This window comes from Lithobates pipiens, unplaced genomic scaffold (genome assembly GCF_037356315.1).
Source record: "Lithobates pipiens isolate NorthernLeopardFrog02 unplaced genomic scaffold, aLitPip1_a1.2 Scaffold_77, whole genome shotgun sequence".
NCBI classification, from domain to species: Eukaryota; Metazoa; Chordata; class Amphibia; order Anura; family Ranidae; genus Lithobates; species Lithobates pipiens.
Window position 1 is genome coordinate 57,623 of NW_027507900.1, and position 72,089 is coordinate 129,711.

The 72,089-nt window shown below is 50.0% G+C and overlaps 2 protein-coding genes across 2 annotated transcripts; both read left to right on the forward strand.

Moving 5' to 3' along the window:
* Positions 1–4,367: 4,367 nt before the first annotated feature.
* LOC143959460 (uncharacterized) lies at positions 4,368–8,292 on the forward strand (the record flags this gene model as incomplete). The annotated part of the gene is made up of 1 exon (XM_077468114.1): positions 4,368–8,292. A coding segment is annotated over one exon (726 nt), but the record flags the coding sequence as incomplete, so codon positions are not given.
* A 25,098-nt stretch (positions 8,293–33,390) lies between these two features.
* Positions 33,391–36,759, forward strand: LOC143959484 (uncharacterized). The gene is made up of 2 exons (XM_077468156.1): positions 33,391–34,610; positions 34,710–36,759. The coding sequence occupies exons 1-2, from the start codon at positions 34,509–34,511 to the stop codon at positions 35,853–35,855; spliced, it is 1,248 nt and encodes a 415-aa protein (XP_077324282.1). The 5' UTR covers positions 33,391–34,508; the 3' UTR covers positions 35,856–36,759.
* Positions 36,760–72,089: the final 35,330 nt, after the last annotated feature.

Below are 72,089 nucleotides of genomic sequence, written 5' to 3' on the forward strand. Positions count from 1 at the left end.
TCCGATGGTTCTCATCTCTTTATAGAGAGCAGGGAATTGTAGGCTCTTGTTTATTTTCTGGACCCGATTTCCCTGATTCTCCTGATTTTAATGGACCCCTCTGTCTGTCCTTCCCTCCCGCACAGGTGATGGTCACCTTCCACGATGTGGGCGCCTGCTTCGAGGAAGAGCACTGGGAGCTTATGGAGCAATGGCAGCAGGATCTGTAGCGGGACGCCATGAAGGAGATTCACTCTGCTTTGCACAATCTGGGTGAGTGAGGGGGCACGAGGGCATGGGATGGTGGGGGGTGGGAAATGTAGAGGAGGGAGAATACAACCTCACACGTACAATGGTTTCTGAAGAGCATTTGGCAGACAGTGGAGAGGTATTTCATCACCTGCTTGCCATCTGCTTGAACCCCTTGGACTCTGTAAATGCATTGTTATGCTACGCCCGCTGAAAGCGATAGGGGGGGGTATACCTTCTGTTGCAAAATAGATATTTGCCAGCACACCGCGGATCGACGCAAAGTAGCGCCCAAACGGATCGTTTATTGCATGATCACAACACAAGGAGAGTGCAACATTTCGGAGTCACGCAGGACCCCTTCGTCAGACATGTGATCATCACGTGCCTCCGAAAAACATGGGTGATGTCTGTATCATGTGATCTGGCTAGCTCTGAGGACAAGAAACGGTTTTCTCTCCAGCATAAAAGACACAACTGAGCACATGCAAGTTGGCTGGCTTTCCCCAGATAGACATTGCAAGGAGGAGGGGGAGGATCTATGCATACAGGATCAAACAGCCCTTTTTTACACAATGTAGAGGATTAACCCTTTACGTTCCACAGTGAGTATAACAAGCATGCTATGACGTGTATATACAGACCGATTTTACTGTTGTGGGTTTAGTAATACTTTCACGGCTGTGTGTTGAGTTATTTTGAGGGGACAGCGAATTGACACCGTTATACAAGCTGTACACTCACTTCTTTACATTGTAGCCAAGTGTCATTTCTTCAGTGTTGTCACATGAAAAGAAAGAATAAAATATTTACAAACATGTGAGGGGTGCACTCACTTTTGTCATAATGTAGATTGTGTTCTCCCTGCCCCCCCCAGGGTACCGGATCCTCAACCCGTATCTCCTGGTGAAGATCGAGAAACACAGAGAACGTTTCCGGAAAAACCACAGCCAATCAACAAGTGAGCTCTGCCCCCCTCACTGTGACATAGTTCTGTGTTTTGGTCAGTCCTTACACTTTCTTTCACCAGCTTGTGTTTTTTAAAGAGCTAGTTCACCCCCCCAACAAAGAAAATTGTGTACACACACCTTTTGACAGGAAGTCTGTGATCTTCTGCATAGTCTAGGACTGTATATGGAGATGGGCACTATCTGTCTCTTTGTGTCCCTTTTACTGATACTGGCTTAGGCCCCTTTCACACTGGTGCGGGAGCGGTTTTAACCCCCGCTAGTGGCCGAAAAAAAGGGTTATAACCACCCGCAAATTGCCGCTGCAGCGCTTTCAATGGGCAGGAGGGGTGAAGGAGGGGTGTATACACCCCTCCTTCACCGCTCCAAAGATGCTGCTTGCAGGAGTATTTTTAACGTCCTGCCAATGCACCGCTGCAGTGTGAAGCCCCCGGGGTTTTCACACTGGAGACACAGAAGAGGCTGTTTCAGGGCGCTTTGCAGGCACTATTTTTAGTACTGTAATGCCTGCAAAGCGCCCCCCGGGGGGAAAGGGGCCTTACTCATAGAAGGACTTCTGTAAGGACATTTAGGGACAGAGCAGTGAAAGGTTAGAGCCTCTGCCTGGTTTTATTTCTTTTATTCCTTCCTCTACTGGCACCTTATTTATCAGGGTGGGGAAAGTTATCACTAGGGTAATATTTCCAGTCGTGTATTGAGACTGGTATTTTCCTCTCATTGGACAGTGATGGCAGATGGTGGAGTTTGGCCATCATATCAGGAAAACTCACACCCTAGTAATAAAGTGACAGTAAATCAGGGTCATAAGCCCCATACACACTATCAGATTTTCTGCTGGATTTTATTTATTTTCCTTTAGATTTACCAAAACCATATAATAAGGTCAAACCTGTAGGAGTTTCAGTGTGTATGCAACCAGGCAGGCCCTTGTACTATATGGTTTTGGTAAATCTGAAGACAAAAATCAGCAGAAAATCTGATAGTCTGTATGGATATAGAAGGGGGACTTTCTGACTAATCACATGCGGTCATATAGGACAGTGTTTCTCAACTCCAGTCCTCAAGGCGCCCCAACAGGTCATGTTTTCAGGCTTTCCAATATTTTTCACAGCTGATTTGATCAGTTTCACTGCCTTAGTAATTACCACAGCTGGTTCATTTGAGGGAAATGCTGAAAACATGACCTGTTGGGGCGCCTTGAGGAGTTTAGTTGAGAAACGCTGATATAGGCGACCAGACAACACCCCCCCCTTTCCAAATCCCTACTACTTGTGTAAAGTCTAAGGCACAGCTGGAGGGGACTATAAGCATGCCATGGCAAATATAATGCAGCTTGTCAAGTCAAAGGGGCTGCTCTGCAACTGCAAGCCCAACGTCTGGCTCGTGTTTGCAGTGCGCAGTAAATTGCAGCAAAATGCAACCACGCATCCGGGAGGCAGTCCTATGTGGTTCTGGCCAGCCTCTGATCCACCACATATTGCTTTTTCAGAGAGACGGCCGCTAGCCTTTGGCCAGATGTTTTACTTTTGTTTGTTTACAATTGAGTAAAGTTATATTTAAAAAAACAAAGAAAAAAAAACCCCTTTTAATAGCAAACATGTCAAACGTGCCTGCTTTGTGCACTGAGGTCCTCCTCTTCTCGGGTCCCCCGCTGGCATGCCTCCTCTTCTCTAAATGAAGTGCCTGCTATGGGGGGGATATGTGTGTGTGTGTGTAGGCGCTCGCTCGCTCCTGAGCCCCACTCTGTATGTCTATTAAACACACAGAACAGTGCTCGGCCCCGCCCCCTCCTCATTGCTACTTGAGCTGTGAATGGCTGACAGCAGCGGGAGCCGTTCGGGAGGCAGAAACCCTGCAGAGCAGCCGCTCTCATGCATATCGCTGGATCATGGTCAGGCAAATGTTAGGGAGGGTTATAGGGAAGTTGTATACTGAAGGTGTACACTCAAAGAGACTTAAGGCTGTAATTGGTGCTAAAAGCTGTGAATACTTATTTACATGGGATTTTCTCCCTACGTCTTTCAGGACGGCACCTGGAGAGAGCGCAGCTCCACCCACTTTCCCAGGAAACACTGCAGTCAGTTTTTCTTTAAAGACCGGACGCTTCCACCATGGCCTCAGTTGTAGTGTTTCCTCCGACATGGTGGAAGCGCTGCAGGGGTGTGTATAGTTTATATAGGGTTTATAGTTCTTATGTGGTGAAACTTTGTGTATTATAGGGCCCATTCCTATAATATTATTTTTTTTTATTATTTTTTTTTGTAATTCAACTGGATGGACTTGTGCCTTTTTTTTAAATTTTTTTTTATTTATTTTTTTCAACCTATGTATTAAGTTTTTATAGTGTAGAGCTCATACCATATTTGGACCCATTCCAGAGACTGGGCATCACACTCTAGTTGACTGAATTGGTATCGGATTCCAGTTTATACTGTGGAGCTCACACTCTATTTGGACCTGTGCTAGAAACTGGACATCACACTGTACAGTAGCTGACTGAATTGGTATCGGTTTCTATTTGATACCATGGAGCTTACACCCTATTTGGACCCATTCCAGCAGCTGGACATATAACTGTCGCTGACCGAATTGGTATCGGATTCCCGTTTATACTGTGGAGCTCACACTCTATTTGGACCCATTCCAGAAATTGGACATCACACTGGAGCTGACTGAATTGGTACCAGTTTAGAATGTGGAGCTCACACACTATATGGACCTATTCTAAAAACTGGACATAACATGTATTTGAATTGGTATCAGATTCCAGTTTATAATGTAGAGCTCACACTCTATTTGGACCTGTGCTAGAAACTGGACATCACACTGTAGATGACTGAATTGGTTTTGGATTAATTTATACTGTAGAGCTCTCAGCTCACACTCCAACATTCCAGAAACGGACTGAATTGGTATTGGTTTCAAGTTGATACTGTGGAGCTCACACTCTATTTGGACTCATTGCAGAAACTGGACATCACACTGTAGCTGACTGAATTGGTATCAGATTCCAGTTTATACTGTGGAGCTCACACTCTATTTGGACCTATTCTAGAAACTGGACATCACACTGTAGCTGACTGAATTGGTATTGGATTCCAGTGTATACTGTGGAGCTCACACTCTATTTGGACTCATTCCAGAAACTGGACATCACACTGTAGCTGACTCCCCTACAATTTTGCATGGTTTTTAATATGTATTTGTTTCCTTAGAGAGGTCGGAGAGGCTCAGGAACTGGCCACCAGAGACCATTCTCGGAGGCGGAAAGGTATTGCTCGCCAAATCAAACCTGTTGCTGCACTGCATGACTTTGACCAGAACAAACAGACTGAGCCCAAAGAGAACGAGGTACCGTGTGTCTTCTCTGATTGTGAGGTCAGCTTCTCCGGGGTACAGCGTTCCTTCCCCTTGGAAGAAATTTGTCCCTACTTGTCACCAGTGAAGGGTTTCAGGGAAGACGCCCCCATCGGTTTCCAGGAGCGAGGACAGGCGTTTATTCTGTGCAGTGTGTGCAGCAAGACCTTCTGCAATAACTCCAGCTTCCAGGTCCATATGCAGAGCCACACAGGAGAACGGCCTTTTAAATGTACGGACTGTGACAAAAGCTTCATCCGCAGCTCTCACCTGAAGATTCACCTGCGTACCCACACTGGAGAGCGCCCCTACAAGTGCACCGTGTGCGAGAAGAGCTTCCATGACAACTCCAGCTATGCCCGCCACCAGCGCATTCATACAGGAGAGAAACCTTACCAGTGCTCCATCTGCGGGAAATACTTCCGCAAAAAGTCCAACCTGAAGGACCACTACAGGACGCACACTGGGGAACGCCCCTACAAGTGTCAGCACTGTGACAAGAGTTTCCACCAGAGGAACCATCATGCTGACAGCTGCTGAGCGTTCTGCAAACTTTGTTGGGGGTGGGATGAGAACACCCACCTTTCTCCATCATCGAAAGGCTCAGGATTTTTGGAGGCCTTCATTCTTCTCCCCCCAAAGGGTCATGTTTCCAGCCCCTGAGGATTCTGGGATGAAGAGTTTGATTCAACCCTCCAAACACCTTTCCAGCTGTTGAGTAGCTTCTTTAGGAAGAGGTTTCCTGTCCGCTCCCTTTAACAGGTTATATTTTCGGTCTCTGAGGATTCTGGGAACTCTTGGGGAGAAATCTCTTCTCCATCTCCTCCTAGGCCTTGTTTCTAAATGTTTGGGCGGTGCGGGTGAAAAACCTGAAAATACGACACAAAAGAAAAGAGGGAGAGTGACTTCTAAATGTAGCAACAGTTGGCCACTCACATGTGCCTCTTCATGATGAAACCACTGGCACCTGTATCCTGTGCCCATCTCCTTGCTGATGGTATTGGTGCAGCAGACCTGGTACCGGCGCCTGACTGGCCTCTCTACTATCTCCGGAACCACACTGGAATGCAGTGGTCCATTGGGCAGGAAGTAACGTCACAGTGACGTGGCTTTACAAAAAGAAGTGTGCGTACTCTGAAACACGTAGCCATGCTCTGCTATCCTCCCACCATGACATCACTTCCACCCCGATGGACCACTGCGTTCCAGCGGGGTTCCGGAGATAGTAGAAAGACCAGCTCTGCTACACCAATACCACCATCAGGGAGACGGATACAGGATACAGATGCCAGTGGTTTTCTTATGAAGCGCGTGTCTTTTATGCACACATGTGAGTAGCCAATTGTTTTTAACCAATTGCTACACTCAAAATGCGTTCTCCCTCTTTTTTCTTTTTTTTTCTTTTGTGTCACATCTACAGAGTCTGTTTCTAACACTCGAGTCAGCCGCCATAACTGTGGCCGGTATTTTTGGGGCTATTCCACCAGAGACATTATGATTGGACGTTTATCTTTATTTTAATTACCATTATTCTTTGGCTGGGGGTACCTACCTGCCTGAGTGTGCCATGCACTTGTCTTGTTTTATGCAGGTGAAAAAGTGTCCACCCTGTCCCTGGCAGGCCGTATGACTGGTCATAATGGGCTTCAAAAGAGTGAGTGATCTCCATAGAACCTGATAGATGTCACCGGTCAACAGCCAGTACTAGGCAGTGATTACAAATACCAGTCACATTGGATGTTCTCTGGTGGCTTCCATTGCCCAACTCTTGAAAAGGGTGTTAATCTGAGGCAAGAGGTATGGGATGGTACCGATTCTCAGAGCTGGGCGGCGGTGGCTACCTATAGGGGTTAACCAAAACTTCAAAGAGCAAAATTATGACCCTGGGGAGTGTAGGTCTTTTTATTGACCACTGTGGGGTTGATTAAAGGCAAATGTGCACTCTGCAAAGTGCAATTGCTCCAAGGTTTAGTAGATGAGGTGAAGCTTCCCTTTTGCAAAGAAAAATTAAACAAATACAGCATTTTTGCTTGCACATGATTGGATGATGGAAGTCGGCAGAGCGTCCCCCTCATTTACTAAGCTCTGGAGCAACTGCATAGTAGTAAATCTCCTCCCCAGAGTTCAGGTATCATTCAGGTGATGCGGGAATGAGCCATACACAGCTCAAGAATAAACCAGCCGGGTAGAGCAGAGTATGCAGAGAACAGGCTGTATAGCGAATGAGAAGATTTATACAGCCAGGCCATTACTAAATAAGAGGCAGATCGAGGCTTCTGCAATGCTGGAATGCCAGGGGGCCCTTTTTGGCCTGATGGAGGTTATAGACTTGAAGATAGAATCATATTTATATAGCATTGTCTAGGAGTGTGCACTTTGTCTATTGGGGTGTCTTGTGTTCTTCAAAATATCTGGGTTCAGGGTTCCCAGCACAGTCACCCCAATGTCCATAGTAGCTTGCGCCTCTAAGATGCTAAGTGCCCCCTTGTGGGTTTATTTTGTGCAATACAATTAGTCTGTTCTGAGCAATAATCATTGAACATAAGCTACATTCTCACAGGTGATTCTATTTAACACACATAAAAGAGTTTACTAAGCACTTGCCTGTAGTGGGCTGGTGATTAAAGTGTGTTACCCTTAAAATTGATCATTTAACGTGGTAAGAAAGGCTTAAGGTTTTATACCTTCATGCATTCTATGCCTAAAGGTAAAAAAAAGTCTCTGTGCAGCTCCCCCCTCAGCCGACCTTAATACTTACATGAGCCCCATTGCAATCCAGCGATGTGGGGTCTCCACTTCCTCGTTGGCTGTCAATCACAGCCAGTTAGCCAATGAGAAGAGAGAGGGGTGTGGCCGAGCCTCAGCTCTGTTTGTGAATGGAATCGCAGAGCAGCGGCTCAAGAGCAAGCCTGCCTGGGTGCCCCATAGCAAGCTGCTTGCTCTGGAGGCACTCGGCAGAAGGGAGCGGGCCAGGAGCCAAGAAGAGAGTCGTGAAGAGGACGATTGACGCTGATCTGTGCAAAATCACTGCATAGAGCAGGTACGTACAACATGTTTGTTATTTCAAGAAAATGCCTTTAATATAGAAATTTTTTTTTTGCTTAACCACTTGCCGCCCGGCCCAATAACATATTGACGGGGGCAAAGTGGTTTCATAATCCTGATCGGACGTCATATGACGTGATCAGGATTATGAGCCACTGCGCGCCCCCGGGGGCGCGCATCGCGGCAATCGTTGTTGCGGGGTGTCAGTCTGAAGAGTCTCCGACGTGATCAGCCGTGTCCAAGCCCACCTGTGCCACCTATCCGTGCCACATATCAGTGTCCATCAATGCCACCTCATCAGTGCCACTTCATTGGTGCCACCTCATTGGTGCCCATCAGTGCCGCCTTATCATTGCCCATCAGTGTATCCCCATCAGTGAAGGAGAAAACTTACTTATTTGCAAAGTTTTGAAACTGAAACAAAAAAAAAACATTTTTTTTTTCAAAATTTTCGGGATTTTTTTATTTGTTTAGCAAAAAATAAAAACCACAGAGGTGATCAAATACCACCAAAAGAAAGCTCTATTTGTGGGAAAAAAATGATTAAAATTTCATTTGGGTACCGTGTAGCATGACCGCGCAATTGTCATTCAAAGTGCAACAGCGCTGAAAGCTGAAAATTGGTCTGGGCAGGAAGGTGTTTAAGTGCCCCCCCCCGGTATTGAAGTGGTTAATAAAGAAACATAAAAATGTTCATTCTTTGTGCTGTTTCACTTTTATTCTAGTTTACCGATCAGAATTACAGGATACTGTCCCAACGCATGGCCTGCCTGTAGTTCTGTAATCAGTTTGCTGCCATGCACCTTTCCCATCCCTGTTCATGGCCAACGCCCTTTGGACAGAAATCCACGGGAAAGTTTGTATGAAGTCCGATCGTGTACACTAAGCAGTCATGAAATTGAGCCCAGGTTCACACTGATGTGCGTTAGAAATTGTTCGAGTTCAGCTGAATCTGCACAGTTTCAAACCGGTGTTCTGTCCAAAAATGTCCGCCTATCGAATAGTGTCCGCTGTGTACTGCGCAGGCGCAGTGCGGAGCACAAGGAGATTCGGAAAATCTCCAAAGATGAATGGCACCTGTGCCGTGAGTCCAGGTGCAAGCCCCGCCGTCCACGTGGACATAGGGCTGCACATATTAGAGGGCCGCTCACCACGCTTCGGGCACGGCCTCGCTTTGCTCGGCTCTTTTTATTCTAACTCTATGTCCACTTGGATGGTGGGGCGTGAACCTGGACTCACAGCGGAGGCGCCATTCATGTTCGGAATCTGCTTTAATATTTGTCAGATGGAGCAGTAGCCCGTAATAGGTGGCCAGTGGGAGGAGGAACAGTGCCCCATCACTGGTGGCCAGTGGGAGGAGGAACAGTGCCCCATCACTGGTGGCCAGTGGGAGGAGGAACAGTGTCCCATCACTGGTGGCCAGTGGGAGGAGCAACAGTGTCCCATCACTGGTGGCCAGTGGGAGGAAGAACGGTGTCCCATCACTGGTGGCCAGTGGGAGGAGGAACAGTGTCCCATCACTGGTGGCCAGTGGGAGGAGGAACAGTGTCCCATCACTGGTGGCCAGCGGGAGGAGGAACAGTGTCCCATCACTGGTGGCCAGCGGGAGGAGGAACAGTGTCCCATCACTGGTGGCCAGCGGGAGGAGGAACAGTGTCCCATCACTGGTGGCCAGTGGGAGGAGGAACAGTGTCCCATCACTGGTGGCCAGCGGGAGGAGGAACAGTGCCCCATCACTGGTGGCCAGTGGGAGGAGGAACAGTGTCCCATCACTGGTGGCCAGTGGGAGGAGGAACAGTGTCCCATCACTGGTGGCCAGCGGGAGGAGGAACAGTGTCCCATCACTGGTGGCCAGTGGGAGGAGGAACAGTGTCCCATCACTGGTGGCCAGTAGGAGGAGGAACGGTGTCCCATCATTGGTGGCCAGTGGGAGGAGGAACAGTGTCCCATCACTGGTGGCCAGTGGGAGGAGCAACAGTGTCCCATCACTGGTGGCCAGTGGGAGGAAGAACGGTGTCCCATCACTGGTGGCCAGTGGGAGGAGGAACAGTGCCCCAAGTACTAGATATAAGCTACCAGAGGGCCACAGTTTGAAGACCACTACTCTAGAGTTTCTGCAGAATGTTGTATGCATCCGATAGGCAGGAGTTCTGTGTTGATGGAAATGTCTTGTGAAGAGAGAATGACCAGATTGGTGTGAACTATCAGAAAAGTACAGTAAATAATCGCTACACATGGGGTGATCAGAACCTCATCTCAGTATGTACAATACATGAAATAACTGAAGCTGGTTCTGAAAGAAAAACCACCTTCCCCAGTACTAGTATAATGTGCCTAATAAACTGCTTAAAGAGGACCTTCCCATACCCATAATGCGGGGGCTGCCCATATGAAAATCCAACAGATTTCCTGAAGGGCTCTGCCTGGCCTATAGAACCCCATTTCCCGTGAGATCCATACACACACACACACACACACACATATATATATACACACACACACACACACACACACATATATATATATACACACACACACACACACACACACACACATATATATATATATACACACACACACACACACACACACACACACACACATATATATATATATACACACACACACACACACACACACACATATATATATATACACACACACATACACATATACATTTTTTTAAATTGTATTTTAGTGTAAATATGAGATGTGAGGTCTTTTTGACCCCAGATCTCATTAAAGAGATCCTGTCTTTTTTTTTCTATTACCAGGGATGTTTACATTCCTTGTAATAGGAATAAAAGTGGCAATAATTTATTTTTTAAAAACAAGTGTAAAAGGTAAAATAAGAAAATTCTTTTTTTTTTTTCCGCAGAAGCGAGCGCATACGTGATCAGCGCCTGCATATAAAAACAGCGTTCAAACCACACATGTGAGGTATCGCCACGATTGTTAGAGGAAGACCAATAATTCCAGGCCTAGACCTTCTCTGTATCTCAAAACATGCAACCTGTAGAATATTTTTATTTTTTTAAACGTCGCCTTTCCACGAGCGGGTGCAATTTTGAAGCAACATTATTTTGTGTGTGTGTATTTTTTCCCCAAAAAAGAAGTGTGCGTTTGTAAGACCACTGCGCAAATACCGCGTGACACAAAGTATTGCAACAACCAGCATTTTATTCTCTAGGGTGTTCAAAAAAATAAATAAAAATGTATAACGTTTGGAGGTTCCAACTAATTTTCTACCAAAATAAAAAAAAACAAAAAAAAAAAAAGCAGTTTTTAAGTTGTAAACAATACTCAGAAAGAGGCTCAGTCCTTAAGTGGTTAAAGTGTTCTTCTAGCCAAAATGTGTTTTAGTTTTAGGTGGAGCAGGGAAAAGGGTAAATGGTTTGCCTTTATGTCCACAGATCTATTGTCAGTAGTTACATCAGACCAACCAAAGATGGCGGCTGAGCTCACAAATGATATTGCTGGAGGGGAAACTTGTCTGTTTTCAACCTCACCTACTATGTCATTTACCATTTAGGGCAGTGTTTCTCAACTCCACTCCTCAAGGCACCCCCAACATGTCTCGTTTTCAGACTATTATTTTGCACAGGTGATTTGATCAGTTTCAATGCCTTAGTAATTGCCACAGCCGTTTCATCTGAGGGAAATCCCAAAAACATGACCTGCTGGGGCATCTTAAGGACTGCAGTTAAGAACTGCTTTAGGGCACAGAGGTACACTGAAAAAAATAAACACACTTTTGGTGCATTTTCCAACATGCTCCTGTAAAATACAGGCATATCACTCAAAGTGCACCAAAAACGGCATTCCCCATTGACTTCAATGAGAAGGTGCGTTTTTTTGTGCACTTTTGAAACAGGGCTTGAATAATACTTTTTTTTTTGCATTTTACATTTGTTTTTTGTGGGACACACACACACACACACACACACACACACACACACACACGAGCATTTTTTTTATTTTATTTTTTTTAAATAAAAGTTAGATTAACTTCACACAGAAACATTGACAAGCTTGGAAAGTGTTTTAATAATTGACATCTACAAAACATGAATATAAAACAAGACAAACAGGAAAGAGGGAATATAAGGACAATGAAAGAGCCAACAGACAGTTTAAACCAGGGGTGTCCAAACTTTTTTCAAAGAGGGCCAGATTCGATGAAGTGAACATGTGTGAGGGCCGACCATTTTGCCTGACATTCTTTGAACCATTAAAATTCGGTCATTCGAGCACTCATACCTGGCCCAACAAAAATTCTCGTGCCTTTGTCGCGCTCGTTTGCCTGACACACAGACGAATGCTCTGTTCTTTGGGGGTACCGTTAAGTCTTAATGGTACCCCACACATTGGAAACATGGGGTGCTTTTGGTGCAGCGCAATTAAAAAAAAAAAAAAAGCTCTGGGACTTCTTTCCCTGCATTTTTGTGGGTATGGAAGCCCATTGAAATGCATGGGCTGCCCTACACACAGCATGCAGCCATGCAGATGTGAACCAAGGGCTTATTGGAGGGGCAGTAAAACTACATGGTTAAGCTGTTTTTACCACCCCCAACTTCTCCCCCTTTAGCTGCAGAGGGAGCAGCTGGGGGTGTACACATGCTGTGGCTGCAGCTGGAGGTATGCTCAGGGTGAATGGGCCTGCACTGCAACTACCCCGCAACTGTGTAGACTGCACAGTTGCGGTATAGTGATGCTACATTTACGGGCTTAAAACAGGTGGTGAGGAGGCAACATAATGCCTCTTTACCACCTTTCAAATGCCTCTGAAAAGCGATCTGTATATGGATTGCTTTTCAGAGGAGCAGCAATCCTGGCTGCTATCACACACACAAGCACCACAAAAGCAGTTCTGATGGTACAAGAATGGGGGGGGGGGGGGGGGTCTGGATTAAAAGTAACACACATGCATACACATACACACAGACATACACACATACAGACACATGCATACACATACAGACACATGCATATACTTACATACATACAGACACATGCACACACACACATACAGACACATGCACACACATACATACATACAGACATACACGCACATACAGACATACATACACACACACACACACACACACACACATACATGCACACAGATACATACAGACACACATGCTGCACACACATACAAACACACATACATGCACACACATACAGACAGACATACACGCACATACATACAGACACACATGCACATACGCATACATACAGACATACATGGACACACACACACATGCAATCATACATGCACAGACACACACACACATGCACATACAGACACACATACACACACACATACATACATACATACATACAGACAGACATGCACACACACACACATATATAGACACACATGCACACACATGCACAGACACACATACATACAGACACACATACATACAGACACACATACATACAGACACACATACATACAGACACACATGCACACACACACACACATACACACATACATACAGACACACATGCACACACATGCATACAGACAGACATGCACACACATACATACATACAGACATGCACACACATACATACATACAGACATGCACACACATACATACATACAGACATGCACACACACACACATACAGACAGACATGCACACACACAGACAGACAGACATGCACACATATACATACAGACACACATGCACACATACAGACACACATACATACAGACACACATGCACACACACACATACACACACACACATACACACATACATACAGACACACATGCACACACATGCATACAGACAGACATGCACACACATACATACATACAGACATGCACACACATACATACATACAGACATGCACACACATACATACATACAGACATGCACACACACACACATACAGACAGACATGCACACACACAGACAGACAGACATGCACACACACAGACAGACAGACATGCACACATATACATACAGACACACATGCACACATACAGACACACATGTACACACATACATACAGACACACATGCACACACACACACACATACACATAAATAAAGCCTTTTTAAAACGAATCTAGCTTGTAGTACAGTACCTTTCCATTCCATTTCCTCATTCAGCCGGGTACTGCACTGTAGGGGGAAGCAGAGAGCACAGCACACTCCTCTGCACTTTACTTTCACTTTTGAAGCCGACGGAGCTTCACAGTGCCGGGGATCGGCTCATTTGACAGCCCTGATCCCGCAGCACACCAGGCGGGCCGTTCAAAACCGGACTGCGGGCCGCGATTGGCCCGCGGGCCGGACTTTGGACATGCCTGGTTTAAACTCTTGTACTGGACATCAGTTTTAAAAAGGCACATTGACTGTAATGTTTACCTGTTATAGCATGAGGCTGTAATATATTCTCCAACCTGAAGGTGGCACTATGCCATAACTTCAGGCTGGTGTTTCATCAGATATGGCGACCTGCCAGAAAGTGTAACGGAAGTGATGTTCCGTCGCTGCCATCTTGCTACACCTCGCACTCGTCCAATGTAAGGATGAAGTGAGAAGGAGATAAGCGAAAATCTGGTTACACCCACCAGAGTTTTGCATTTTACACTTTTTAATAGTAAACTGAGTTTATATAAGTGATACACAGTACTTATAACTATGTGTGAATGTTTACATGTTGAGTTTTAAAAGCAGCAAACTTCTGACAGATTGACAAACCTGCAAGATCAGCACGCATGCCGCAGCTTTTACAGTTCAACATGACATCGGTAAGTCGAAGTTGTATGTACTGCATTTCACTATATAAAGTCAGTTTACTGTTAAAAAAAAAAAAAAAACACGTGTAAAATGTAAAACTCTGGTGGGTGTAACAAGATGTCCGCTTACCCTTTCTCACAGTATCCTTACCGTGGAGGTGTACGGGGTGTAACAAGATGTCCGCTTACCCTTTCTCACAGTATCCTTACTGTGGAGGTGTACGGGGTGTAACAAGATGTCCCCTTACCCCCTTCTCACTGTATCCTTACTGTGGAGGTGTACGGGGTGTAACAAGATGTCCGCTTACCCCCTTCTCACTGTATCCTCACTGTGGAGGTGTACGGGGTGGAACAAGATGTCCCCTTACCCCCTTCTCACTGTATCCTTACTGTGGAGGTGTACGGGGTGTAACAAGATGTCCCCTTACCCGTTCTCACTGTATCCTGACCGTGGAGGAGTACGGGGTGTAACAAGATGTCCCCTTACCCCTTCTCACTGTATCCTTACTGTGGAGGTGTACGGGGTGTAACAAGATGTCCCCTTACCCCTTCTCACTGTATCCTTACCGTGGAGGAGTACGGGGTGTAACAAGATGTCTGCTTTCCCCCTTCTCACCGTATCCTCACTAGGGACAAGTGCGGGGTGTAGCAAGATGGCGGCGACGAAACGTCACTTGCGTTACACTTTGACGGTTCGCCTAATCTGACAAAACACCAGCAGGAACCTACTAAAGACTAATCATCTTCTGCTATGAGCTCCAGGCAGCCATCTTGGAGAGGACAGCAGGCCGTGCCTACAAGCAAACTCCCTCCAGCTTTTTTCTTTAATACTTCTAGTAGGGCAGGAGGAACAGGTTCTATGCTATGCAAAGGCCCAAAAAGTATCTTCCTTGGTCTGAGCAGCCAATCAATGTCTCAGATTTACAAAGAAATCCCAACCATGGCTCAGAACTAGAAGTATCTGGCATACAGCAGCCTGGTAGGACCTTAGGGCAGCTTACATAAGTCAATAGGTACTTGAGGGCTGTTTGCTGCAGTTATGTGTAGAGAACTGCAAAGGGGTTGCTGGAGGTAAAGTGGGAAGTAAACTCTCCATTTACACTTTCCCCCCATATGAAAGTGCACCTTGTATCACGTTTAGGTTTTGTACAAATCAAACCCTACCTCCAGCACCCAAACACCCTTGTAATACCTGGTTGCCACAGTTATTCTAAAATAAAAGCTGGGCTGGGCATGTGCCTTATAGGATGTGACCATGATGGATGGGGGCAGCAGAAGTGTCTTCAGGAAGACTCCAAAAGGTGGCACCATCATTGGCTAGAGGTAGGTTTGTGTGCCTCAGTGCTATATACAGCAAGGCCAGCAATACTTTCACATTGGAATGACATACATGATGTCAGGGACCTGCTACGTGGGACATAACTGCTGAGTTTACTTCTAGCCTCATATGGCAGCATTAGTACCTCTGATGAAGAGCAGAGCTCACCATTGCTCTAATCTACCATTCTAGAAAACATTACAGCAACACAAAGCTGCCTTCTCATAGTTAAAAACATTAAAACCATTCCAACAGAAACCTTTAAACAGAATTCTAAATGACTACTTGACCCCCTGCGCTTCCAAGGCCTCCACAATTGGAGGTGCAGAAGGCCGTTCCTTGGGGTTCTCGCTGGTGCACACGAAGAACAATTCAATCACCTTCTGGTAGGACTCATCCAGCTTGTCCATGTTAAGTGCCGGTCTCGTGCCCAAAGCTTCGTAATAAGCGCCCTCATCAAAGTCATCCATGAAGGATTCCTCTGGACAGAGAATGGAGATGAACAGTTATTGATTACAGACGGCACAATCAGAATCAGAATTTAAAGTCTACCACATAGCCCTACTTGATGGGAGTTTAAAGAAAAAGAAAATCATCTTCCTCCCATCACACAGCTGTAAAATGCCAGCTCCTCGGACCAGTACAAACTAGCATTTGACATTCGAATCAAGAGCTTCGTTGTCCATTAGACAGAAGAAGATGTGACACATTTAGGGGCCTGAAATCCAAGGAGCTCCATGGGGACACAGGGATTGATTTTAAGAATAATACTAAGCACTGCCGCAGAATTGTAGAGGATTTGGTGGATATGAAAAGGGGCCATTAACCACCTCAATACTCAAGACCAAATATTGTAAAACAAACAAAAAATAAATAAAAAGTCTGTTTCTGTTAGAAAATTTTGTAAAGAAGTCATTTTTCTCCTGCACCGATGGGGCACAGATGAGGCGGCACCGATGGGGTACAGATGAGGTGGCACCGATGGGGTACAGATGGGGCACAGATGAGGCGGCACCGATGGGGCACAGATGAGGCGACACCGATGGGGCACAGATGAGGGGGCACCGATGGGGTACAGATGGGGCACAGATGAGGCGGCACCGATGGGGCACAGATGAGGCGGCACCGATGGGGTACAGATGGGGCACAGATGAGGCGGCACCGATGGGGTACAGATGGGGCGGCACCGATGATATGTACAGGTCTCCCCTGTGAGGAAATGCTGCTGATCGGCTCTCTCCTCCCACTCTTTCAGTGAGAGAGTCAAGCAGATAACTGCCATTTCCTTGTTTACATATGATTGGACACAGCTGATCACATGGGTAAAGAGCCGATGTTTCTTTACTGAGATCGGAGACGCGCCCAGAACAAGAGACAATCGGTGACAGCCCCTCAGGGAAGCACGGGGAGAGGCTTGTTTACACAGACCTCTCCTCCTCCTTCAGCTCTGTGACCCGATCGCGGGACACCAGCGGCGATCGGGTCCGCTGGTCCCGCGGCCACAGATCACAGGACCGGGTCGGGAGCCAGGCGCGCGCTCCCGACCCACGGCTGGGCACTTAAAGAATCACGTACCGGTACGTGATTGTGCCCAGCCGTGCCATTCTGCCGACGTATATATTGGCGCGAGGCGGTCCTTAAGTGGTTAAAGCAGGGCTGATCCTCCACTCCTCCCCATAGCTAGACACCAGTCCCAGCTGCTTCTGTAAATTCTACATAAATGATTAGCCCTTACTTACATTGGCCACAGCCAGAAATACTAGGGGGCCGAGAAACTTGCTTTGAACCTTAAAATTATGTTTTTCAATAAACAAAAAACCACAGACTTTAGAAGAACATGTTATACTACTTAACTGCACAGAGCGGCCCTGAGACAGTAAAGCCTGGAAAAGGCAGCTGCCTCTCCACAGGTCATGCAATCTTCTGGGACCTGTGACGTTTCCCAGAAAATCGCAGGGGGGAGGGGTGAGAACTTCTGCCCAAGCAGAAGTGGGTGCAGGAACCTGTTGAAACTAGGTAATGGGGGGTGGTAAAAGCAGTACATCCCTTTTGGGCGGAGCTCCGATTTAAGGCTGGGTTCACACGGTTTGTGGAGCGCCCCTGTTCTCCGTTTTTTATGGGGGGGGGGGGCAGAATTTTGCCTCAATTCAGACCTGAAAACAGCCAAAGACACACCGGACCCTTCTGCAGTGCACTCTGTAGCCGCCCCGGAGATGTGTGAAGCGGCTCCAATGACAGCCGGTCACACTCTCCCGTCATGTGAAATGGATGCGGGGAAACCCTCATCCAATTCCCACAAGTGTGAACCCGGCCTTCACTTCCGATATGTAGTCACCAATATGCAGGACTTACCTGTCCTAGATTTGCTGACTAGTAACACGTCCTACTTTGTCATCTATTTTGGAACATTCTCCCCCTCCCCCCACCTTTATTCTCCGACAAAACAAGATGATGAATGCTGAGCTGACCTTTTCATCAGGTAAACGCTGACACGGGTTCCATAAGCAAACTTCTGCATGAATGGTGAAGCTGGGATGGCGAACGTTGGTGATGGACACATCTGTGAATAAAAGAGGATTGGCTTCATTAGCTTGGAGGATGTACGTTGTGTTTCAAGGTTTCTCCCAGCAACACTGGGAGAGAATTAGGGCTGCAACTAACCATTATTTTCACCATCCATTAGTTGGCCGATTAATCGCTTAATAACCTTAAAAAAAAAATGTGGATCAAATTGACGTTCATTTTCAACCACAGTGAGGGGAAAATGTAGAAATAACAGAAAAGGTCTTAGTGGAAGGAATTTTCAGACAGTGGATGTGGTTTTCATTCAGATACTACCTTCATTTTAAAAACAAGTGAAAATTTCAAACAAAATTCTTTCATTCAGCGAATGTAGAAAGATTTTTAGTCTGAATATTCTCATCTGAAAATTGATCGGTGTGGTCAGCACAAGGCTCGGTACACACCTATGCAGTTTGCTTTTGATCTGTTTCTGCAGTGCCTTTTGCTGTGCGTTTTGATTTTTGCGCACGTGATTTTTCTGCAATTTGTATTTTTACATTTTTTTTGGGCACACAAATTGCTGCAAAAACACATGACACGCTTTTCTGCAGCTTCTCCATTGAAGTATATTGAACCAATAAAGCATTATTTTGCGTTTAAAAGTCCCCGCCCCTTTCAGATGTGAACGTGTCCCATAGGAAACCATGGAAATGAACTGCAGTGCATTTCTGCAAAAAGCACCAAAAACGCATAGATGTGAACCGGGTCTAACGCGTTTAGTAACATAATGGGGTTACAAAACTAAAAAACTAAAATGAGCCCTTTATAGTAGAAAAAGCCGATAATCACTACTGAAAGGGGTTCATTTTTTACTTTAGAACAGTGACAGGAATATTTATAGTAGCGATTATTTGCTATCTTTGTATTATAAAGGGCTCATTTTAGGTTTTTTTAACCCATTAGGTTACCGGCCGATTCATCGATTATGAAAATAGGAATCGATTCATTTCATAATGGATTAGTTGTTTCAGCCCTAGAGAGACTATTGTGATTAGGGTTGACACCTGTCCAGGATTCACCCGGACAGTTCGGGTTTGGAATCATGTGTCCGGGTTTCAGACTGTCTGAGACCCAGACACATTATTTAAACTGTACTATGGCCTCCCAGCTGGGTTGCTGGCTGCAGTTGTCTAAGCTGAGAGTGTCTGTAACACTCTCTTTCACACAGCCCAAAGCCAGCACTAACAATTCCCTCTTCCCCAACAAAACACACACAGACAGGAGAGGAGAGAGGGCTCAATCTGCACCTCTTCCCCCCACCCCCTACTCCTCTTTGTCTGCCCACATTCCAATGCCTGGTGCTGTGCCTCAGAAAAAGGAAAGTGGGGGCCGAAAATTTGAAGCCCAGCAGCCTCAGATACATTTGGATGAGAGGTGCTGACTTCCAAAGGGTGAGTGAGCTCACCATCCCTGCGTGTCTGAAGTCTACCCCTTCTCTCTCCTGCCTCTGAGAGAGTACACTAAGGTAAATCAGGGTTCTCTCCATACATCAGTGTTCTCAGTGTCCCCCCTTAAATCAGGGTTCCCAGAGCATCCCTTATGTTAGAGTCCCCAGAATTCTCCCTTACATCAGAGTCTGCAGAGTCCCCCCTTAGAGTGAAAGGGAACTCTGTGAGTTCAGATATAAAAGGGGGACTCCGTGGACTCTGACGTAAAGGGGGACTCTTGTTATTAACTTCATATGATTAGAAATATTATTTAATACCAAAATATATCTATAGTTTATACTATAATAAAAATTGGTGTGCACCGATCAAGTGTTTGGGTTTGACGTGAAGAAAAGGTGACAACCCTAATTGTGATCATGGGAGGAATCGGGCCGCAGCACCTCAGAAATCAGCCAGAAGAGGCGAGACAATGTTATGTGAGCAGCACAGACCTCTCCAATCCCGGGGCGGGAGATCACACTGACAGCACAAAGCTTACACTATATACCTCTATACTGCTCAGTCCCAAACATCCAGACTGCAAAACTACATCAGATGCCTGTTTTTACCGCCCCCCGCCCAACTCACCATCTGAAAGGTCTCTTTCATGAGTAGTTCTTCCCGTTATTACCAGTTCATAATTACAGACCTTCCCAGCTGCTTGCTCTGGGGGGCACCTGAGCAGGGCTCCATCCCAAGTTATTGCTCGGTGTGCCCAGTCACAGAGTGCAGCTCAGCCCCCCCCCCTCCTCTCATTATCTCAGATTGACAGTATACAGAGCCAATGAATGAGAAGAGACCCGGGAGAGCCACTGACCTCCTGCACATTACTGGCTCAGGTAAGTATAAGGAGGGGGCTGCTGCACCCAGGTGCTTTTTACAACCACTTTAACCGCTTCAGCCCCGAAAGATTTTACCCCCCCTCCTGACCAGAGAACTTTTTGCAATTCAGCACTGCGTCGCTTTAACTGACCATTATGCAGTTGGGTGACGTAGCATCCAAAAATAAATAAATGCCCCCCCCCCACCACAAATAGAGCTTTCTTTTGGAGGTATTTAATCGCCTCTTCATTTTTTCTTTTTTGCGTTATAAACAAAAAAAGCGACAATTTTGAAAACAAAAAATAAAACAAAGCAATGTTTTTTTTACTTTTTGCTATAATAAATATCCCCCAAAGATATATAAAAAATATTTTTTCCCCAGTTTAGGCCGACATGTATTCTACATATTTTTGTAGAAAAAAAAAAAAAATCAATAAGTGTATATTGATTGGTTTACGCAAAAGGTAAAGCGTCTACAAAATAGGGATAGTTATGGCATATTTATTATTTTATTATTTTTACTAGTAATGCCGGCGACTTGCAACTTTTACCGGGACGGCAACATGGCGGACACGTCGGACAATTTTGACACATTTTTTGGGACTATTGGCATTTATACAGCGATCAATGCTATAAATATGCATCAATTACTGTAAACATGTCACTGGCAGGGAAGGGGTTAACACTAGGGGGCGATCAAGGGGTTAATGCGTCCTCTACTACATGTTCTAACTGAAGGGGGGGAGGGGACTGTGTAGGGGAGATGACAGATGGCTCTTCATACTCTGTGTGAACAGATGATCTGTCTCTTCTCCCCTCAGATAAGAAACACACAGATCGCTGTTCTCCGGGTGATGGCATCGGTTTCATGGACGAGCACGCGCGCCCCTAGTGGCTGAATATGGAAGCAACGTAACATGACGGCGATTCGCAGAGCCGCGTTTCCGCAGTACAACCGCGGCGGCTGGTCGGCAAGCCGTTAACTACTTTCCACCGGCGCTATAGAAAGACTGTTACAGCGCGGCCTTCCGGTGGTGGGAGGGAGACCACAGATGTCCTCCCGTGATGGTGCCGCTCACGTGCCCCCTGCGGCGCGCTCTCCAATCATCGAGTTCTTCCCACTCAGCTGATCACAGAACAGGGTAAAGAGCCAATCGCTGCGGCACTTTATCACATGATCAGCTCTCAGCCAACAGCTGATCACAGAAGTAAACAGAAGCCGATTATCTGCTTTTTTATTCTCACAATCAGCGGAAGGAGAAAATAAAGCAGCCAGTAACCAGCTTCTGTTACAGGGACATCGGTCCCAATATGTGCCCATCAGTGCCGCTAGTCTGTGCCCCCTACCCGTGCCTCATCAGTGTCACCTACCAGTGCCACTAAAGTGTGCCCCCTACCCGTGCCTCATCAGTGTCACCTACCAGTGCCACTAAAGTGTGCCCCCTACCCGTGCCTCATCAGTGTCACCTACCAGTGCCACTAAAGTGTGCCCCCTACCCGTGCCTCATCAGTGTCACCTACCAGTGCCGCTAGTCTGTGCCCCCTACCCGTGCCTCATCAGTGTCACCTACCAGTGCCACTAAAGTGTGCCCCCTACCCGTGCCTCATCAGTGTCACCTACCAGTGCCACTAAAGTATGCCCCCTACCCGTGCCTCATCAGTGTCACCTACCAGTGTCACTAAAGTGTGCCCCCTACCCGTGCCTCATCAGTGTCACCTACCAGTGTCACTAAAGTGTGCCCCCTACCCGTGCCTCATCAGTGTCACCTACCAGTGCCACTAAAGTGTGCCCCCTACCCGTGCCTCATCAGTGTCACCTACCAGTGCCACTAAAGTGTGCCCCCTACCCGTGCCTCATCAGTGTCACCTACCAGTGTCACTAAAGTGTGCCCCCTACCCGTGCCTCATCATTGTCACCTACCAGTGCCACTAAAGTGTAACCCCCTACCCGTGCCTCATCAGTGTCACCTACCAGTGCCACTAAAGTGTGCCCCCTACCAACATCCCATCCCCTAACATCCCATCAATACTCCTCCAGACTACACCCCTCCTCCTCCGAGAAATACACCCCACCTCATCAAAGAGCACCGACACCTGAAGAGCGACAGAGAACCTCCCATCAATACTCCTCATTACACCCCTCCCCCTCCGAGAAATACACCCCCACCTCATCGAAGAGCACCGACACATGAAGAGCGACAGAGAACCTCCCATCAATACTCCTCATCACCTCACCTTACACCCCTCCCCCTCACCTGACACCCCTCCCTCTCACACTGCCCCTCCCCCTCTGTATAGCTGAGTAGAGTTGGGGTCCCTCCTGGGATGATGGGGGATGGTAGTAGAGCTCAGCCTATGATTGGTCCTCTGTGTGTGTTGGGGGAGGGGGACCCTCTATAGTGGACACTCCCCCTCCCCCTCGATACTTCGGGGTCTAACCTGGCGAGAGATGATCATGACTACCAGACACTGTGCGTTTCAATCCCTGCCCCGCCCCTTCCGCTACCGGCCCCACCTTCCTTGCTGGTCACTTGTCCCGCCGCTGATTGGACGCCTCCATATTAGTAAACAGAGAGGAGGAATGAGGGGTGGGGCTGTGTCTCTTATCTCCTCCCCCTGCAGTGTACGGTTACCACGGAGATGAGTGCGAGGAGGGTGGAGCCTGTGTGATAGGGGAGGAGCTGAGAGACAAAGGGTGGAGAGTGAAGATTTCATACAAGAGAATCGGGCGGACTGACCGCTGCAGAGCTGGCTCCGGTGTTCCGTCAGATTCCGCGACCCCTCAGAATTAGTAACGGAAGTGACGATCCGTCGTCGCCATCTTGCTACACCAGGCACTCCTCCACTGTGAGGATAGACCGAGAAGGGGGGGGGGGAAGGCGGACATCTTGTTACACCCACCAGAGTTTTGCATTTTACACTTTTTATAAAACACAAAATCGGAGGTTATATGGTGAAATCCCACGGACTGAACTCAGAGTTTTCTGTCACATTAGCAAACGTGTGAGGTGGGCAGGTTTGCCGCGGCTTTTAAAATGTAACATCCAAACATTCCGATTTCTAAATACTCTATTTATGCATCAAACTCCGGTGGGTGTAACAAGATGTCCGCCTTCTCAGTGTATGCTTACTATAGAGGAGTGCGGGGTATAGTAAGATGGCTGCGACTGAACGTCACTTCCGTTATCAATTGTGATTGGTTAGTAGAGCGCGGTACGGATCTTCACACGGCGGGCGGCCCCGGGGAGCAGCATGAGGCTCATCACCCCTCCCCCCCTCATGGAGAAATAATTGGTGTGTAATAATGATAAAATAAAAGAAATGAAAAGATTTGATGTGCGGAGAGGATTTCTAAGGCTCCATTCACAATGTTATCATAAGAATAGAGATCTTTATTTCAGCCATGGGACTGTAAGGGTTAAATCTCATTCACAATAACATGTTCTTCCAGGAGCCGTATATCCCTATTACATCCGTATACTGGCTCCTTTAAGAAAAATCGTCAGTTAATTTTTCAAAAAAAAAAAAAAAAAAAGTCACATGACTGCACTGTGATTTCATTGGCTGAGCCAAAGTCACTGTGATTGGCTGAGCCAAAGTCACTGTGATTGGCTGAGCCAAAGTCACTGTGATTGGCTGAGCCAAAGTCACTGTGATTGGCTGAGCCAAAGTCGCTGTGATTTCATTGGCTGAGTCCCCCTATATATTCAGACGCTGGGGCAGAATTCATCAGAAGTTGACTGTCCACTGACAAGTGAGGTTGGCTTTTATCTCTCCTGAGAGATACCTTGTGATATTATTGGATTTGATTTCGGTCAATTCAATTTCATTGCAATATTTGTTGTCATACATTTAAAGCGAGTTTCTTTATTCTTAATAATGAACCGATTTAAATGTAATCAGATTGTTTCTCTGAAAAACATCAAAGAGAAACCCAGCAAAGGAAGGGCCATGGTAGGAGGTGTCAGTGACCAGCCTGCAGATACCCCAACCAAAAAGCCCTCCAAGCTGAAGAGGACCCGAGCGTTTGTGCGCGGCTGTTTCAGAGCCGTCGTTCGATGTTTCGGTTCCGGCTGTAAAGCCAATAGACATCACCGGGATACAGACACTGAGATTGGTAAGTGTTTTTATTCAAAGAATTTTTTTTTTTTTATAAATTTTTTTTTTTTTTTTTTTCCAAAAAAAATTTTTTTTTCACTTTTTTTTTTCAAAGTATATTATTTTCTTCATATTTTTTTTTTTCAAAAAAAATTTTTTTTTTTTTCAAAAAAATTTTTTTTTTTTTTCAAAAAAAATTTTTTTTTTCAAAGAAATTTTTTTTTCAAAAAAATGTTTTGGGGTCACATTCCCATAGGTACAAATGTTTTTTTAATATTTTTTAAATCAAGTCCTTTTTTATGACATTTTTTAGTTACAATCAACACAAGACATACACCAGGGCTCCACAAACCCCAGGCGCCAGGTCACCAATGCCACCAGAAATCACAACCTGGCGCCTAAGCTGCCACCAGCCCACTCACTATCACTATTAACAATGACTGACCCCCTCCCCCCTCCTCCACACTCTGCGGCTGCGCACTGTGTGTGACACTGACAAGCAAAGCAGAGATCCCTATCCCCAAGCTTCAATGTTCAGTGTCCTCATCCCTATCCCCGAGCTTCAATGTTCAGTGTCCTCATCCCTATCCCCGAGCTTCAATGTTCAGTGTCCTCATCCCTATCCCCGAGCTTCAATGTTCAGTGTCCTCATCCTTATCCCCCTGCTTCAATGTTCAGTGTCCTCATCCCTATCCCCGAGCTTCAATGTTCAGTGTCCTCATCCCTATCCCCGAGCTTCAATGTTCAGTGTCCTCATCCTTATCCCCGAGCTTCAATGTTCAGTGGCCTCATCCCTATCCCCGAGCTTCAATGTTCAGTGTCCTCATCCCTATCCCCGAGCTTCAATGTTCAGTGTCCTCATCCTTATCCCGAGCTTCAATGTTCAGTGTCCTCATCCCTATCCCCGAGCTTCAATGTTCAGTGTCCTCATCCCTATCCCTGAGCTTCAATGTTCAGTGGCCTCATCCCTATCCCCGAGCTTCAATGTTCAGTGTCCTCATCCCTATCCCCGAGCTTCAATGTTCAGTGTCCTCATCCTTATCCCCCTGCTTCAATGTTCAGTGTCCTCATCCCTATCCCCGAGCTTCAATGTTCAGTGTCCTCATCCCTATCCCCGAGCTTCAATGTTCAGTGTCCTCATCCTTATCCCCGAGCTTCAATGTTCAGTGGCCTCATCCCTATCCCCGAGCTTCAATGTTCAGTGTCCTCATCCCTATCCCCGAGCTTCAATGTTCAGTGTCCTCATCCCTATCCCCGAGCTTCAATGTTCAGTGTCCTCATCCTTATCCCCGAGCTTCAATGTTCAGTGGCCTCATCCCTATCCCCGAGCTTCAATGTTCAGTGTCCTCATCCCTATCCCCGAGCTTCAATGTTCAGTGTCCTCATCCCTATCCCCGAGCTTCAATGTTCAGTGTCCTCATCCCTATCCCCGAGCTTCAATGTTCAGTGTCCTCATCCTTATCCCCCTGCTTCAATGTTCAGTGTCCTCATCCCTATCCCCGAGCTTCAATGTTCAGTGTCCTCATCCCTATCCCCGAGCTTCAATGTTCAGTGTCCTCATCCTTATCCCCGAGCTTCAATGTTCAGTGGCCTCATCCCTATCCCCGAGCTTCAATGTTCAGTGTCCTCATCCCTATCCCCGAGCTTCAATGTTCAGTGTCCTCATCCTTATCCCGAGCTTCAATGTTCAGTGTCCTCATCCCTATCCCCGAGCTTCAATGTTCAGTGTCCTCATCCCTATCCCTGAGCTTCAATGTTCAGTGGCCTCATCCCTATCCCCGAGCTTCAATGTTCAGTGTCCTCATCCCTATCCCCGAGCTTCAATGTTCAGTGTCCTCATCCTTATCCCCCTGCTTCAATGTTCAGTGTCCTCATCCCTATCCCCGAGCTTCAATGTTCAGTGTCCTCATCCCTATCCCCGAGCTTCAATGTTCAGTGTCCTCATCCTTATCCCCGAGCTTCAATGTTCAGTGGCCTCATCCCTATCCCCGAGCTTCAATGTTCAGTGTCCTCATCCCTATCCCCGAGCTTCAATGTTCAGTGTCCTCATCCTTATCCCCGAGCTTCAATGTTCAGTGGCCTCATCCCTATCCCCGAGCTTCAATGTTCAGTGTCCTCATCCTTATCCCCGAGCTTCAATGTTCAGTGTCCTCATCCCTATCCCCCTGCTTCAATGTTCAGTGTCCTCATCCCTATCCCCGAGCTTCAATGTTCAGTGTCCTCATCCCTATCCCCGAGCTTCAATGTTCAGGGAGCAAAATATGACACTACACCGCCTCTCTGTTACTTGTCAGCTTCACACCCCGGCCGAGTCCCGCCCATTCCGACATTAAAGCGGGAGTCCGCCATTTTTTTTTTTAAAAGCCAGCAGCTACAAATACTGCAGCTGCTGACTTTTAAAACAATGACACTTACCCGCCCAGCGCGCCCGCGATGTCGGCACCCGAAGCTGATCTCTCGATCGTCTCTCGGGTGCTGCCGCTGCCATCTTGGGTATGGGAACCAGGAAGTGGAGCCTTTTGGCTTCATTTCCCGGTTCCCTACTGCGCATGCGCGAGTCGCGCTGCGCAATAAGGATGGTCCCCGCTGTCTCTGGGATCCGTGTGTTTCCCAGCAGGCAGCGGGGGACCTTCGGAAAGGGGTGTAGCTTCTGCAGAATCTACGCCGGAAGTGGGTGCAGATACCTGTACTGTACAGGTACCTGCACCCCCCTCCCCCCTGAAAGGTGCCAATTGTGGCGCCGGAGGGGGGGAGGGTTCCAATGAGCGGAAGGTGCACTTTAGGGTGGAGCTCCGCTTTAAGCTCAATTCTGACAGCTCCTCTGTTACATTTCAGTAATAGAGAGCTCAGTGTAAAACCTGCCAGTGCCACCTGCCAGCGCCAACCAGTGGCATCTGCCAGTGCCAACGAGTGGCATCTGCCAGTGCCAACGAGTGCCATCGCCAATCAGTGTCACCTTCTAGTGCCAACCAGTGCCACCGCCAATCAATACCACCTGCATCCACCAACCAGTGCCACCGCCAATCAGTGCCACCTACCAGTTCCAAACCAGTGTCACCTGCCAATGCCAACCAGTATCACCTGCCAATGCCATCTGGCAGTTCCACGTGCCTGCCAGTGCCATCTGCCACCGCCAATCAGTGCCACCTGCCACTGCCAATCAGTGCCACCTGACAGTGCCACCACCAATCAGTGGCAACTAGTGCCACCGCCAACCAGTGCCACCTGCCAACACCAACCAGTGCCACCACCAATCAGTGCCATCTGCCAGTGACAACTAGTGCCACCGCCAACCAGGGCCACCTGCCATCACCAACCAGGGCCACCTGCCACTTCCAAACCAGTGCCACCTGCCAATCAGTGCCAGTGCCAATAGTGCCACCTGCCAGTGCCAATAGTGCCACCTGCCAGTGCCAAACCAGTGTCACCTGCCAATGCCATCTGGCAGTTCCACGTACCTGCCAGTGCCAGCCAGTTCCATCTGTTGCCAGCCTTACTCTCTTTCTGGTCAGCCCATAACCCTGATGTAACAGCGTTTCAATGGAGTTATTGACTGGGTGCTCCATTGTGAGTTAGGGATAGGGGGTGAAAATGAGTGGCCTTACCCCGGGAGCTGACAATCCATACCACTCTAAAAAAACAAAAACTGGCTCCTAAATTCAAAGCAAATTTGTCAACCCCTGACATACACACAACCCATGTACTTATTGTACAATCCTAATAAACACACATTTATAAGCAATATTTAAAGTGGTTGTAAACCCACAAAAAACAAAACAAAGGTGCCAATTGGTTCAGTGCCCCCCAGTGCCCCCCCCATGGGCAGTGCAGACAATGCCACCCCCCATGGGAAGTGCGGACAATGCCGCTCCCCCATGGGCAGTGCGGACAATGCCGCTCCCCCATGGGCAGTGCGGACAATGCCCCTCCCCCCATGGGCAGTGCGGACAATGCCGCTCCCCCCATGGGCAGTGCGGACAATGCCGCTCCCCCCATGGGCAGTGCGGATAATGCCGCCCCCCATGACCATCCCACATGGGACCTAGATCCCTCCCCCGCTTTCTCTTTGATGGCCTCATTGTGATTGCACCTCTGTAGTCATGTATGTCAATCTTTTGTTTTCATCCCCAACAATCCACGTCTGCACACTACTGGGAGGTCCATACACACGCAGATGGACGGTTATAGATCTCTTATTGGCACCGTCTCCCCGGGATTTTGTACTTGTTGAAAACCAGAAGATTACTTAGCAGTGCCCCAAAGAAAACATGAAATAGTCCCTCCTGTTCCCTACTGAATGGACAAAGAATAACGGATTGTATGAACTGCCTTAGGGCTCATTTAAACATGTTGTGCCCTCTGAACAGCAATCCACATTCAAGTCGCTCTTCAGAGGGCATTTGACAGGAGGCAAGAAGGTGTTATATTGCCTCCTCACCACCTGTTTAACCCCCTGACATCCGCGCTGTGGGCAAATGACGGGCACAGCGCGGATGTGAATTCCCGGGAGGCCGTCATATGACATCCCCCTGTGCACGCTCCCTGCGGAGGGCGCCGTGATCACAGAGTCACTGAGACTCGGAAGACCACCGATCCGAGTACGGGGCCAATCCCGACCCCTTATCATGTGATCAGTTATCAGCCAATTACGGCTCATTACATGATGTAAACAAAAGCTCAGTGATCGTTTTTTTTTCTCCTCTGCTGACAGGAGAAGAACAAAGCCGATCACCGGCTCATCTTAAAGGGACATCGACCCTGAAAAGGAAGAGGCGATTATGCCTCATTTATAGAGTAACAGTGCCCACCAGTGCCACCTATCAATGCCCATCAGTGCCACCTATCAATGCCCACCAAGCCCACCCAGCCAAGCGCCCACACCCAGGACCCAGCGGTCCTGGGTGTGGGCGAATGGCCCTGAATGCAAACAGTGCATGTCATATTAGGAGAAGTGGCTGCGTGCGTGCAGCTGTGCGTTCTACTCATTGTCAATGGACTGCCTGCATGCAGCACCTGGAAGATACAGATGTTGTAGAAACGTCCCATTCATGTTATATGGGCCTCATCACCCTTGTAAACAAGGCCAGACAGACGGACAAAACCAACACAAATAAAACCGCACTAATTCATTATCCATCAGCATTTTAATATGCACTATGCCTTTACCCCAAGTGCTGTCATTAGAAGTGTCTGCGCTCCTAAAGCCGGCCATAGACACTTCCAATCTCACCCGGCTAAGCAAGGACCAGCCAAGATTCTAACCATGTATGGGCAGGCTGATTACGGGCTGGGTACTACCAGCCCCTCTGACTTTTCATGCCATTATTGCCAACCAGTGGGTCGGGATGAGTGGCAGGAAACCAGCATTTTTATACAAAGTACAACATTAGTCCTCCTTGTGTCCCTGTCCTGTAGAGTTTATTCATGGTCTCTGGCACCAGCGTTTTCATCTCTTCTCTCCATAATTTGATGTTCTACAAAGAAAAATATATGAAATGTAGGTGAAGGTGCTAAATCTAATTCCTCTCTTTTTTTATTGTAGGTGTACGCGGTATTGACTGCACACCACAGTGCAACCCGGACGTGTCCACTCCACCGGAGTGCGACCAGGACGTGTCCACTCCACCGGAGTGCGACCAGGACGTGTCCACTCCACCGGAGTGCGACCAGGACGTGTCCACTCCACCGGAGTGCGACCAGGACGTGTCCACTCCACCGGAGTGCGACCCGGACGTGTCCACTCCACCGGAGTGCGACCAGGACGTGTCCACTCCACCGGAGTGCGACCAGGACGTGTCCACTCCACCGGAGTGCGACCCGGACGGGTCCACTCCACCGGAGTGCGACCAGGACGTGTCCACTCCACCGGAGTGCGACCAGGGCGTGTCCACTCCACCGGAGTGCGACCAGGGCGTGTCCACTCCACCGGAGTGCGACCAGGACGGGTCCACTCCACCGGAGTGCGACCAGGACGTGTCCACTCCACCGGAGTGCGACCAGGACCTGGCCACTCCACCGGAGTGCGACCAGGACCTGGCCACTCCACCGGAGTGCGACCAGGACGTGTCCACTCCACCGGAGTGCGACCAGGACGTGTCCACTCCACCGGAGTGCGACCAGGACGTGTCCACTCCACCGGAGTGCGACCAGGACGTGTCCACTCCACCGGAGTGCGACCAGGACCTGGCCACTCCACCGGAGTGCGACCAGGACGTGTCCACTCCACCGGAGTGCGACCAGGACGTGTCCACTCCACCGGAGTGCGACCAGGACGTGTCCACTCCACCGGAGTGCGACCAGGACGTGTCCACTCCACCGGAGTGCGACCAGGACGTGTCCACTCCACCGGAGTGCGACCCGGACGTGTCCACTCCACCGGAGTGCGACCAGGACGTGTCCACTCCACCGGAGTGCGACCAGGACCTGTCCACTCCACCGGAGTGCGACCAGGACCTGTCCACTCCACCGGAGTGCGACCAGGACCTGTCCACTCCACCGGAGTGCGACCAGGACGTGTCCACTCCACCGGAGTGCGACCAGGACCTGGCCACTCCACCGGAGTGCGACCAGGACGTGTCCACTCCACCGGAGTGCGACCAGGACGTGTCCACTCCACCGGAGTGCGACCAGGACGTGTCCACTCCACCGGAGTGCGACCAGGACCTGTCCACTCCACCGGAGTGCGACCAGGACCTGTCCACTCCACCGGAGTGCGACCAGGACGTGTCCACTCCACCGGAGTGCGACCCGGACGTGTCCACTCCACCGGAGTGCGACCAGGACGTGTCCACTCCACCGGAGTGCGACCAGGACCTGTCCACTCCACCGGAGTGCGACCAGGACCTGTCCACTCCACCGGAGTGCGACCAGGACCTGTCCACTCCACCGGAGTGCGACCAGGATGTGTCCACTCCACCGGAGTGCGACCAGGACCTGGCCACTCCACCGGAGTGCGACCAGGACCTGGCCACTCCACCGGAGTGCGACCAGGACCTGTCCACTCCACCGGAGTGCGACCAGGACCTGTCCACTCCACCGGAGTGCGACCAGGACGTGTCCACTCCACCGGAGTGCGACCAGGACCTGGCCACTCCACCGGAGTGCGACCAGGACCTGGCCACTCCACCGGAGTGCGACCAGGACGTGTCCACTCCACCGGAGTGCGACCAGGACGTGTCCACTCCACCGGAGTGCGACCAGGACCTGTCCACTCCACCGGAGTGCGACCAGGACCTGTCCACTCCACCGGAGTGCGACCAGGATGTGGCCACTCCACCGGAGTGCGACCAGGACGTGGCCACTCCACCGGAGTGCGACCAAGGCGTGGCCACTCCACCGGAGTGCGACCAAGGCGTGGCCACTCCACCGGAGTGCGACCAAGGCGTGGCCACTCCACCGGAGTGCGACCAAGGCGTGGCCCCTCCACCGGAGTGCGACCAAGGCGTGGCCCCTCCACCGGAGTGCGACCAAGACGTGGCCCCTCCACCGGAGTGCGACCAAGACGTGGCCCCTCCACCAGAGTGCGACCAAGACGTGGCCCCTCCACCAGAGTGCGACCAAGACGTGGCTACTCCACCAGAGTGCGACCTAGACAATCCATCCATCCGCAGCACACATGATGAGATCGCCTCACAAGTACCATCCAGCGTGGTCACCAAGGACCAGTCATGTGTACTCTCCTTTGAACACATGACCTGTTATGGAGTCCTTGGAAAGGGGGCCAGTTCGCAGGTGATCTTGGCCTCTCATCCCGCCATTGACCAGAAGCTGGCGGTTAAACTTGTGAAAAAGACAGAATTTATTCATTATGAAGACGATAGTGATATGGTTTTCTTAGAACGTGACGTGCTGAAAGTAGCCAGGGAGTGTCCATTTATTACACATCTGTTTGGAACGTTCCAGACAAAGGTAAGTCTTTTCACCTTCCAATTTCTTTACCAGACCAGACAGAAGTAGCATTGCAATAAGAACAGTCCAGTAATGGCGGCCTACTTAGTTCCTCTGTCCGGTTTTCCTAAATTAAGTGTGTCTGTCTATTCCTCCACAAAATGAAATCCTGCATGTCTATAATGTAAACTTTATCTCTTGTGTTCACACAGAATCATCTCGCCTTTGTCCTGGAATGTGTGACCAGAGGGGATCTCCATTGTGCCATGGCAGTAGCTCCATTTCCTGGGGGCACCATAAGGTAAGATCAATGAACGGGTCACTCTGGAGTCGGGGGTGACTGACCACAGCCAGTGATGTAGTCAGCCCCTTCACCTGAGCCTCGTCCATCCAAACCCCTATGTATTACAGGGGGAAGTCATTTCATCTTTAGATTTCATTACTCTGTGATGATTTGTGATGCTAATTCCTCTATCTCTTTCCCCCATCAGATACTTCATAGCAGAAATGATCTGTGGTCTGCAGTTTCTGCATTCTAGGGAGATCATCCACAGAGACCTCAAGCCTGCAAATATTCTTTTGGATAACGTTGGACACATCAAAATAGCCGATTTCGGCTTGGCACGTATGGGCGTCACGGAGTCCAGCAGGATTCAAGGACAATCGGGAACACCAGGGTACTTGTCGCCAGAGGTAAGATACTTGCTTTCCACCTGATATTAGACCTAATTGTAATATTTGTTATAATGGGATATAGAGATAAGCTAAAGGGAGGTCATTTTTCACTAAATTAAGAATTTCTTTACTGGTGACCTGGTTGGTTTCAGTGGGTTTCCAGGCTGGAACAATATTCCAGGGGTATTTGTCCCCATTGGTTTGTATTGGTGACCATTGTCATTGAGAAAGAAAGTTAGAGTTTTAGATATTTCCCCAGAACACGAGGGGAGGAGAAACCTTCAACGGGCACACCTGTTCTGGTGAAATTTACCTCAATTTGGAAGATTTCAGCCAATTTCCTTTTGTGTCTCTGTGAGACCTAAAGCCCCACCTCCAATATTCACAAGCTCCGCCTTGGTTTGAGGTCTTTTGAGCACAATTTTAGGAGTCCTGGGAGGATTCATAGATCCCATATATCAGCATTGAGTCGTCTCCGTCCTCTACCCAACAATCAGCTCATCCTTCTTTTTCTCTTTATGTTTCTACAGGCCCTTCAAAACATTCCATACTTCGGAGCGGCTGATTATTTCTCTCTGGGAATAATCGTGTATAAGATGGCTTTCGGCAGACATCCATTTCTGACCGGCAGGGAGTCCGCAGAGGAAGAAGTGAAGATCGTGACCACAAGGGAACCGCATTATCCAGATAGCATGAACCCGTATCTCCGTGACGTCATAGAGATGGTAAGTATACATAGAAATTTTACACCTTTTAAGTGACAATGTTCTTTCCCTGTTGCATACATTATATCTTATTAGGATTTTATTAAACATGGTTCCACCTTCTTACCATCACATATCGATGGAGGTCATAGCTGTACTTTCAGCAAGCTGACTGCTTAATGGAAGGATCTGCCTTCCCCTGTCATAAGGAAAGAAGCAGCCCTTTTTAATTTACGGTCCGGGTGGTTCCATTGGATAGTGATGGGGCCAATCGCACACATTGAATTCAATTTCTGGGGACATTCCGTGCACAGACAACATATAGAACTCCCCTGGGACTGCCAGAGTCATAAGAAAAATCATGGCAGGTGCAGATTTCATAGAAATCTCTTTTTTAATACATTCCTAATTCACATTTAATTGCAAAATATCTGATGTTTCTTTCCTTTAATAACTATTCTGAACTAATATGACACAAATAAGGCCCCATGCTACCATCCAATCCAATCAGGATGTAGTAGCAGGTCAGAAGGCAAAATAATAGAGAGAATCAGAATCAAATATTACATTGTTCATAGATTGTTCATGTTATTCCAGTGTATCTTATTATATTTTGTTCCTTTTTACAGTTCCTATGTAAAGACCAAGAGCTGCGGATGAGTCTAGTAAGAGACATCAGAGAACACCCCTACTTCAGCAAGGTGGACTGGAAGGAGCTAGAGAAAGGGAACTCACGCCCACCATTTCCAAATCGACATGTAAGTATACGGGAGGAGTCCCAGCACAATGGGGGGATTTCTAGGGATTATTTCCCTATCGATCAGAAACATTGACAAAATACTTTTTTCTCTTTCCAGATGCATGAGGAAGACCTGGGGGAAGGAATTCCAGGGGATGCTTTCATTAAAAATGAAGACTTTGGGAGAGATGAGGTTCCACACCGGCAGGAGAGATTTGAGGGCTTCTCCTACCTGAGCGAGAATGTGAATTGCAGCCAGTGGCCTAATACTCACCACTGGAAAACCAGTATCAACCCAGAGCCTCGTCGCCACCATCCGAGGGGCAATAACATTAACACAGAGCCTCGTCAGCACCATCCAAGGGGCAATGACATTAACAGAGGGCCTCGTCAGCACCATCCAAGGGGCAATGACATTAACAGAGGGCCTCGTCAGCACCATCCAAGGGGCAATGACATTAACAGAGGGCCTCATCAGCACCATCCAAGGTGCAATGACATTAACAGAGGGCCTCATCAGCACCATCCAAGGTGCAATGACATTAACAGAGGGCCTCGTCAGCCCCATTTGAAGGAAGAGCCTCGTCAGCACCATCCAAGGGGCAATGACATTAACAGAGGGCCTCGTCAGCCCCATTTGAAGGAAGAGCCTCGTCAGCACCATCCAAGGGGCAATGACATTAACAGAGGGCCTCCTCATCACCATTTGAAGGAAGAGCCTCGTCGGCACCATCCAAGGGGCAATGACATTAACAGAGGGCCTCATCAGCCCCATTTGAAGGAAGAGCCTCGTCACCACCAACCGAGGGGCAATGACATTAACAGAGGGCCTCGTCAGCCCCATTTGAAGGAAGAGCCTCGTCACCACCAACCGAGGGGCAATGACATTAACAGAGGGCCTCGTCAGCCCCATTTGAAGGAAGAGCCTCGTCAGCACCATCCAAGGGGCAATGACATTAACAGAGGGCCTCGTCAGCCCCATTTGAAGGAAGAGCCTCGTCACCACCATCCAAGGGGCAATGACATTAACAGAGGGCCTTGTCAGCCCCATTTGATGGAAGAGCCTCGTCACCACCAACCGAGGGGCAATGACATTAACAGAGGGCCACGTCAGCAACATTTGAAGGAAGAGCCTCGTCACCACCATCCGAGGGGCAATGACATTAATAGAGGGCCTCCTCATCACCATTTGAAGGAAGAGCCTCGTCACCACCAACCGAGGGTATTTGACCTCAAAAGAGATTTGCCTGCTGTGAGACGGTAACACAAGCAGTACTGAGTGAGATAATTGTGGCACACTGGCAATGATCTCCCTACACCATACATAGAACCATACATAGAATGTATACATAGGGCCATACATACCACCATACTCAGCATGCCTACCTAGTACCAAACATACCACCATCGGGGCCACCAATAAGGGGGTACCACTGGTTCTCCTGTAGGGGCTGGGCACAGAAAACATGAGGAATCGGTGCGGCGGGCGGATGCACTGATCAGTGGGGGAGGCACTGATCTGTGCGGATGCTCAATGCATATATTCTGAATGATCCCCAAAGATGATTGTAAACAAGCATGCAAGTGTGTTTTATTGCATACATACCTGCGTATATAGCACCATGCATACCATCATACACAGCATGTCTACATACCACCACCAGGGCCACCAATAAGGGGGTACCACCAGTCCTCCTGTAGGGGGCTGGGCACAGAAAACATAAGGAATCGGTGCGGCGGGCGGAGGCACTGATCAGTGTGGGGGCGCTGATCTGTGCGGATGCTCAATGCATATATTCTGAATGAGCCCCAAAGATGATTGTGAACAAGCAGGTAGGTGTGTTTTATTGCATACATACCTGCAATACATATGTTCTGTATGGTTCTATGTATGGTTTTTTTCTCTATATGAGATGAACTGGGCACCCTAGACTGATGATTCAGGGACAATCCGATCGCCTTAGGGGGTCAGGAAGGAATTTTTCCCCCCCTTGGAGCCCATCTGGCCGGGGGGGTTTTCGCCTTCCTCTGAATCATCTTAAGGTTTAGGCTTAGTGTAAAAAGGCCCTGCCTTTGAGGAGTCCTAGGTCAACCGTCACTGTTCTCCGAAGCCCGACAATCATTTCCATCTATAGATTTATCTCCAATAAAGATTGGTCGCACCTTAATTGTCTTTGTATGTGTTTTTTTTCTTCTTTTTTCTAAGAAATATAATGAGGAATGGCAGCAGGGTGAGGAATCTTGCCCCATACTTCACCACTAGGGATGAGCTTCGATTTCAAGAGGAAGATCGAACATTATGGTCCGTTGGTGCCAAATTAGAGCGGCGTGTCACGGCCCATAATGCACTGCGTCATAGCAGTGCATTGCTGGCTGATGATTGGCCAAGCATGCACGATGACCCGCATGCTTTGGCCACTCACAGCGGCGTCAGCGAAGAGAGCCATAATTGGTCACAGGCCAATTTTTGATGCAATACTTTGCAGCAGGGCTCATTCCTGTGCCCCAACTAGAGTAACTGTAAGGGGTTGCAGTGTTGTGGCACCAGTGCCTAAGGCCCAATTTTTCTGCCCCTGTTCAGGGGCATGTAATTACAATTCTTGATCTAATATTTCACAGCAGGGCCCGTTCCTGCGCCCACCCAGAGTAACTGTGAGGGATTACAGTGTTGTGGCAACACCAACACCTAAGGCCCACATTTTTGCGTTTATATTTTGAGTATATAGAGCAGGCCCCTACTTTCAAACATCCAACTTACAAACAACTCCTACTTTCAAACAGAAGGAGACAACAGGAAGTGAGAGGAAATCTACCCCTAGGAAGGGAAATTCTCTCCTGTAAGAGTTCCTTGTTTCACAAAAAAACCCAAATTTTAACAATCCAATTGTCATTGGGACAGAAAGTGAGGTGAAATCTTCTGAACAGGTGCGCACAGACAGCAAAACAAATTATACAGGGGTGATAACCCTTCCCTATGTTTTCCAAAAAGCTTAAAAATAGATTTTTTGGCTGGAGCTACACTTTAAAAATGTACCAGTTAAAAATTACAAACAGATTCTACTTAATAACAAACCTACACAGTCCCTGTCTTGTTTGGACCGCCTGTATACTGCTGTTCTGAGTATATAGGGCCTGGGGGCCTCAGGCCTTTCCTTTTTATAATTTGGGTGTGCGGTTCTCCTTAATGTCCATACAAGACCCAAAGGGGCTGGTAATGGGCTTGGGGGCGGGGTACCCATGCCTTTGTTCTCAATGATTTTCATCCATATTGCCGGGACCAGACATTACATTAAAGCCGCAAGCAGTTTTAAATGACTTTTATTCCTTTAGAAATGTCATTTTGTGCAGGGACATACCAGTCCACTCCACACCCCTCATGTACATACCTCCCACCTCCATACACTCCACACCCCTCATGTACATACCTCCCACCTCCATTCACTCCACACCCCTCTCATGTACATACCTCCCACCTCCATACACTCCACACCCCTCTCATGTACATACCTCCCACCTCCATACACTCCACACCCCTCATATACATACCTCCCACCTCCATACACTCCACACCCCTCATGTACATACCTCCCACCTCCATACACTCCACACCCCTCATGTACATACCTCCCACCTCCATACACTCCACACCCCTCATATACATACCTCCCACCTCCATACACTCCACACCCCTCATGTACATACCTCCCACCTCCATACACTCCACACCCCTCTCATGTACATACCTCCCATCTCCATACACTCCACACCCCTCTCATGTACATACCTTCCACCTCCATACACTCCACACCCCTCGTGTACATACCTCCCACCTCCATACACTCCGCACCTCTCATGTACATACCTCCCACCTCCGTACACTCCGCACCCCTCATGTACATACCTCCTACCTCCATACACTCCGCACCCATCTCATGTACATACCTCCCACCTCCATACACTCCACACCCCTCATGTACATATCTCCCACCTCCATACACTGCACACCCCTCATGTACATACCTCCCACCTCCATACACTCCACACCCCTCTCATGTACATACCTCCTACCTCCATACACTCCACACCCCTCATGTACATACCTCCGACCTCCATACACTCCACACCCCTCATGTACATACCTCCCACCTCCATACACTCCGCACCTCTCATGTACATACCTCCCACCTCCGTACACTCCGCACCCCTCATGTACATACCTCCCACCTCCATACACCCCACACCCCCCATAATTACTAATTAGAAAAATTTTATGACAGAAACAAATTTTTTTAATTTATAGCACAAAAATAAAAACCCCACTAGTGATTAAATACCACCAAAAGAAAGGTCTATTTGTGTGGAAAAAAGGACGCAAGTTTCATATGGGTAGAGTGTTGTATGAGTAATTGTCATTCAAACTGTGAGAGCGCTGAAAGCTGAAAATTGGTGTGTACAGGAAGGGGGTGTAAGTGCCTGGTATTGAGGTGGGTAGCAGCGGGTAAAATAAGTATAGAACACCTCACCATTTTTCTAGGTAAATATACAGTATGTGACAAAAGTAAGTACACCCCTCAGTCACATTTCTTCTTCTTCTAAAATGTAAAGTAGTGAGTGTACAGCTTGTATAACAGTGTACATTTCCTGTCCCCTCCAAATAACTCAACACACAGCCATTAATGTCTTTGTGCGCTGGTCCAAACCAATTGGTGGAGGGGGGATTATGGAGTGGGGGGAGGGGGGATTATGGAGTGGGGGGATTATGGTGTCGGAGGGGGGAGGGGGGATTATGGTGTCGGAGGGGAGATTATGGAGTTGGGGGAGGGGAGATTATGGAGTGGGGGGAGGGGAGATTATGGAGTGGGGGAGGGGAGATTATGGTGTCAGAGGGGAGATTATGGAGTTGGGGAGGGGAGATTATGGAGTGGGGGGAGGGGAGATTATGATGTCAGAGGGTGGCCTAGAGTATGGGTAGAATGGAGGGTGACCTGTAACTATGTGGGGTATCAGCAGATACTGGGGGGTGACTTGTAGCAAAGACATTGTTAGTAGGTTAGGCTTTACCTCCTAGCGGGGCAGCTGTTTAGTGCTGATCCTCAGAGCTTCCAGTGGTGTGTTGGCCTTGGAGATGTTGATGGTGAGCGGTCTTCTCTGAGCCCCGGATTCTGCCTTGCAGGACACTCCTCTTCTCCATTACTCTGAGCTCTTCCCCCTTCACTGGCTGGACCCTTTTATTCCGTCCTTCCACCAACAACTATCTGTACCCGAAACAAGATGGAAGACAAAGAAAGAACACAAACGTCAGCCAATCACATCCACATTGTAAGTAATAGAACCACCTTACATCAGGTGCCGCCATAAGAGTGCCCCTTACATCAGGTGCCCCCAACAGAGTGCCCCTTACATCAAGTGCCCCATAACAGTGCCCCTTACATCAGGTGCCCTCCATGGCGTGGCTCCTCCCAACATCCACTGACTCCTCCCACTGTGTGACTCCTCCCACCATCCAGTGACTCCTCCCACCACCCACTGACTCCTCCCATCGTGTGACTCCACCCACCATTGTGTGACTCCTCCCACCATCTCCTGTCTCCTCCCACCATCCAGTGACTCCTCCCTCCATCGCATAGCTCCTCACACTATCCCGTAACGCCTCCCACCATCATGTGACTCCTCCCACCATCCACTGACTCCTCTCATCGCGTGGCTCCTCCCACCATCCACTGACTCCTCCCACCATCATGTGGCTCCTCCCACCACCCAGTGACTCCTCCCACCATCAACTGACTCCTCCCACTGCGTGACTCCTCCCACCACCCCGTGGCTCCTCCCACCATCCACTGACTGCTGTCATCATCGTGTGACTCCTCCCACCACCCTGTGACTCCTCCCACCATCAACTGACTCCTCCCACCACCAACTGACTCCTCCCACATCCCGTGACTTCTCCCACGACTCCTTCCACCATCCACTGAATCCTCCCATCACATGGCTCCTCCCACCATCCAGTGACTCCTCTCACCATCCACTGACTCCTCCCACCACCAACTGACTCCTCCCACCACTGTGTGGCTCCTCCCACATCCTGTGACATCTTCCAGTGTGTGACTCCACCCACGACTCCTCCGACCATCCCGTGACTCCTCTCACCATCCACTGAATCCTCCCATCACGTGGCTCCTCCCACCATCCCGTGACTCCTCTCACCATCCACTGACCCCTCCTATCACGTGACTCCTCCAACCATCCCCTGACTCCTCCCAACATCGCGTGGCTCCTCCCAACATCGCGTGGCTCCTCACACAAACCTGTGGCTCCTCCCACCATCCACTGACTCCTCCCACCATCCCGTGACTCCTCCCACCATCCCCTGGTCATCCCACCATCCCCTGTCTCCTCCTCCCATCGCGTGGCTCCTCACACAATCCTGAATGAATGAATGAATGAAATACTTATATAGCGCACAATGCGAACTGAATCGCCTCTAGGCTGCTGTGGCTCCTCCCACCATACCGTGACTCCTCCCACCATACCGTGACTCCTCCCACCATCTCCTGTCTTCTCCCACCAACCTGTGACCCCTCCCACCGTCTCCTCCCACCAACCCGTGACCCCTCCCACCATCAATGGACTCCTCCCATCTTGTGGCCCTCCCACCATTCACTGACTCCTCCCAATATCCCGTTACCCCTCCCACCATTGCGTGGCTTCTCCTACCATCCCATGACTCCTCCCACCATCCCGTGACTCCCCCACTATCAACGGACTCCTCCCACCATCGTGTGGCTCCTCCCACCATCGTGTGGCTCCTCCCACCATCGAGGGACTCCTCCCACATCCCGTGACTCCTCCCACCATCCACTGACTCCCCCCACCCTCCCGTGACTCCTCCTCCTCCCCGTGGTGTGATTCTCCCCACCCTCCCGTGACTCCTCCTCCCCGTGGTGTGACTCCCCGTGGTGTGACTCCCCCCAGCCGTGGTGTGGCTCCTCCCCCCGTAGTATGGCTCCTCCCCCCGTAGTGTGACCCCCCCGCGGGGTGACCCCTCCCCAGCCGCGGGGTGACTCTCCCCAGCCGCGGGGTGACTCTCCCCAGCCGCGGGGTGACTCCACCCAGCCGCGGTGTGGCTCCTCCCGCCGCGGTGTGACTCCTCCCCCCGTGGTGTGACTCCTCCCCCGTGGTGTGGCTCCTCCCCCCACGGTGTGGCTCCTCCCGCTGCGGTGTGACTTCTCCCCCCGTGGTGTGACTCCTCCCCCCGTGGTGTGACTCCTCTATCAGGCATTACTAGATGGCAGACTGTGGGAGGAGTCTCAGCTGTCACAGCATTTAGGAGCCTTTTCTTCCACCAATCGTCACTCAGTATTCCTCACAGAGCTGACAGCGGGAGGGAGGACTGTTGTGGATGGAGGGCGGGAGCTGCCCAAGGTTATCAAGCAAGTGATTGGTTGCTAGGACCGCCCTTCATCCAAGCAGCCAATCACTATCTTGCAGCTCCCACCCTCCATCCAGACCCCCCCACCCCCGCCTTCCTGCCCAGCACAATTTGCAGCTTTCATGGCGGTCGCACTTTGAGTGACAATTACACGGTCATACAAAACTCTACACATTTTATTCACACAAATAGAACTTTCTCTTGGTGATAATTAATCACCGTTGGGCGGGGTTTTATCTTTTCTAAAATAATAAAAAAACTAAAAAAGACCGCCCCTTTTTTTATATATTTTATTTCCTTGTTTACATGGGATCAGCTGTGATTGGACACAGCCAATCACATGGGTGAAGAGCCTAAACTGGGCGTGGTCATATGACATGGCTCCGCTCTGCTGTCATTGGTCTATATGGCAGGTGGGAGGCGGTTAGTAGTGTGGTGGGGGGTGGGGGAGGGTTTGAGGACTGTGATGTGCAGTGGAGAAGGAGGAGCTCAGATCTGTGATATCGGGTAGCTCCGCCCATTCATTTTATTGGTCATCATTACCTGCGAGAAACAGAGAAAGGCGTCCCTGATTTTTACTTTTTTATGGCGCCGAGCCAGACGGCGCTGCGGTGATATGCGGTTTGGTTCACTCGAAATGCGCCCCGGATGCCGACATGACCTTCAGAGTTTTACTGACCTGTCCAATAATACCCCTATTCAATGTTATTGGGCCCATCCCACCATCTTGTGACTCCTCCCACTATCCTACAACGCCTCCTCCTGTCATGTGACTATATCTTCTGTGCTGACCTGTACCCTTCACAAGGGAATCGGGGGGCTTCAGTCACCAAAACTGCAGTGTTTATCCTCCATGACACGTCACAGGAAGCCCCTCCATGGTTATCAGAGGACAGAATGACTGATAAAGGAAGGTCCGTAGACGTGGTGTATCTAGATAAAGGAAGGTCCGTAGACGTGGTGTATCTAGATAAAGGAAGGCCCTTAGACGTGGTGTATCTAGATAAAGGAAGGCCCGTAGACGTGGTGTATCTAGATAAAGGAAGGCTCGTAGACGTGGTGTATCTAGATAAAGGAAGGCCCGTAGACGTGGTGTATCTAGATAAAGGAAGGCTCGTAGACGTGGTGTATCTAGATAAAGGAAGGCCCGTAGACGTGGTGTATCTAGATAAAGGAAGGCCCGTAGACGTGGTGTATCTAGATAAAGGAAGGTCCGTAGACGTGGTGTATCTAGATAAAGGAAGGCCCGTAGACGTGGTGTATCTAGATAAAGGAAGGCCCGTAGACGTGGTGTATCTAGATAAAGGAAGGCCCGTAGACGTGGTGTATCTAGATAAAGGAAGGCCCGTAGACGTGGTGTATCTAGATAAAGGAAGGCCCGTAGACGTGGTGTATCTAGATAAAGGAAGGCCCGTAGACGTGGTGTATCTAGATAAAGGAAGGCCCGTAGACGTGGTGTATCTAGATAAAGGAAGGCCCGTAGACGTGGTGTATCTAGATAAAGGAATGCCCGTAGACGTGGTGTATCTGGATAAAGGAAGGCTCGTAGACGTGGTGTATCTAGATAAAGGAAGGCCCGTAGACGTGGTGTATCTAGATAAAGGAAGGCCCGTAGATGTGGTGTATCTGGATAAAGGAAGGCCCGTAGACGTGGTGTATCTGGATAAAGGAAGCCTCGTAGACGTGGTGTATCTGGATAAAGGAAGGCCCGTAGACGTGGTGTATCTAGATAAAGGAAGGCCCGTAGACGTGGTGTATCTAGATAAAGGAAGGCCCGTAGACGTGGTGTATCTAGATAAAGGAAGGCCCGTAGACGTGGTGTATCTAGATAAAGGAAGGCCCGTAGACGTGGTGTATCTAGATAAAGGAAGGCCCGTAGACGTGGTGTATCTAGATAAAGGAAGGCCCGTAGACGTGGTGTATCTAGATAAAGGAAGGCCCGTAGACGTGGTGTATCTAGATAAAGGAAGGCCCGTAGATGTGGTGTATCTAGATAAAGGAAGGCCCGTAGACGTGGTGTATCTAGATAAAGGAAGGCCCGTAGACGTGGTGTATCTAGATAAAGGAAGGCCCGTAGACGTGGTGTATCTAGATAAAGGAAGGCCCGTAGACGTGGTGTATCTAGATAAAGGAAGGCCCGTAGACGTGGTGTATCTAGATAAAGGAAGGCCCATAGATGTGGTGTATCTAGTGTGGCAGCACGCAGGTAAAGTCACCTGGTTGTATCCAGGATGGGAAATATGTGTGTCCTAGATTCAGGCTTTATGCAGACTTGTACAACTAGAGGGGAAGAGTTAATGAGCCCAGCTGAAGTAAGTGGGCTCATTAAGACCTCTACAAAAACCCCAGCATGCTTAGGGAGATGCTCCATCCTGGAACCAGTTTTGTGTTTGTAAAGACTGGGGAGTGTGACACCTGTTCTGTGCGGTGAGGTAACGCCTGTGTGGCAAACCTCTACAACAGAGACAGAGACAGGGACTGGTGCTGCACAAGGCTGCACTCAGTTGTTAGACAGGGAATCCATGTGTGTAATTAGAGGTCAAGCTGACCAGGATTTATTTTCATGTTTTATTTTTGTTTGGCTGTTATATGTTTCACTGCATGTAGCATAAATAAACCGCATCTTTTGTTTTTTTGCACCTACAACGCTGTCTGCTGTGCCTGACTTTGTGTTGTGAACCCATCCAGGGGGTCACACACACCCGCTGCCGAGCTAACCCCCTCACAGTTGGTGGAGAATTTTGGCATTTTTTTTTTTAAGGCCAGCATGGAGGAGATACTGAGACAGCTGGCTCTAGCAAATGCAAATCAGCAGCAAACAAATGCGGCTTTACAAAAGAGCCTTGCAGCCCAGCAGAAAGCTCACCTGCAGAGTCTGGAAGCTCAGCAACAAGCCCAGCAGCGATCTGAACCCCGCTTCATAGACCTGTTGCAGAAGCAAGAGCAGAGTTTTCGACAGCAAATAGAGACATTAATACAGCAACGTCCGCAGACCAATGAGGCAAGTGGTTACAATAATACCGCATCCTTTGGTGTGAGCCGTTTACTGACAAAAATGACGGGAGAGGATGATCCGGAGGTGTTTTTGACCACATTTGAAAGGACTGCTGAAAGGGAAAAGTGGCCTAAGGAGCAATGGGCTGGACTGGTGGCCCCTCTGTTAACTGGGGAATCGCAGAAAGCTTATTATGACCTAGAGCCTGACCAAGCAAAAGACTATGTGGTGCTAAAAGCAGAAATATTGGCACGGCTGGGTGTCACCCTGGCCGTCCGGGCTCAGCGTGTGCATAATTGGACTTTTCAGGTTGGAAAACCCCCCAGGTCTCAAATGTATGATCTCATTCACCTGAGCAGATAGTGGCTGCAGCCAGAGACTTTGACCGCACCAAACATTGTGGAACGTGTTGTTATGGATCGTTTCCTGAGAGCTCTTCCTACTGCCATCCAAAGATGGGTAAGCCATGGAGACCCAGAAAATGCCGATAAACTTGTGGATCTGGTTGAGAGGTACTTGGCTACAGAGAACCTGACCACCTCTTCCAGGGACTCACGGACTTTCCATCCTAAGACCAGATCATCCCCAGTGGCGGGTAAGATGACTCCAAGGGGTGAGGGTGGAGAGCGTGAGAGGGTGGGAGTTCTACCTAAGGTCTGGCGGGAGCAGCCCAGGAAGCCCATGCTGCAAGAGACAGCGAAAAAGATTACCGTATATACTCGAGTATAGGCCGACCCGAATATAAGCCGAGGCCCCCAATTTACCCCCAAAAAAACTGGCAAACTTATTGACTCGTGTATAAGCCGAGGGTGAGATATGCCTGTCCATCCCTGTGTGTGTGTCCGTCCCTGTGTGTCCGTCCATCCCTGTGTGTGTGTGTGTCCATCCATCCATCCATCCCTGTGTGTGTGTGTGTCCATCCATCCATCCATCCCTGTGTGTGTGTGTGTCCATCCATCCATCCATCCCTGTGTGTGTGTGTCTCCATCCATCCATCCCTGTGTGTGTGTGTCTCCATCCATCCATCCATCCCTGTGTGTGTGTGTCTCCATCCATCCATCCATCCCTGTGTGTGTGTGTCTCCATCCATCCATCCCTGTGTGTGTGTGTCCATGTGTGTGTGTCCGTGTGTGTCCGTGTGTGTGTGTGTGTGTGTGTGTGTGTCCAGCCTACCTGTGTCCCGAGCCTCCGTCCCGTGCCTTGCCTCCTTGCCTCCGTCCCGTGCCGTGCCTTGCCTCCTTGCCTCCGTCCCGTGCCGTGCCTTGCCTCCTTGCCTCCGTCCCGTGTCGTGTCGTGCCTTGCCTCCGTCCCGTCCCGTGCCGTGCCTTGCCTTGCCTCCGTCCCGTGCCTTGCCAGGATCGCCTCGGCGGCCATTCTAAAATTCAAAAGCCCCGCCTCCGCCTCCGCCTGTGATAGGCGGAACACTGAATTTCCCAGCAGCCTGTGTTCCGCCTATCACCGATATCGTCTCATCCTCGTACTACGGACGAGGATGAGACGATGTCCGTGATAGGCGGAACACAGGCTGCTGGGAAATTCAGTGTTCCGCCTATCACAGGCGGAGGCGGAGAAGGAGGCGCGGCTTTCAAATTGTAGTATGTCCGCCGTCTGTCTGCTCGATACGCTGATCGAGCAGTCAGACGGCGATGACTCGAGTATAAGCCGAGGGGGGCACTTTCAGCCTCAAAAAAGAGGCTGAAAATCTCGGCTTATACTCGAGTATATACGGTATTTGCTACCGCTGCCGGCAAGAGGGACATATTGCAGCCAATTGCCCCGTTGTGGATGAGCCTATGCAATGTGACTTGATAAGGGAGAGACGTCAGTCGATGTTTGCGACAGTTGCATGCACTGCCATTCGGGGACCTGAGAAACATTTATGTAAAATGTGTATTAATGGTAGACCTGTTGATGTGTTGCTGCATTCAGGTAGCCTGGTAACATTGATAAAAGCTGAATTAGTTACTACAGAGGTCTCTGGGAAGAACAAGGTGGCTGTTATTTGTGTGCATGGGGACCCCCGAGAGTATCCTGTAACTTCAGTGTTTTTTGAGACCCCAAAGGTAACCTCTCTCATGAGGTGGGGTTAGTGTCTCACTTAACACATGATGCTATTGTGGGAAGGGATTTTCCAAAATTCTGGGAACTCTGGGATTGTCCTGAGCCCCCCACTGGTGCCCCTATAGACCAGGAAGATGACCAGAATTCCTCTGGGAGTGGTGAGGACTCTCCTGAATTTCCCTTGTCGGTATTGGCGGGGGAAACTCGAGAAACTGGGGAGGAATCAACATCCTCAGATGAAAACATGCCGTCTGTGGAGTTTTCGGATCTTGAGGTTCACAGGGAAAATTTTGCCACAGAACAGTTAAAAGACCCCACCCTAATAAAGGCACGGGAAAATGTGGTGAAAATAGATGGCGAGTTAGTGAACCCAGATAAGACTTGCCCTTATCCTTACTTCACTATGGAAAGGGACCTGCTGTATCGAGTGGCTCAAAGGGCAGAAGAAACCATTGAGCAACTTGTAGTGCCCAAACCTTACAGGAAGTTGGTGTTAGAATTGGCCCATGGGCACATTCTGGGAGGTCATCTGGGGAATGAGAAAACCAGAGAGAGGGTACTGCAGAGATTCTATTGGCCTGGGGTCATGAAGGAAATAGAAAATTATTGTTCCTCCTGCCCTGTGTGTCAGAAGTCGGCACCTATGCCACATTTCCGTAACCCGCTGGTACCTCTTCCTATCACTGAGGTCCCCTTTGAGAGGATAGCAATGGATTTGGTAGGTCCGATAATGAAGTCCGCTAGGGGGCATCAGTACATTTTGGTTATATTGGACTATGCCACCCGTTATCCGGAAGCAATTCCTCTCCGAAATACCTCGGCCAAAACCATAGCCAAAGAGCTATCTCTTGTTTTTAGCCGCGTGGGTATTTGTAAGGAACTGCTTACGGACCAAGGTACACCCTTTATGTCCCGGGTAATGAAAGAACTATGCAAGTTGTACAAAGTGACACAATTGCGTACATCTGTGTATCACCCCCAAACAGATGGGTTGGTTGAAAGATTCAACAAAACCCTAAAACAAATGTTAACCACTTGGGTACCGCGCTATTGCCGAATGACGGCATTAGCGCGGACCTAGATTTCCAGGACTACGTCTATTGACGTCGTCCTGGTTACGAGCGGCCTGCGCGCCCCCTGAGGGGCGCGCGCGGCGCGCTCTGTGATCGGCGAGTCCGTGAGACTCGCCTGATCACCGATCCGTGTAAGGGGTCGATCCCGACCCCTTATCACGTGATCAGCTGTCAGCCAATGACAGCTGATCATGTGATAGAACGGAGCCGGTAATCGGCTATTATTCCTCCTCGCGCTGACAGCGCGAGGAGAAAAAAAAAAAGCCGATCACCGGCGGCCGTGATCGGGACATCAGTCCCGATCACGGCCAGCAATGAAAGGCACCACATGCCACCTGCCAGTGCCCACCTGCCTCCCGCAGTGCCATCCTGAAATATAACAAAGTAAAAGTAAGTGCCCCCCGTCTGTGCCCATAATGCCCACAGTGCCACCCCACAGTGCCACCCACAGTGCCACCCCACAGTGCCACCCCACAGTGCCACCCACAGTGCCACCCACAGTGCCACCCACAGTGCCACCCAATCTGCCTCAAAGGTGCTGCACCCCAGTGCCGCCCATCAGTGCCCAGCAGTGCCGCCCATCAGTGCCCAGCAGTGCCGCCCATCAGTGCCCAGCAGTGCCACCTATCAGAGCCACCTATCAGTGCCACCTATCAGTGCCCATCAGTCCCATCTATCTGTGGTACCTATCAGTGCCCATCCGTGCCACTTATCCGTGCCACCCATCCGTGTCATCTTATCTGTGCCCATCTTTGCCCATCAGTGCCGCCTTATCTGTGCCCATCGGTGCCGCCTTATCTGTGCCTATTAGTGCCGCCTTAACTATGCCTATCAGTGCCCACAAGTGCAGCCTATCAGTGCCCACCAATGCAGCCTATCAGTGCCCACCAATGCAGCCCATCAGTGCCCACCAATGCAGCCTATCAGTGCCGCCTCATCAGCGCACTTCAATGAAGGAGAAAAATGACCCGTTTGCAAAATTTTATAACAAACTATTAAAACATGATTTTTTTTTTTTTTTTTTTTTGCATCTTTTTTTGTTTGTTTAGCAAAAAATAAAACTCCGAGCTGTAACTAAATACCACCAAAAGAAAGCTCTATTTGTGGGAAAAAAATGATAGAAATTTCATTTGGGTACAGTGTTGTATGACCGCGCAATTGTCATTCAAAGTGCATCAGCGCTGAAAGCTGAAAATTGGTCTGGGACTGAGGGGGGTTTAAGTGCCCAGTAAGCAAGTGGTTAAAGAAGGTGGTGGATAGAGATGGAAAGAATTGGGACTGTCTAATACCCTATCTGATGTTTGCCATTAGGGAGGTACCCCAATCCTCTACGGGTTTCTCACCCTTCGAGTTGCTCTATGGGAGACACCCAAGAGGGCTGCTGGATATCGCCAAGGAAACTTGGGAAAATGAGAGTTCTCCTCACAGGAGTGTGATTGAGCATGTCGCCCTGATGCAGGATAGAATCGCACAGGTAATGCCAATTGTAAAGGAACATTTGACCCAAGCGCAGTTAGCACAGCAGAGAGTGTACAACCGTGGGGCCAAGACCCGTACTTTTTCCCCGGGGGATAGGGTCTTGGTGCTAGTCCCTACGGTTGAAAGCAAATTTCTGGCCAAATGGCAAGGTCCATATGAAGTAATTGAAAAAATTAGTGAGGTGAACTACAGGGTTAGACAGCCAGGAAGGCGAAAGCCGGAGCAGATCTATCACGTCAATCTGCTGAAAGCCTGGAGGGATAGGGAATCCCTAGTCGCAGAGACTTGGTCACAAGCCCAGCCTGATTGCTTAGTTCCTGAGGATGGAATAGCAGTCACCTTATCGAAACCCCAACAACAGGAGGTTAAAGAGTTTGTACTTTGTAACAAAGAGATTTTCTCTTAGCTGCCAGGACAAACATCTGGCGTAGAGCATGACATTATCACCCCGCCAGGAGAAAGGGTAAAACTAAAACCTTATAGAATACCAGAGGCCCGACGGGAGGCAATACATGGGGAGGTTCAAAGGATGCTGGAATTGGGTGTGATAGAGGAGTCCCAGAGTGACTGGTCCAGTCCTATCGTACTAGTGCCCAAACCTGATGGGAGCTGGCGGTTTTGTTTCGACAATTGAATAAAGTTACAAAATTTGACACCTACCCCATGCCACGTATAGATGAGTTGATTGACCGGCTGGGAACAGCCCGATATATGACAACTCTTGATCTCACCAAAGGGTATTGGCAAATTCCCCTGGCCGAGTCGGCCAAGGAGAAAACTGCGTTTGTAACCCCAGATGGGGCATTCCAATATAAGAGAATGCCGTTTGGGTTACAGAATGCACCGGCAACATTCCAGCGGAAAATGGATAAGATTCTGAGGCCCCATCAGAAATATGCTGCAGCTTACCTGGATGATGTGATTATCCATAGCACAGACTGGGTCTCACATTTGCCAAAAGTACAAGCAGTCCTAGACTCTATCCGGGAAGCTGGGTTTACGGCCAATCCAAAGAAGTGTACCATTGGACAGGAGGAGGCCAAATATCTTGGGTACACTATTGGGAGGGGGGTGATAAAACCCCAAGTCAATAAAGTCGAGGCCATACAGAGTTGGCCACGTCCCAACAGCAAGAAACAGGTACGAGCCTTTCTGGGAATCGCTGGCTATTATCGACGATTCATTCCCCATTTTACTTCTCAGGCTGTGCCCCTCACCAACCTGACAAAAGGGAAAGAGTCGGTCATGGTTAAATGGTCCCCAGAGGCTGAAGAAGCATTTCAGTCCTTAAAAACAGCCTTATGTAGCCAGCCAGTGTTGTACTCACCAGACTTCTCTAAGGACTTTGTGGTACAAACTGATGCATCAGACGTTGGGTTAGGAGCAGTGTTATCCCAGGTCTGGAACGGGGAAGAGCACCCAGTCATTTACCTCAGCAGGAAGTTGAAGTCCCATGAGGTAAATTACTCCACGATTGAGAAGGAATGTTTAGCAGTGAAGTGGGCTCTAGATTCCCTTCGGTACTATCTGCTAGGTAGGCACTTTGACCTGGTGACTGATCACGCTCCTTTAAAGTGGATGGCTCAGAACAAGGAGACCAATAGAAGGGTAAATAGGTGGTTCCTGGTCCTACAGGAATTTAACTTTACAGTTAAGCATCGCCCTGGTGTTAAAATGGGGAATGTGGATGCTTTGTCTCGGATACATGCGTGTCTGGCTGCTTGTGTTACAACCCCAAGGTTGAAACAAGAGGGGGGGGGTATGTGGCAGCACGCAGGTAAAATCACCTGGTTGTATTCAGGATGGGAAATATGTGTGTCCTAGATTCAAGCTTTATGCAGACTTTTACAATTAGAGGGGAAGAGTTAATGAGCCCAGCTGTAGTAAGTGGGCTCATTAAGGCCTCTACAAAAAACCCCAGCATGCTTAGGGAGATGCTCCATCCTGGAACCAGTTTTGTGTGTATAGACTGGGGAGTCTGAGATCTGTTCTGTGCGGTGAGTTAACGCCTGTGTGGCAAACCCCTACAATAGAGACAGAGACTGGGGCAGCACAAGGCTGCACCCAGTTGTTAGACAGGGAGTCTACGTGTGTAGTTAGAGGTCAAACTGACCAGGATTTATTTTCTTGTTTTATTTTGTTTGGCTGTTATATGTATCACTGCATGTAGCCTAAATAAACCGGATCTTTTGTTTTTTTGCACCTACACCGCTGTCTGCTGTGTCTGACTTTGTGTTGTGAACCCATCCAGGGGGTCACACACACCCGCTACCGAGCTAACCCCCTAACACAAGATGTCCGCTTACCCCTTCTCACTGTATCCTTACCGTGGAGGTGTACGGGGTGTAACAAGATGTCCGCTTACCCCTTCTCACTGTATCCTTACTGTGGAGGTGTACGGGGTGTAACAAGATGTCCCCTTACCCCCTTCTCACTGTATCCTTACTGTGGAGGTGTACGGGGTGTAACAAGATGTCCGCTTACCCCTTCTCACTGTATCCTTACTGTGGAGGTGTACGGGGTGTAACAAGATGTCCGCTTACCCCTTCTCACTGTATCCTTACTGTGGAGGTGTACGGGGTGTAACAAGATGTCCGCTTACCCCTTCTCACTGTATCCTTACTGTGGAGGTGTACGGGGTGTAACAAGATGTCCGCTTACCCCTTCTCACTGTATCCTTACTGTGGAGGTGTACGGGGTGTAACAAGATGTCCCCTTACCCCCTTCTCACTGTATCCTTACTGTGGAGGTGTACGGGGTGTAACAAGATGTCCCCTTACCCCCTTCTCACTGTATCCTTACTGTGGAGGTGTACGGGGTGTAACAAGATGTCCGCTTACCCCTTCTCACTGTATCCTTACTGTGGAGGTGTACAGGGTGTAACAAGATGTCCGCTTACCCCTTCTCACTGTATCCTTACTGTGGAGGTGTACGGGGTGTAACAAGATGTCCCCTTACCCCCTTCTCACTGTATCCTTACCGTGGAGGTGTACGGGGTGTAACAAGATGTCCGCTTACCCCTTCTCACTGTATCCTTACTGTGGAGGTGTACGGGGTGTAACAAGATGTCCGCTTACCCCTTCTCACTGTATCCTTACTGTGGAGGTGTACGGGGTGTAACAAGATGTCCGCTTACCCCTTCTCACTGTATCCTTACTGTGGAGGTGTACGGGGTGTAACAAGATGTCCCCTTACCCCCTTCTCACTGTATCCTTACCGTGGAGGTGTACGGGGTGTAACAAGATGTCTGCTTTCCCCCTTCTCACTGTATCCTTACTGTGGAGGTGTACGGGGTGTAATAAGATGTCCCCTTACCCCCTTCTCACTGTATCCTTACCGTGGAGGTGTACAGGGTGTAACAAGATGTCCGCTTACCCCTTCTCACTGTATCCTTACCGTGGAGGTGTACAGGGTGTAACAAGATGTCCGCTTACCCCTTCTCACTGTATCCTTACTGTGGAGGTGTACAGGGTGTAACAAGATGTCCCCTTACCCCCTTCTCACTGTATCCTTACCGTGGAGGTGTACAGGGTGTAACAAGATGTCCGCTTACCCCTTCTCACTGTATCCTTACCGTGGAGGTGTACGGGGTGTAACAAGATGTCCGCTTACCCCTTCTCACTGTATCCTTACTGTGGAGGTGTACAGGGTGTAACAAGATGTCCGCTTACCCCCTTCTCACAGCATCCTCACTGTGGAGGTGTACGGGGTGTAACAAGATGTCCCATTACCCCCTTCTCACAGTATCCTTACTGTGGAGGTGTACGGGGTGTAACAAGATGTCCGCTTACCCCTTCTCACTGTATCCTTACTGTGGAGGTGTACGGGGTGTAACAAGATGTCCGCTTACCCCCTTCTCACTGTATCCTTACCGTGGAGGTGTACAGGGTGTAACAAGATGTCCGCTTACCCCTTCTCACTGTATCCTTACCGTGGAGGTGTACGGGGTGTAACAAGATGTCCGCTTACCCCCTTCTCACTGTATCCTTACTGTGGAGGTGTACGGGGTGTAACAAGGTGTCCGCTTACCCCTTCTCACTGTATCCTTACCGTGGAGGTGTACGGGGTGTAACAAGATGTCCGCTTACCCCCTTCTCACAGTATCCTCACTGTGGAGGTGTACGGGGTGTAACAAGATGTCCCCTTACCCCCTTCCCACTGTATCCCTACTGTGGAGGTGTACAGGGTGTAACAAGATGTCCCCTTACCCCCTTCTCACTGTATCCTTACTGTGGAGGTGTACGGGGTGTAACAAGATGTCCCCTTACCCCCTTCTCACTGTATCCTTACTGTGGAGGTGTACAGGGTGTAACAAGATGTCCGCTAACCCCCTTCTCACAGTATCCTCACTGTGGAGGTGTACAGGGTGTAACAAGATGTCCCCTTACCCCCTTCTCACTGTATCCCTACTGTGGAGGTGTACGGGGTGTAACAAGATGTCCCCTTACCCCTTCTCACTGTATCCTTACTGTGGAGGTGTACGGGGTGTAACAAGATGTCCGCTTACCCTTTCTCACAGTATCCTTACCGTGGAGGTGTACGGGGTGTAACAAGATGTCCGCTTACCCCCTTCTCACTGTATCCTTACCGTGGAGGTGTACGGGGTGTAACAAGATGTCCGCTTACCCCCTTCTCACTGTATCCTTACTGTGGAGGTGTACGGGGTGTAACAAGATGTCCCCTTACCCCCTTCTCACAGTATCCTTACTGTGGAGGTGTACGGAGTGTAACAAGATGTCCCCTTACCCCCTTCTCACTGTATCCTTACTGTGGAGGTGTACAGGGTGTAACAAGATGTCCGCTTACCCTTTCTCACAGTATCCTTACCGTGGAGGTGTACAGGGTGTAACAAGATGTCCCCTTACCCCCTTCTCACTGTATCCTTACCGTGGAGGTGTACGGGGTGTAACAAGATGTCCCCTTACCCCCTTCTCACTGTATCCTTACCGTGGAGGTGTACGGGGTATAACAAGATGTCCCCTTACCCCCTTCTCACTGTATCCTTACCGTGGAGGTGTACAGGGTGTAACAAGATGTCCCCTTACCCCCTTCTCACTGTATCCTTACTGTGGAGGTGAACGGGGTGTAACAAGATGTCCCCTTACCCCTTCTCACTGTATCCTACCGTGGAGGTGTACGGGGTGTAGCAAGATGTCCGCTTACAGCTTCTCACTGTATCCTTACTGTGGAGGTGTACAGGGTGTAACAAGATGTCCGCTAACCCCCTTCTCACAGTATCCTCACTGTGGAGGTGTACAGGGTGTAACAAGATGTCCCCTTACCCCCTTCTCACTGTATCCCTACTGTGGAGGTGTACGGGGTGTAACAAGATGTCCCCTTACCCCTTCTCACTGTATCCTTACTGTGGAGGTGTACGGGGTGTAACAAGATGTCCCATTACCCCCTTCTCACAGTATCCTTACTGTGGAGGTGTACGGGGTGTAACAAGATGTCCGCTTACCCCTTCTCACTGTATCCTTACCGTGGAGGTGTACAGGGTGTAACAAGATGTCCCCTTACCCCCTTCTCACTGTATCCTTACTGTGGAGGTGTACGGGGTGTAACAAGATGTCCGCTTACCCCCTTCTCACTGTATCCTTACTGTGGAGGTGTACGGGGTGTAACAAGATGTCCGCTTACCCCCTTCTCACTGTATCCTTACCGTGGAGGTGTACGGGGTGTAACAAGATGTCCGCTTACCCCCTTCTCACTGTATCCTTACTGTGGAGGTGTACGGGGTGTAACAAGATGTCCCCTTACCCCCTTCTCACAGTATCCTTACTGTGGAGGTGTACGGAGTGTAACAAGATGTCCGCTTACCCCCTTCTCACTGTATCCTTACTGTGGAGGTGTACAGGGTGTAACAAGATGTCCGCTTACCCTTTCTCACAGTATCCTTACCGTGGAGGTGTACAGGGTGTAACAAGATGTCCCCTTACCCCCTTCTCACTGTATCCTTACCGTGGAGGTGTACGGGGTGTAACAAGATGTCCCCTTACCCCCTTCTCACTGTATCCTTACCGTGGAGGTGTACGGGGTGTAACAAGATGTCCCCTTACCCCCTTCTCACTGTATCCTTACCGTGGAGGTGTACAGGGTGTAACAAGATGTCCCCTTACCCCCTTCTCACTGTATCCTTACTGTGGAGGTGAACGGGGTGTAACAAGATGTCCCCTTACCCCTTCTCACTGTATCCTACCGTGGAGGTGTACGGGGTGTAGCAAGATGTCCGCTTACAGCTTCTCACTGTATCCTTACTGTGGAGGTGTACGGGGTGTAACAAGATGTCCGCTTACCCCCTTCTCACTGTATCCTTACTGTGGAGGTGTACGGGGTGTAACAAGATGTCCCCTTACCCCCTTCTCACTGTATCCTTACTGTGGAGGTGTACGGGGTGTAACAAGATGTCCGCTTACCCCTTCTCACTGTATCCTTACTGTGGAGGTGTACGGGGTGTAACAAGATGTCCCCTTACCCCCTTCTCACTGTATCCTTACTGTGGAGGAGTACGGGGTGTAACAAGATGTCCCCTTACCCCCTTCTCACAGTATCCTTACCGTGGAGGTGTACAGGGTGTAACAAGATGTCCCCTTACCCCCTTCTCACTGTATCCTTACTGTGGAGGTGTACGGGGTGTAACAAGATGTCCCCTTACCCCCTTCTCACTGTATCCTTACTGTGGAGGAGTACGGGGTGTAACAAGATGTCCCCTTACCCCCTTCTCACTGTATCCTTACTGTGGAGGTGTACGGGGTGTAACAAGATGTCCCCTTACCCCTTCTCACTGTATCCTGACCGTGGAGGAGTACGGGGTGTAACAAGATGTCCCCTTACCCCCTTCTCACTGTATCCTTACTGTGGAGGTGTACGGGGTGTAACAAGATGTCCGCTTACCCCTTCTCACTGTATCCTGACCGTGGAGGAGTACGGGGTGTAACAAGATGTCCCCTTACCCCCTTCTCACTGTATCCTTACCGTGGAGGTGTACAGGGTGTAACAAGATGTCCCCTTACCCCCTTCTCACTGTATCCTTACTGTGGAGGTGTACGGGGTGTAACAAGATGTCCCCTTACCCCTTCTCACTGTATCCTGACCGTGGAGGAGTACGGGGTGTAACAAGATGTCCCCTTACCCCCTTCTCACTGTATCCTTACTGTGGAGGTGTACGGGGTGTAACAAGATGTCCGCTTACCCCTTCTCACTGTATCCTTACTGTGGAGGTGTACAGGGTGTAACAAGATGTCCCCTTACCCCTTCTCACTGTAACCTTACTGTGGAGGTGAACGGGGTGTAACAAGATGTCCCCTTACCCCTTCTCACTGTATCCTACCGTGGAGGTGTCCGGGGTGTAACAAGATGTCCGCTTACCCCTTCTCACTGTATCCTTGCTGTGGAGGTGTACGGGGTGTAACAAGATGTCCGCTTACCCCTTCTCACTGTATCCTTACTGTGGAGGTGTACAGGGTGTAACAAGATGTCCCCTTACCCTTTCTCACAGTATCTTTACCGTGGAGGTGTACAGGGTGTAACAAGATGTCCCCTTACCCCCTTCTCACTGTATCCTTACCGTGGAGGTGTACAGGGTGTAACAAGATGTCCCCTTACCCCCTTCTCACAGTATCCTTACTGTGGAGGTGTACGGGGTGTAACAAGATGTCCCCTTACCCCCTTCTCACTGTATCCTTACTGTGGAGGTGTACGGGGTGTAACAAGATGTCCCCTTACCCCCTTCTCACTGTGTCCTTACTGTGGAGGTGTACGGGGTGTAACAAGATGTCCCCTTACCCCCTTCTCACTGTATCCTTACTGTGGAGGTGTACGGGGTGTAAAAAGATATCCCCTTACCCCCTTCTCACTGTATCCTTACTGTGGAGGTGTACGGGGTGTAACAAGATGTCCGCTTACCCCTTCTCACTGTATGCTTACTGTGGAGGTGTACGGGGTGTAACAAGATGTCCCCTTACCCCCTTCTCACTGTATCCTTACTGTGGAGGTGTACAGGGTGTAACAAGATGTCCGCTTACCCCTTCTCACTGTATCCTTACTGTGGAGGTGTACGGGGTGTAACAAGATGTCCCCTTACCCCCTTCTCACTGTATCCTTACTGTGGAGGTGTACGGGGTGTAACAAGATGTCCCCTTACCCCCTTCTCCCTGTATCCTTACTGTGGAGGTGTACGGGGTGTAACAAGATATCCCCTTACCCCCTTCTCACTGTATCCTTACTGTGGAGGTGTACAGGGTGTAACAAGATGTCCCCTTACCCCCTTCTCACTGTATCCTTACTGTGGAGGTGTACGGGGTGTAACAAGATGTCCCCTTACCCCCTTCTCACAGTATCCTTACTGTGGAGGTGTACGGGGTGTAACAAGATGTCCGCTTACCCCTTCTCACTGTATCCTTACTGTGGAGGTGTACGGGGTGTAACAAGATGTCCCCTTACCCCCTTCTCACTGTATCCTTACTGTGGAGGTGTACGGGGTGTAACAAGATGTCCCCTTACCCCCTTCTCACTGTATCCTTACTGTGGAGGTGTACGGGGTGTAACAAGATGTCCGCTTACCCCTTCTCACTGTATCCTTACTGTGGAGGTGTACGGGGTGTAACAAGATATCCCCTTACCCCCTTCTCACTGTATCCTTACTGTGGAGGTGTACGGGGTGTAACAAGATGTCCCCTTACCCCCTTCTCACTGTATCCTTACTGTGGAGGTGTACGGGGTGTAACAAGATGTCCCCTTACCCCCTTCTCACAGTATCCTTACTGTGGAGGTGTACGGGGTGTAACAAGATGTCCGCTTACCCCTTCTCACTGTATCCTTACTGTGGAGGTGTACGGGGTGTAACAAGATGTCCCCTTACCCCCTTCTCACTGTATCCTTACTGTGGAGGTGTACGGGGTGTAACAAGATGTCCCCTTACCCCCTTCTCACTGTATCCTTACTGTGGAGGTGTACGGGGTGTAACAAGATGTCCCCTTACCCCCTTCTCACTGTATCCTTACTGTGGAGGTGTACGGGGTGTAACAAGATGTCCGCTTACCCCTTCTCACTGTATCCTTACCGTGCAGGTGTACGGGGTGTAACAAGATGTCCGCTTACCCCCTTCTCACAGTATCCTCACTGTGGAGGTGTACGGGGTGTAACAAGATGTCCCCTTACCCCCTTCTCACTGTATCCCTACTGTGGAGGTGTACAGGGTGTAACAAGATGTCCCCTTACCCCCTTCTCACTGTATCCTTACTGTGGAGGTGTACGGGGTGTAACAAGATGTCCCCTTACCCCCTTCTCACTGTATCCTTACTGTGTAGGTGTACAGGGTGTAACAAGATGTCCGCTAACCCCCTTCTCACAGTATCCTCACTGTGGAGGTGTACGGGGTGTAACAAGATGTCCCCTTACCCCCTTCTCAAGATGTCCCCTTACCCCCTTCTCACAGTATCCTTACTGTGGAGGTGTATGGGGTGTAACAAGATGTCCGCTTACCCCTTCTCACTGTATCCTTACTGTGGAGGTGTACGGGGTGTAACAAGATGTCCGCTTACCCCCTTCTCACAGTATCCTCACTGTGGAGGTGTACGGGGTGTAACAAGATGTCCCCTTACCCCCTTCTCACTGTATCCTTACTGTGGAGGTGTAAGGGGTGTAACAAGATGTCCGCTTACCCCTTCTCACTGTATCTGTCACGATCGCCCTAACGTCTCGACTAGACATAGAAACCTTACCCGCCGGAGCCTGTCGTGGAGAGTCCGTCGTTCCCCGTCAACGCGCGTCAGAGCTAACGAACGCACTCGCGTCAACACGAACGCGCGTACGCGCACACGTAGGTCACGAACGGGTGCACGTCTACGTGCGAGGGCGCGCTGACCCGTCGTACGTTCGCTTGGCGCCCTGAAGCCTTCTTTAGTCACTGGCTCCCTTCCATCTGTGCTGTCCAGTCTACAGCGTGTCCGTGATCCGTGCTGCTTGTATCCTTAACCTGTTATCTGATTTCTGACATCCGGCTTGTTCCTTGACTCTGATTGATTGCTGCCTGCCTACGACCTCTGCCTGTTTGACCACGTCTCCTGCCTCATCCCTTGGTACCTTGCTGATCGTCTCCTGCTGACCCGGCCTGTATCTGATTCCGCTGCTCCTGCTACCCATCTGAGTTCCTGCTTTACGGAACATCTGCTCACAGCCAGTTCCCGCACTTGTGCCTGCCAGCGACAGTCAAGTACCATCCGCTACACCAGCCTGTTACCTGTGCCCAGCTGACCTCCCGGACTAATACCGCCTACCAGGCACTTGTGCCCTCTGGACTGTTGAATACCTGTCTCCACCTTCAGGAGTTCAATAGCCAGGGGATACGAGGGGCCGCTCCCTGCACTCCAGGCTCGACCATCAGGTACGTGACAGTACTGGACAGCCATGTCCGAGCCTGCGCAGGGAGCCTCCCCCATGGATGAACTCTGCCACCATCTGGCCGGCCTTACACAGGCAGTTAAGAATCTACAAGAGGGCTACGGCAGACTGGAGGAACAAATCCAGGCGCTATCTGCCTCTGCACCAGCGGCTCCTGGGGCCCATGCCCCGCCGTCAGTTGTAATGCTGCCACCGGAACCCAGGGTCCCAACCCCGGAACGGTTCACAGGAGACCGGAGCAAGTTCAGGGCATTCCGCAACTCCTGCGAACTCTACTTCGCCCTACAGCCCAGAACTTTCTCCCTTGAGGCAACGAAGGTGGGGTTCGTCATCTCCCTATTAAGCAATGAACCCCAGGCCTGGGCTCACCGACTGTTGGAACAGAAGGATCCGTCCCTAGACTCCATGGACACCTTCTTCCGGGCCATGTCCAGGCTTTATGAGGATCCCCAGCTAGCCGCCACTGCCGAAGCAGCCCTACATGCCCTACAACAAGGACGCAGACCCGTAGAAGACTACGTCTCCGAATTCCGACGTTGGAGTGCAGACACGGACTGGAACAATGCGGCCCTGCGGTACCAGTTCCGCATGGGGCTTTCCGAGGCCCTGAAAGATGAGCTGGCACGAGTGGGTGTTCCTGAGACCTTGGAGGCCCTGATTGACACTGTTATCCAGATTGATAGGCGTTTGAGGGAGCGCCGCCAAGAACGATCCACCACGTCTTCCCGTCCGGTTTGGATGTTACCACGGGTGCCTAGTCACCCACCTCCGCCTGTTCCAGTTGCATCCACATCGGACGCTCCGGAGCCTATGCAGCTGGGGCTACTACGCCCGTCCCTGACCCCGGAAGAACGCCAGCGTCGTCGGGTCAATAATCTATGCCTATACTGCGGGGAACCAGGGCACTTTGTTCGTTCCTGCCCGGCGAAGATGCGTAAGTGCCTCCGTGTTCCACCTGTCTCGTCTCCTATGTTGCCAGATAACATCTCCCATCTAGCTGTTCCTGTTCTCTTGCAGCTCCCAGGAAGGACTATATCAACCCACGCGGTAATTGATTCCGGGGCATGCAGTGGCTTTATTGACTCATCTTTCGCCCGAATGAACAGGATCCCTCTTAGACCACGAGAAAAGGGGCTTTCGGTATACTTGGCTGACGGGTCTACTCTGGAATCTGGGCCAGTAATTCAGGAGACCAGTCCTCTACCCGCCATCATCGCCGGGTCCCACCAAGAACTCCTCTGCCTGGATGTCATCCAGTCTCCCCTGTTCCCCATCATCCTAGGCATGCCTTGGCTGAGGGCACACAATCCGCACATCAACTGGGCCACCGGAGTAATCAAGTTCCCCTCTGACTACTGCCACCAGCATTGTTGTCCGACTCCCAATGGTGATTCGTCAGTCCTTCTCTGTCTGGATGCGGATGAAGAAACCCGACAGGCTGTACCCGAGCAATACCATGCGTTCCTCGATGTTTTCAGCAAGAAGGGCGCAGAGACTCTCCCTCCTCATAGGCCTTATGATTGCCCTATTGAACTGCTCCCGGGGGCAGAAATTCCGTTCGGAAGGATCTTCCCACTGTCCGAATCCGAATTAAGTACTCTAAAGACCTACCTGGACGATAATCTTAGAAAAGGGTTCATCCGACCTTCCACCTCCCCAGCTGGCGCTGGGATCTTCTTTGTCGAGAAGAAGGATCAATCCTTACGTCCGTGTGTGGACTATCGGGCACTAAATAAAATCACAGTTAAAAACCGCTACCCTCTGCCATTAGTACCTGAGCTTTTCCAGAGACTGGGTTCCGCTAGACTCTTTACCAAGCTGGATCTTCGGGGGGCTTACAACCTCGTCCGTATCAGAAAAGGCGATGAGTGGAAAACAGCTTTTCGTACCCGCTTCGGGCACTATGAATATTTAGTGATGCCTTTCGGGTTATGTAACGCCCCGGCTACGTTCCAGCATTTTGTGAACGACATCTTCAGAGACTATTTAGATTTGTTTGTTATCATTTATTTGGATGATATACTAATCTTTTCCTCCACTTTAGTCACCCACAGAGAACATGTCAAGAAGGTCCTGACTCGCCTCCGCTCTCACGGCCTGTATGCCAAGCCAGAAAAATGCGTTTTCGAGAAGGAAAGTATCCAGTTCCTTGGTCTGATTATCTCGATTCGAGGGGTCGAGATGGATCCCCAGAAGATAACCGCAATCCAGGACTGGCCTGCCCCATCCGATAGAAAAGGAGTTCAGCGGTTTGTGGGCTTCGCGAATTTCTATCGCAAATTTATAAAGGGATTCTCCTCCATCATCGCCCCCATTACCGGGCTAACCAAGCTGGGCACCAAGTTCCGCTGGACACCTGAGGCACAAGAGGCCTTCGAAGCCCTGAAAAAGCTATTCGTTTCAGCTTCGATTCTGAAACACCCTGATCCTACCCTGCCGTACACCCTTGAGGTTGACGCTTCGGAGGTGGCAGTCGGAGCTGTGCTGTCCCAGAGGCAGGGACCTAAGTCCGTGCTCCACCCTGTTGCGTTCTTCTCCCGCAAACTATCCGAAGCCGAGAGAAACTATGACGTGGGCGACCGTGAGCTACTGGCAATTAAGTCGGCACTGGAGGAGTGGCGCTATCTGTTAGAAGGGGCTATCCACCCAATCCTGATCTATACAGATCACAAAAACCTTGAATATCTGAAGACAGCTAAAAGGTTGAAGCCTCGTCAAGCCAGGTGGGCACTCTTTTTCTCACGGTTCGTATTCCACATAACCTTCCGCCCCGGATCCAAAAACACGAAGCCAGATGCTTTATCTCGCATGTTTAGCCAGCCGGAAGATCCACCTCTCAGTGACACCATCCTTCCTGCTGGAAACTTCCTCTTACTCCAAGGAGATGTGGTCTCCCAAGTTAAACAGGCTTCCAGAGGCGCCTCACCTCCACCCGGTATCCCGCTGTCCTCCAGCGATGATCTTATGTGGCATGGGAACAGGATCTTCGTCCCCCAGACAGCTCGGACCTTAGTTCTGGCTTCCTGTCATGACCATCCCATGGCTGGCCACTTTGGAACGTTCAAGACATTAGAATTACTTAGGCGTAACTTCTGGTGGCCGAAGATGAAGAACGACTGCAAGAGTTACGTACAGACCTGCACGACCTGCATTCGGAGTAAGGGCAACAAGTCCAGAGCCTGGGGCTTACTAAAACCTCTACCTGTCCCTGATAGACCATGGAGAATGATCTCCATGGATTTTATCGTCGAACTCCCCCCTTCGGAGAACCATACAGCGATCTTCGTCGTAGTCGACAGGTTCACGAAGATGGCTCATTTCTTGCCCATGAAGGGCACTCCCTCTGCCGCGGAGACAGCTAACGTCTTCATTAAGGAAGTTATAAGGCTTCATGGCATCCCCACCAATATCACGTCTGACAGGGGGGTGCAGTTCACATCTCGATTTTGGAAGGCACTCTGCGCAACTCTGAAGATCGAACTCTGCATGTCCTCGGCCTACCACCCGCAGACCAACGGTCAGACCGAGAGGACGAATCAGACCTTAGAGCAGTACCTGCGTTGCTTCTCGTCCTTCTCACAAGACGATTGGGTCTCCCTGCTACCTATGGCCGAGTTCGCCTACAATAATTCCGTCCATTCAGCCACCAAACAGTCCCCTTTTTATGCAAATCTCGGGTACCATCCGTTGTTCTTGTCTGGCGATCTTCCTGAATGTCCGGTGCCAGCGCTTCAGAAGAGACTCACTTTCTTTAAAGAGAATAATAAACTCTTACAGGAAACCTTGACTAAGTCGCAGGAACATAATAAGAAAGTCTTTGACAGAAGAAGAAGAGGGGAGCTGGATCTCAAGACCGGGGATAGGGTTTGGCTGTCCACCTTAAATCTCAAGTTAACCTGTCCCTCCAAGAAATTGGGTCCAAAATTCCTGGGTCCCTTCCCGATCAAAAGGAAGCTAAATGATGTGGCATTTGAGTTGGAACTCCCCAAGTCTTTCCGAATTCACCCGGTGTTCCACGTATCGCTCCTCAAGCCTGCAGTTGAGGACCCTTTCTCTGACAGGACTTCCTGCCCTCCGGAACCGGTGTTGGTCGATGGAGAGATCGAGTTCGAAGTTGAGGCCATCATGGACTGTAGGAGAAGAGGAAACCAGGTCCAATTCTTAGTTAAATGGAAGGGCTACGGACCCGAGGAAAATTCCTGGGAGCCAGAGGCTAATATTCATGCCAAGAGACTTATCCGCGCCTTCAAGAACTCTCACCCGAACAAGTGGGCTCGGTTGGGCATCCGGGGGCTGCCCCTTGGGGGGGGGCAATGTCACGATCGCCCTAACGTCTCGACTAGACATAGAAACCTTACCCGCCGGAGCCTGTCGTGGAGAGTCCGTCGTTCCCCGTCAACGCGCGTCAGAGCTAACGAACGCACTCGCGTCAACACGAACGCGCGTACGCGCACACGTAGGTCACGAACGGGTGCACGTCTACGTGCGAGGGCGCGCTGACCCGTCGTACGTTCGCTTGGCGCCCTGAAGCCTTCTTTAGTCACTGGCTCCCTTCCATCTGTGCTGTCCAGTCTACAGCGTGTCCGTGATCCGTGCTGCTTGTATCCTTAACCTGTTATCTGATTTCTGACATCCGGCTTGTTCCTTGACTCTGATTGATTGCTGCCTGCCTACGACCTCTGCCTGTTTGACCACGTCTCCTGCCTCATCCCTTGGTACCTTGCTGATCGTCTCCTGCTGACCCGGCCTGTATCTGATTCCGCTGCTCCTGCTACCCATCTGAGTTCCTGCTTTACGGAACATCTGCTCACAGCCAGTTCCCGCACTTGTGCCTGCCAGCGACAGTCAAGTACCATCCGCTACACCAGCCTGTTACCTGTGCCCAGCTGACCTCCCGGACTAATACCGCCTACCAGGCACTTGTGCCCTCTGGACTGTTGAATACCTGTCTCCACCTTCAGGAGTTCAATAGCCAGGGGATACGAGGGGCCGCTCCCTGCACTCCAGGCTCGACCATCAGGTACGTGACAGTATCCTTACTGTGGAGGTGTACGGGGTGTAACAAGATGTCCGCTTACCCCTTCTCACTGTATCCTTACCGTGGAGGTGTACGGGGTGTAACAAGATGTCCGCTTACCCCTTCTCACTGTATCCTTACTGTGGAGGTGTACGGGGTGTAACAAGATGTCCGCTTACCCCCTTCTCACTGTATCCTTACTGTGGAGGTGTACGGGGTGTAACAAGATGTCCCCTTACCCCCTTCTCACTGTATCCTTACTGTGGAGGTGTACGGAGTGTAAGGCGGCGTACACACGGGCGGACTGTCTGCCGAAACTAAGTTCGTCAAACAGTCCGCGCAACTTTTGAAATGAACGGACTCGCCCACACACGAGGGAACAGTCCGCTCATTTCGAGCGCGTGTGCAGGTAGGCGGGGCCCGCGACGGAGACGTCGCGGGCTCCGCCGCCTGGAATGGACTTAAAGGGGAACCCCAACGCTGAAAAAAATCGGCGTGGGGGTCCCCCCAAAGTCCACAACAGACCCTTGTCCGAGCACGCTACACGGCCGGCCAGGAAAGGGGGGCGAGCGAGCGCGCCCCACCCTCCCGAGCCGTACCAGGCCGCGTGCCCTCAACATGGGGGGTGCCTTGGGGAAGGGGGGGCCGCGCGGCCCCCCCACCCCAAAGCACCTTGTCTCCATGTTGATGAGGACAAGGGCCTCTTCCCGACAACCCTGGCCGTTGGTTGTCGGGGTCTGCGGGCGGGGGGCTTATCGGAATTCGGGAGCCCCCTTTAATAAGGGGGCCCCCGGATACCGGCCCCCCACCCTATGTGAATGAGTATGGGGTACAATGTACCCCTACCCATTCACCTGTAAAATAAAAGTACCCAAAAAAAAACACAACACACGAGATAAAATATTTTACTGCACAGCTCCGGGGATCTTCTGTCTTCGGGGGTCTTCTCGCCGGACTCCTCCGCTATCTTCTTGTAGCTCTTTTGCTAGCGGAGGAGTCCGGCTTTCTTCCTCCCCGCCGCCGGCCTCTTCTCCCGACTTCGGGGGTCTTGTCCCCCTCTTCGGTTCTTCTGCCGGGCCACCGCGCCTTCTTATAGCTCTTTTACAGGCGGTGGCCCGGTCTTCTGTCGCCGCTGTCGCCTTCCGGTCGCCTTCCGTTCTTCTTCTTGTTCTTCTTCTTCTTCTCCAGGAGATGTTGACACGTCGCTCTCTCCGGCCGGAATGCCAGAGCCGCGCTGCGCGGCCACTTATATAGTGACAATGGGGCGGTGTCACATGGCTTTATGTCACATGGGTTGGTCACATGGGTTGATGTCACATGGGTTGATGTCACATGGGGACTATGACATCGTAAGGGGGCGGGGTCACCATGTGACCAACCCATGTGACATATACCATGTGACACCGCCCCATTGTCACTATATAAGTGGCCGCGCAGCGCGGCTCTGGCATTCCGGCCGGAGAGAGCGACGTGTCAACATCTCCTGGAGAAGAAGAAGAAGAAGAAGAAGAAGAACGGAAGGCGACCGGAAGGCGACAGAAGACCGGGCCACCGCCTGTAAAAGAGCTATAAGAAGGCGCGGTGGCCCGGCAGAAGAACCGAAGAGGGGGACAAGACCCCCGAAGTCGGGAGAAGAGGCCGGCGGCGGGGAGGAAGAAAGCCGGGCTCCTCCGCTAGCAAAAGAGCTACAAGAAGATAGCGGAGGAGTCCGGCGAGAAGACCCCCGAAGACGGAAGACCCCCGGAGCTGTGCAATAAAATATTTTATCTCGTGTGTTGTGTTTTTTTTTGGGTACTTTTATTTTACAGGTGAATGGGTAGGGGTACATTGTACCCCATACTCATTCACATAGGGTGGGGGGCCGGTATCCGGGGGCCCCCTTATTAAAGGGGGCTCCCGGATTCCGATAAGCCCCCCGCACGCAGACCCCGACAACCAACGGCCAGGGTTGTCGGGAAGAGGCCCTTGTCCTCATCAACATGGGGACAAGGTGCTTTGGGATGGGGGGGCCGCGCGGCCTCCCCTTCCCCATGGCACCCCCCATGTTGAGGGCACGCGGCCTGGTACGGCTCGGGAGGGTGGGGCGCGCTCGCTCGCCCCCCTTTCCTGGCCGGCCGGGTAGCGTGCTCGGACAAGGGTCTGTTGTGGACTTTGGGGGGACCCCCACGCTGATTTTTTTCGGCGTTGGGGTTCCCCTTTAAGTCCATTCCAGGCGGCGGGGCCCGCGACGTCTCCTTCGCGGTCCCCGCCTACCTGGAGACGCGCTCGAAATGAGCGGACTTTCCTCCGAGCGGGAACAGTTTGCTCATTTCGAAAGTGGCCTACACACGGGCGGACTGTCCGCTCAAACTAAGTTTCAGCGGACAGTTTTTCGGAATTTCCGAAAAACTTTGTTCGTCAAACTGTCCGCTGAAACTGTCCGCTGAAGCCCCACACACGAGCGGACTGTCCGCTGAAACACTGTTCAGCGGACAAAGTTGAGCGAACAGTCCGCCCGTGTGTACGCGGCCTTACAATATGTCCCCTTACCCCCTTCTCACTGTATCCTTACTGTGGAGGTGTACGGGGTGTAACAAGATGTCCCCTTACCCCCTTCTCACTGTATCCTTACTGTGGAGGTGTACGGGGTGTAACAAGATGTCCCCTTACCCCTTCTCACGGTATCCTGACCGTGGAGGAGTACAGGGTGTAACAAGATGTCCGCTTACCCCTTCTCACTGTATCCTTACTGTGGAGGTGTACGGGGTGTAACAAGATGTCCCCTTACCCCCTTCTCACTGTATCCTTACTGTGGAGGTGTACGGGGTGTAACAAGATGTCCCCTTACCCCCTTCTCACTGTATCCTTACTGTGGAGGTGTACGGGGTGTAACAAGATGTCCCCTTACCCCTTCTCACTGTATCCTGACCGTGGAGGAGTACGGGGTGTAACAAGATGTCCGCTTACCCCTTCTCACTGTATCCTTACTGTGGAGGTGTACGGGGTGTAACAAGATGTCCGCTTACCCCCTTCTCACTGTATCCTTACTGTGGAGGTGTACGGGGTGTAACAAGATGTCCCCTTACCCCCTTCTCACTGTATCATTACTGTGGAGGTGTACAGGGTGTAACAAGATGTCCGCTAACTCCCTTCTCACAGTATCCTCACTGTGGAGGTGTACGGGGTGTAACAAGATGTCCCCTTACCCCCTTCTCACTGTATCCCTACTGTGGAGGTGTACGGGGTGTAACAAGATGTCCCCTTACCCCCTTCTCACTGTATCCTTACTGTGGAGGTGTACAGGGTGTAACAAGATGTCCCCTTACCCCCTTCTCACTGTATCCTTACTGTGGAGGTGTACGGGGTGTAACAAGATGTCCGCTTACCCCTTCTCACTGTATCCTTACTGTGGAGGTGTGCAGGGTGTAACAAGATGTCCCCTTACCCCCTTCTCACAGTATCCTTACTGTGGAGGTGTACGGAGTGTAACAAGATGTCCCCTTACCCCCTTCTCACTGTATCCTTACCGTGGAGGTGTACAGGGTGGAACAAGATGTCCCCTTACCCCCTTCTCACTGTATCCTTACTGTGGAGGTGTACGGGGTGTAACAAGATGTCCCCTTACCCCCTTCTCACTGTATCCTTACCGTGGAGGAGTACGGGGTGTAACAAGATGTCCCCTTACCCCTTCTCACTGTATTCTGACCGTGGAGGAGTACGGGGTGTAACAAGATGTCCCCTTACCCCTTCTCACTGTATCCTGACCGTGGAGGAGTACGGGGTGTAACAAGATGTCCGCTTACCCCTTCTCACTGTATCCTTACTGTGGAGGTGTACGGGGTGTAACAAGATGTCCCCTTACCCCCTTCTCACTGTATCCTTACCGTGGAGGTGTACAGGGTGTAACAAGATGTCCCCTTACCCCCTTCTCACTGTATCCTTACTGTGGAGGTGAACGGGGTGTAACAAGATGTCCCCTTACCCCTTCTCACTGTATCCTTACTGTGGAGGTGTACAGGGTGTAACAAGATGTCCCCTTACCCCCTTCTCACTGTATCCTTACTGTGGAGGTGTACGGGGTGTAACAAGATGTCCCCTTACCCCTTCTCACTGTTTCCTGACCGTGGAGGAGTACGGGGTGTAACAAGATGTCCACTTACCCCTTCTCACTGTATCCTTACCGTGGAGGTGTACGGGGTGTAACAAGATGTCCGCTTACCCCTTCTCACTGTATCCTTACTGTGGAGGTGTACGGGGTGTAACAAGATGTCCGCTTACCCCTTCTCACTGTATCCTTACTGTGGAGGTGTACAGGGTGTAACAAGATGTCCGCTTACCCCCTTATCACTGTATCCTTACTGTGGAGGTGTACGGGGTGTAACAAGATGTCCGCTCACCCCTTCTCACTGTATCCTTACTGTGGAGGTGTACAGGGTGTAACAAGATGTCCGCTTACCCCCTTCTTACAGTATCCTGACCGTGGAGGAGTACGGGTGTAACAAGATGTCCACTTACCCCTTCTCACTGTATCCTTACCGTGGAGGTGTACGGGGTGTAACAAGATGTCCCCTTACCCCCTTCTCACTGTATCCTTACTGTGGAGGTGAACGGGGTGTAACAAGATGTCCCCTTACCCCTTCTCACTGTATCCTTACTGTGGAGGTGTACAGGGTGTAACAAGATGTCCGCTTACCCCCTTCTCACTGTATCCTGACCGTGGAGGAGTACGGGGTGTAACAAGATGTCCACTTACCCCTTCTCACTGTATCCTTACCGTGGAGGTGTACGGGGTGTAACAAGATGTCCGCTTACGCCTTCTCACTGTATCCTTACTGTGGAGGTGTACGGGGTGTAACAAGATGTCCGCTTACCCCTTCTCACTGTATCCTTACTGTGGAGGTGTACAGGGTGTAACAAGATGTCCCCTTACCCCCTTCTCACAGTATCCTTACCGTGGAGGTGTACAGGGTGTAACAAGATGTCCGCTTACCCCCTTCTCACTGTATCCTTACTGTGGAGGTGTACAGGGTGTAACAAGATGTCCGCTTACCCCTTCTCACTGTATCCTTACTGTGGAGGTGTACGGAGTGTAACAAGATGTCCCCTTACCCCCTTCTCACAGTATCCTTACCGTGGAGGTGTACAGGGTGTAACAAGATGTCCCCTTACCCCCTTCTCACAGTATCCTTACCGTGGAGGTGTACAGGGTGTAACAAGATGTCCCCTTACCCCCTTCTCACAGTATCCTTACCGTGGAGGTGTACAGGGTGTAACAAGATGTCCCCTTACCCCCTTCTCACTGTATCCTTACTGTGGAGGTGTACGGGGTGTAACAAGATGTCCCCTTACCCCCTTCTCACTGTATCCTTACTGTGGAGGTGTACGGGGTGTAACAAGATGTCCCCTTACCCGTTCTCACTGTATCCTGACCGTGGAGGAGTACGGGGTGTAACAAGATGTCCCCTTACCCCCTTCTCACTGTATCCTTACTGTGGAGGTGTACGGGGTGTAACAAGATGTCCGCTTACCCCCTTCTCACTGTATCCTTACTGTGGAGGTGTACGGGGTGTAACAAGATGTCCCCTTACCCCTTCTCACTGTGTCCTTACCGTGGAGGAGTACGGGGTGTAACAAGATGTCTGCTTTCCCCCTTCTCACCGTATCCTCACTAGGGACAAGTGCGGGGTGTAGCAAGATGGCGGCGACGAAACGTCACTTGCGTTACACTTTGACGGTTCGCCTAATCTGACAAAACACCAGCAGGAACCTACTAAAGACTAATCATCTTCTGCTATGAGCTCCAGGCAGCCATCTTGGAGAGGACAGCAGGCCGTGCCTACAAGCAAACTCCCTCCAGCTTTTTTCTTTAATACTTCTAGTAGGGCAGGAGGAACAGGTTCTATGCTATGCAAAGGCCCAAAAAGTATCTTCCTTGGTCTGAGCAGCCAATCAATGTCTCAGATTTACAAAGAAATCCCAACCATGGCTCAGAACTAGAAGTATCTGGCATACAGCAGCCTGGTAGGACCTTAGGGCAGCTTACATAAGTCAATAGGTACTTGAGGGCTGTTTGCTGCAGTTATGTGTAGAGAACTGCAAAGGGGTTGCTGGAGGTAAAGTGGGAAGTAAACTCTCCATTTACACTTTCCCCCCATATGAAAGTGCACCTTGTATCACGTTTAGGTTTTGTACAAATCAAACCCTACCTCCAGCACCCAAACACCCTTGTAATACCTGGTTGCCACAGTTATTCTAAAATAAAAGCTGGGCTGGGCATGTGCCTTATAGGATGTGACCATGATGGATGGGGGCAGCAGAAGTGTCTTCAGGAAGACTCCAAAAGGTGGCACCATCATTGGCTAGAGGTAGGTTTGTGTGCCTCAGTGCTATATACAGCAAGGCCAGCAATACTTTCACATTGGAATGACATACATGATGTCAGGGACCTGCTACGTGGGACATAACTGCTGAGTTTACTTCTAGCCTCATATGGCAGCATTAGTACCTCTGATGAAGAGCAGAGCTCACCATTGCTCTAATCTACCATTCTAGAAAACATTACAGCAACACAAAGCTGCCTTCTCATAGTTAAAAACATTAAAACCATTCCAACAGAAACCTTTAAACAGAATTCTAAATGACTACTTGACCCCCTGCGCTTCCAAGGCCTCCACAATTGGAGGTGCAGAAGGCCGTTCCTTGGGGTTCTCGCTGGTGCACACGAAGAACAATTCAATCACCTTCTGGTAGGACTCATCCAGCTTGTCCATGTTAAGTGCCGGTCTCGTGCCCAAAGCTTCGTAATAAGCGCCCTCATCAAAGTCATCCATGAAGGATTCCTCTGGACAGAGAATGGAGATGAACAGTTATTGATTACAGACGGCACAATCAGAATCAGAATTTAAAGTCTACCACATAGCCCTACTTGATGGGAGTTTAAAGAAAAAGAAAATCATCTTCCTCCCATCACACAGCTGTAAAATGCCAGCTCCTCGGACCAGTACAAACTAGCATTTGACATTCGAATCAAGAGCTTCGTTGTCCATTAGACAGAAGAAGATGTG

Bases quoted from the DNA above. Each gene is read 5' to 3' on its own strand.
- LOC143959484 (XM_077468156.1), top strand. From the start codon at position 34,509: ATGAGTCTAGTAAGAGACATCAGAGAACACCCCTACTTCAGCAAGGTG. The intron at 34,611-34,709 runs GTAAGTATACGG...TTCTCTTTCCAG, and splicing joins CACCATTTCCAAATCGACAT to ATGCATGAGGAAGACCTGGG.